Source organism: Schistocerca gregaria, chromosome 2, assembly GCF_023897955.1.
Source record: "Schistocerca gregaria isolate iqSchGreg1 chromosome 2, iqSchGreg1.2, whole genome shotgun sequence".
Lineage (NCBI taxonomy): Eukaryota > Metazoa > Arthropoda > Insecta > Orthoptera > Acrididae > Schistocerca > Schistocerca gregaria.
In genome coordinates, this window is record NC_064921.1 from 909,522,637 (window position 1) to 909,594,725 (window position 72,089).

Consider the following 72,089-nt stretch of genomic DNA (forward strand, 5'->3'; position numbering starts at 1 on the left):
TGCACGTACTATCAGCTTATGGTGTCAGAGATCCAGTAGCTGACGTCCACTGTCAGGATATGACACATACACTGTCATTTTCTGGTAGTACAATACAGTTTTAACATTCAGTCAAAGACACCGATTGTCAGGTTGCAGCATAAGCACTTGAGCGTCTGGTTTTGGAGTACTATTTGAGCTGCAATAACTGACACCCTCAGTCAGTGCATGACTTTTCTTTGTGATTGATTAAAATAATATGTGTGGAGCCATGAAATATACTATTACTCATTACACATTTGCAGTTGCCATTCATGATATCCTCAAACTGTAACAAACTGGCCTCCACACAGCAATTTCTTCCATGTTACAATAAAACTTCGACAAATTGCCTTCAGTGTTGCAGCCAGATTTTAATTAGCTGTCCATGTTACAGAAAAATGGTAAGAAACTGTCTTCCATGTTATAGCAACATTGCAATAAACTGCCCTCCATGTTACTGCAAAATTGTAACCAATGTCGGCCACCTGCGTACACACACAGCTGTGAACTGATGCACAGTTAAAATACAGCTCCCACAAGGACCTGCAATGGAAAAGTGAGTTATACGTATACTCCTTGGTACTCAAAGAGAATGGTATATATGTTTCTGTAGAAAAGAAATATTGAACCTACAGTTAACAAGGTAATTTAAATTTATTGTCAGATGAAGACTTTTTAGGTCATGTGATAATATATTATTGGGTGAGGTATAGTGTTTACGCCATACATGAAGAAATTATGAATATGTACAGATATAAAGGATGTAGTAATGTCTACTAGGAATACCTCTGGAGTTAGCTTAGTGTGCCACATTTGTGCCAACTAGAATGGTTATGTGATATTTGTGTAACACTGTTTGTTTACTTTTTCTCCTAAAAGATAAACTATAAATTATATGTATTGATTTTTACACATTTATTTATTGGTGATAGTAAAGGAGAAAGTTAAAATATATGAAATCCGAGTCATTTAGTTAGGTATTTGCTCCATTGATCACTTTTTGTGATAAAAGTGGTGATGTCTAATGTATCAACATAATAATCAGGGAAAACTTACATATCAATTTCACCAAGAAATAAAATAAAAATATAATGTTGGTCATTTACAGGTATTTTAATACATAATTATCTCTACTCAAGAGCTCTTCTGTGGCATAGAAGCAGCTGTCAAAGAGGATCAACTCTAATCTCCATTTGAAAACACTTCTACTTGTCAGGCATTTTATTTCCAAAGGTAGAAAGTAAAAGTGTTTCATTGCTGTATATTTCACACCTTTCTCTGCCAAAGTTATGTTCATTACAGGGTAATGCAGGTACATTTACCATCTAGTGTTGTGAAAATCTCTTATTCTTACACATAGATGGATTTTTGATAAGTGAATAAATCTACTGTTAGGTTGTGGTCAATAGTCCCAACTACTTAAAATGATACTTACAAGATGAACATTTGTGAACACCTTACATAATTCTAGTGACACTATTTTGGTCAATGATTACTTTATGTCTAAGCAAGGAGTTTCTCCGGAATATTATCCCATAAGACATCAATAAAGGAAAACTTGCAACATAAGTGAACTAACTGACTTGTATGTTGCAAAACTTGACCATTACTCTTATGGCAAAAACAGGTGAATTTAGACCTTTTAGCAGGTCTACTATGTGGTTTTCCTCTTTAAATTCTCGTCAATATCTGCACCTAGAAACTTACAATTTTCTACTCTGTTCATTTCTTCTTGTTGATGTTCTAGGTTGGTAGGAGGCGGAATACTTCTTACAATACAAAGTACGATGAACCGCATTTTTCTTTTCAAAGCTTAAAACTAGCCCAGTTGTGCCAAATCTTTCATTAACTTTCCAAAAATATATCATTCAGTATTTTCCCTGTTGATGCTTCTTTGCTCAGCTTCGAGACGTTATCCGAAATGAGACTACTCCTTTTTCCAGTTTCATATAAAAGTGTAGATAATTAACGACAAGCAAGAACGGTAGTGGACAAATGGTCAAGCCCCATGGCACTCCAATTATAATATCTTACCATGCAGAAGATGTGGCAACGCTCTTCTTATTACCTGAAAAGACGAAGGTACCTTCTAACGTTCTGTTAATTTTGTTTTAATTTTATTTCAATTTTATAGTGAGTCATCAGTATTTGTCTGGACGGATTTGTCCCACACCGAATTCCTCTCCTGTGTGAAATGTTTCATCAAGTAGCACTTGCAGCGTATGTACTCAATAATTTGCTGGATGTATTCATTTTTCTCTCTTCCTCTACACCTTTAAGTCTATGCTGCTCTCTTCATCTAGTGTCTTCTAGTACAATGAAAGTTCCCTAATATCTTAACACATGTCCTGTCATCGTGACAGTGTTTTCCACTATTTCCTTCCTCAATGACTTTGTGGAGAACCTCCTCATTCCTCACATTATCCGTCCATCTAATTTTCAACATTCTTTCGTAGCACCACATCTCAAATTCTTATATTATCTTCTCTTCCGTTTTTCTCACAGTCCACATCTCACTGTCATACAATATGGTTCTCGAATAAGATCACAACCAGGCATCTGCTAAACTACATATTCAAAAGTGTTCAGTAAATTTATAGCTGTCTTAGTAGAAAGGCTTATGAAATTCAAACTGTGATTAGCTAAGTATCTCCCATTGTAACGTACTGTGCTTAGTTGTTTCAGTCTTTATGGAATATAAAAACTTTACCAACAGCAACATCTTGCATATTAAGCGCTATGATCAGCTGTTTAATTTTAATGATGGATACTACAGAATTTTCCCACTAACACTGTTCTGCTCTTTTAAATTTTCCCACAGTTCTCCATATTACATTTTTAAGTGATACGTTGACCATCTTTCATTTTTAAATTTAGTGTCATCTAGATGACATCTAGCATCCATGATTGTTAATGACAATATTTTGCCTGACATGTAAGTAATCCGCAGTAACACTATGCATGCCAATGTCAAGTGTCCACCAACTTGAAATGTCATTGGTATCGCATAGTTCAAAACCTCATTTAAGTGGAAAGACCATCAGATAGCAGATTGTTGGTAGATATACCTCATCTACACTGCGTGGTTTTTCCCACCGTGTATAAACTCTAGTGATTGATGGATGAGAGGGTACGTAACAAAAGAGGTCTACTGAATTTACGTCCGAAGATGCATGGTTTCCATGCTAGAGACCATTTAATCAGTCTTATAGTGTGACAGAGACTGCGGTATAATACACTCTCTACGGTTCAGCCACAGTTGCTGTATGTGTCGAAAATGATTTCCTTGTGCCTCAACGCGTGCGTGTACGCTCCTGACCATGTTCTGTCTCACACGTTTCCATAGGCCAGGCTGCATCCGAACAGCGTCAAAGGCAGCATGTATACGGTGCTCCAGTGTCTCTACATCTGGAACGGGCTCTGTATACACAATACTTTTGAGATGGCCCCATAACCAGAAATAGCAGGGATTGAGATCTGGTGAGCGAGCAACAAGCCACCGAACTGGACCCCCTCGCACGACCCATCGACCAGGGAATATACGATTGAGATGCCTCCGAAAGTTAATGCTGAAGTGGGCGGGAGCACCTTATTGTAGCAGCCACATGACCCTTCGAATCATAATGGCACTCCTTCCAGCAGGGGAGGCAAAGTCACCCCAATAGTTCCAGGCTGTTAGCCAATTTTACCGGCCCCCACATTGCTGATGATTCGCTGTCACCATTACACGGGGGTTCTCCATACGGTCCCACAGATGACTGTTAAGAAAGCTGAAGATACCCCTCAGCGTAAAGGTGGTCTCATCTGTGAATAGACTGGATGGTCTAATGAAGAAACCAGTAACAAACCTGCTCCATGTGTAGTAAGTCTGTCACTAGTAAGCCCTGCACACGCTGTAAGTCCTAATGGTAGCGACAGTTGTCATTGAAGAATGTTCCAAACGTTCTTCTGGCTTACCCTATAGTGACCGGCCAACTACCTGTTGCAGTCACGGCAGTCGCCTCCCGCAGTGTTAACCACATTTTCCTCCAAGTTGGGTGACCAAACATGTTGGGTACATCCTTCAGGATTTCCTGCTTCCTGACACGATCCTGTCTTAGAAAACGGCGAAATACTCTTGCAAACATTGAATGCTGTAGTTGTTGTCGGAAGGGATAGGTCTCCTGATACAACCTTATTGCCCACCACCGATTGCCATTGGCCTTTCCGTAAGTAAACAACATGTCGGCAAGCTCTCCATTCGAATACGGTAACACTGTGTACAACGTTGTATGACGTCCACTACAGGGTGAGTCAGCAAGAGCAGTGAATCTGACACATTACCCATTACTATGGCAAGAGAGGGCGCCAGTGCATGAAGTATGAGGAACAGTACCACCCTCTGGTAGGATATCAAGCATGCTGTAACAGCGGTTGGATGGTACAGCCAATATTAGGCCGCAGTCTCTGTAACAAAGTACGATTGTATAAATGGTCTCTAGAATGGAAACCATGCATTTCCGGGCGTAGGTTCGTTAGCCTTTCTTGTCCAGTATCCTCTCATCGACCAATCTATAGGGTTTGTACACAGTAGAAAAAATCACCGTGTATATTTCATTACGAATAACAGGGTTTGTGAGTTTGGATGTTGCAATAACTATTAGGGATAAAAAATGACTGCAGTCACAGACTCTCCTGCCGCTTCAAAATGTTTATCAATGCAAACCTTGGTTACATAATCTCCGTTTGTAAATGTTCTGGCAAATTCAGAAATCCTTGCTACTATTTGCTGCAAGTTCGGTAGACTTTAATGAATGTACATAAAACGCCTACATTTTACAGTACCCTTGAAAGGTTCAGCAGCGTCATTATCTGTTCAGGAATCGGAAAGTAACGTTTCAGGAAGACTTAGAATTCTATTGCCTAACCTGCTGTGTTCTGGGACGTGAATACTAACGTGTACTGTCTGGCATTTAAGGTGCCTGAGAGTATTCTAGGTAAAGTTCAGCTGCATTACATTAACAGTAAGTGAAAACACTGGGAGAATATTGCACTGATACTTATAACAGATATGTAATAAGTAAGTAACTTGAAGTCGTGGCGCGTTGCTTGGCCCACAGGAAAAATAAAAGGGAGGGAACCGAGTGATTAACGGTACAACCATTATTAGATTATTTGTGAGTTGATCCAAACGATATACAACACACGGTCATTTCATCAATGCAGTATTCACAAATATGGAAACAATGACGAGAATTGCTTATTCAGTTTAAAATTGTGCATTGTGTCCAGTATCAAGTAAAAGCCAATAGACCAATGAAACGAGCAATTAATATTACTCCAGCATCACAAGGCCAGGTTAGTTAAATTATACCACTGAGTTAAATTTTTATAATATAAAACACAAAGGTGCAGCAAACTGAGGACAGAACTGAGGCAACAACATCAGTAATCACTTTTGTACAATCAACCAACTAAGAACAGTAGGCTAACAATAACAGTAAAGACAACAATTAAGAACGCAGTTCCTACGACAGGAGCACAAATGTTCCTAATCAGAATAGAGTCGCTACATAGAAGCTAATATTTCACAGTGAACCTCTGAAGTGACAACTTTTAAACGATTCACGCCATTTCAACATATAATTTCTGAGATGACAGCATTGCACTACAGCTAATCTTCTCTTAAATCTATGTCCTGTTCCTGTTTTATTTCTTGGTGTATTACTTCTTTTATATCTCTGAATTATCCGAATATTTGTCAGAACATTGTACCTTCCACAAGCACATAACAAATGAATACAGTATGAATACCTCAAATTTCGTGATGATTGTGTATTTATTTAACGTATGGTTTACTGTTTTTCCAGTAACTTTATGTAAATATTAATTACAATTGATAATACAAATCGTGGTAATTTCAGAAGTGATCAGTAACTTGTGTTAGGTGACGCCACCTTTACAGAAGAGTGCCAGACTGCTTAGACAATATGTAACTTCAATCGTTTGTTATTTACCATGACCGCACTTGGGCGGAATACTGGCTTACTTATTTATGGACAAACCATTGTTTATATTTATTGCGAATGGTCTAAGTATGACAGAATGTTTATACAATTTGTTTATTTAAATATTGTTTCAAAATGTAGATTAGTCATGTATTTTTAGTGTGGACGGCCTTCAGACAATGGAAAGGCAGGCAGTCGCGGAACATTACGGGAGTCAGTTGGAGAGAGGCACTATTTAGAGTGAAGAGCTCAAGGTAGGGATTCTAAGCAATTTTACACGAGATCTGCAGACCTGCCTGTTGTAACGAGTAGTTTTCGATCGTGGAGGTTTTTCATTCTTGGTTGTGAACGGCCGCTACTGTACTTCAGCTTCTGAAGGGACTTTTTGTTTTGAGAGTTCTGAATGTGCTTCAGAGTACGACTGAGGATACACACAGTATATGTTATTACTGTTTGTAAAGCGGGCGATAGTAAATCATTATGTTGAACTCTAAACTGTTTTGATCTGGTGAATATTTCGTGTTATGTGATTACGAAATAGACTTAGTTTTTGCATGTCTTTGATTACAATTTAGTTTGGGATTATGTTACCATTCTCGTAACGCTCCCAACGTAACTTTACTGTATTCGATAAGGGTATCTCCTATCTGTATTTTAACTGAATGTCGTGGATCACTTTCGGTTTATTTGAGACTTCCTTTCTTGAATAAACATTATTAAACGTAATTATCTGTCGTCTACATCAACGACAGACGTCAGAAGAAAACCCTTGTCAATTATTTATTCATTTAACTTTATTTTTTATCTCTGCGAATTTTATTAACTCACAGTTCTAGCCAGTGTACAGATTATTTGACTGCAGGGTCACAGCTACAGGTTAGTATTTGCAGCGAATTAGCTGTGGGGCGTGAAAACAGACGTGCTCGTCTCAACCCTATGATTAAAATTTTTAAACAGGGCCCTAATCCATGTACCTAAATCAGTAGTAACCACAAGTAAACAAGCAACTGCTTTGCAGTTTAGAATAGCAACCCAGCAGCAGAAGCCTTTAGGTAACGTCGTAAACAGCAGGGTAAACACAACAACAACGAGCAATGCATCCCTTGTCAGGAGCGCAGTTGTTTCCGGTCAGAATAACACCGCCAAGCCAATCTTCGTATTGCAGCCCCAGTCCACCACCAAATACAAGGCGGAATAATTGCCACAATAGCTAACCTGAAACAGCATAGTATTAGCACCGAAACAATTCTGAATTGTGTAAGTAACTAGTTACCGCTTGTGCGGCCGCTCAGTACACATACACATTAGCCTTAAGATAGAAAACCTGACGAGACGATTGTCGATGAACACATTACTCCAATCAAGCTCCGTAAAATTCAAGAATAAATATACTATCACCTGGAATATAACCAATTACTGACACAGTTTATCGATATACTCGTAAGACTGAAAAAAACATAAAATATTGTGAACCACCATAAACACAATCAATTATTCATACAACTTATCGATCTACTCGTGACATACAGTATCTAGCAAGACAGCTGTCTGCATAGAACGCATACTCGTGTCAAGTGCACACATGCGGCGTGACCCAGGAAATATGACACATTTTTACTCACTTTGATGAATGATTGGGTATTTCTTAGCAAGTTGAAAAGTGTCGTATCTAAAATATTACAGTACTTGTTGAAACTGAAAATTCATTGCCACATATGTATGCATATGTGGTCACCAAGTAACTGCGTGTATTGACGATGGTCGAACGTAACCACACCATCAACGAATTCGTCTGCCGAAGGTTACCGTAGCTGCAGATGGCTATCTCAACAGAATCACAATACGTCAGTCCATCCGAAGGACCAAGTAGCGTTGCTCGCACTTGCCACCTGTGATTGACTGCCCGCAATCGCTGCGTGCATACTTACGGCCAAGTACCAGTAACCCACTGTCAAATGGAGGACAGGTCGCCGAGCACAACAACTTTCTTGCCTACATTGATCGCCACAGTCAGCTAAGCACACACCACAGGCACACATACCCCAAAGCCTCACTATTCCGTAAGCGGTCTACGGTACACAGTGGACAAACTTATTAGCGGCCAGTGTAGTGCTGTCGCTTGCTTATCAGTGTCTTTAAAGTTCTATACTTAAAATAAAATATGATAGCTCCTATGGTTTACAGAAATAATTTACCTTCTGCTTTGTATTGTTCGGAAATTTAAAGGACAAATGGAACAGCGCCTTCTTTCAGACCTGCAATCAACATAGTTTCCAAGGAAACAACGTCTCTCAAAATGTTCCGAAGATAGAGAAAGGTGTTCTGTCGATCTGAAACGTACCTCCTGAGAACATTTAACCATTTTTCTAAACACTGTGAGTTTGAAACAGAAAACTTGCAAATAAATGCACGTTCATTACATTCATATCACACTGTAGACACGTTTGTCAGGAAAGTGCATTAAGATAAATAACATCTAAAAATATTCACATACCTATGAAACATAATATTGCTTCCTTTCTCGATTTTATTCGTGCAGCTAAACGTTGGCCAAATGCCACCACTTTACTTCGCGTGAATTGGATTGTGCAGTGAGTACAGTTACAACTAACAAATGCAGTATACATGCTCAAATAAATATATAATGTTCGATCTATGTTCTTACAAACCACGATCCACTTCTCCTAACTAGACTCTTACCACCTAATGGCGCCCAGCATAAGGTTCCAAATATCCTACGACTGCAACGCCCTCTATAAATTTAGTAGTTTTACAAGGTCTTTGAAATCCTATACTGAGACTCAAACCCCACTAGTCAGCGACAGTGTACACGTATTGGTGCCAACCCCAAAAGCTTGATCGATGTAGTACTACCCACGTCACACAGTGTGTATTTGCCTAAAACAGTTTTCACAATACTCAGGAGAAAGCTCAGACGCACAAGCCGAAAAAGAGAAATGAAACACATGAAGAACTAGAACTACGACGTGGTTCGGCAACAAATCCAAGCAGTTATGTGACACCAAGAGTGAATTAATTCACACAACTGCTTATTTTTCACTATTGTCTTAAATAAAATATAGGAGACAAAAACTATCTCTCAACATGGAAAAAATGATAATTTGGCAATGATCATCCGTTCTCACGCAAAAACTGAACTGACGTCTAAAAGTGACTTAGAGAAGAAGTAAGACGTACGCTATGTCTCTCAGCATAGTTGCAACATAATCCTAAAATACAAATCAATTCTCACTTTCCGACAGAAGTTATCATTGTAACATAACCGTAAAATGTAAGGCAGTTCTTCGATTCTCAACAGACGTCTTCACTAAACGTTACCGACCAGTGAGCCAAATGTTTGGAGATGAAATAATAGCTCAAAGCTAACATTGTTGATGCTATATTTCCATGAGTAACGTACCATGCTGAGCAACTGAATTTGAGAGAGCTTTTGGGATGCTGACAAAATGGACCAGCAGCACAGCGAAATAGCGCCCGACCTTGTGTTGGCCATCGATGTGACAGAAGAGTGCAGGCTAGGCAAAACACGAAACCTCGAATCTATCTGATTAAAACATAGTCTACATTAACTTTTCGATATAAAATATGCTATGCAAGCCGCTGTACAGTGCTTGGAGGTTGTTTCATCGAAGTAATGTTATCAATTTACTATCATATCCCATTCGCATATTGAAAGAGCGAAAAATTACTTTTTTTGTGTCTCTGAATGCTCCATTATCTCTCTTAGTGTGATGATCCCTCTTTGAGATGTACGATGGTAGCAGTATGATGATTTTCTTCAAAGACAGATCCTGAAAATCGACTCAAAACGTCCTTCGCCGCAAATAGTTGTTTGGGTGCAACTGAGTAAAATTTACGCAACTGCCACGCTGATGTAAGAGACTTCATAAGCGGTTCTGACCAGAGATGACCAAACGTTTCTTCATCTACAGCTGCTTGCTGATCCACTGGGAATAGCCGTTGCGAAGCTGAGCAGTTACCACATCAGCAGGTGCAGCCAGAGGACAGGAGTCGAAATTTCTGCAAGGAAACTGAGGCACCGCTACTTTGGCCTCGGTTACTTCGCATCCACGCCAGAGACCAGATGTGGCTTACGTGGTCGAAAATGATGCTGTATCAAAACAAGGACGGGCCGAGAAATACTTGATATACTAATAAAAATAAATACTTGGTATTTAATCAGCGTTATGGTAACCTCACGACCAGCTACATTAGTCCATGAGTCTACGATTCTCAACCACTAACCTTCTTCGGCCTCTGCCACTGCTAGCTGCAGCTTTGCCGCAGGTGCCAAATCTATTGCTGTGAACCCTGCGCCGTCCATTTTGTATCCAGACGAACCACTTTCGTCCTACCATAACTGAGGGGTTCTTTGATTGTTATGGGAAAAGTTTATTCAAACTAGATCACATGAAACATTAGTTAAGTTTTTATATTGATGAATACAAAATTTCCACAGGATTTCTGTATTATTTACAACTGTCATTAACTGTGAAAGTCTCACATGGTGCACAGATATCTGCATCTACATCTACATCCATACACCACAAGCCAGCTGACAGTGTGTAGCGGAGGGTACCTTGAGTACCTCTATCGGTTCTCCCTTCTACTCCAGTCTAGTATTGTTATTGGAAAGAAACATTGTCGGTATGCCTCTGTGTTGGCTCCAGTCTCTCTGATTTTATTCATATGGTCTCTTGGCGAGATATACGTTGCAGGGAGCAACATACTGCTTAACTCGTCGGTGAAAGTATTTTCTCGAAACTTTAACCAAAGCTCATACCGAGCTGCTGAGCGTCTCTCTTGCAGAGTCTTCCACTTGAGCTTATCTATCATCTCCGTAACGCTTTTGCGATTGCTAAATGATCTTGTAACGAAACGTTGGATCTTCTCTATCTCTTCTACCAAACCTATCTGGTACGGATCCCGCACTGATGAGCAGTATTCAAGCAGTGGGCAAACAAGTGTACTGTAATCTACTTCCTTTGTTTTCGGACTGCATTTCCTTAGGATTCTTCCAAGGAATCTCAGTCTGGCATCTCCTTTACCGACGATTAATTTTATATGATCGTTCCATTTTAAATCACTCCTAATGCCTACACCCAGGTAATTTATGGAATTAACTGCTTCCAGTTGCTGACCTGCCATATTGTAGCTAAATGACAAACGATCTTTCTTTCGAAGCGCATTCCACTTGTCTACACTGAGATTCAATTGCCATTCCCTGCACCATGCGTCAATTCGTTGCAGATCCTCCTGCATTTCAGTACAATTTTCCATTGTTACAACCTCCCGATATACAACAGCATCAGTGAACTTCTGATGTTATCCACAAGGTCATTTATATGTATTGTGACTAGCAACGGTCCTACGACACTCCACTGCGGCACATCTAAAATCACTCTTACTTCGGAAGACTTTTCTCCATTGAGAATGACGAACTGTTCTCTTGAAATACAATGTTAGACACTTACAACGGTACATGCTGATCTGAGACTTTTAATACTCACTGATCCTACACTACGCTGCTATAGCTGAGTAGCTGAGGTCACGAACTGGGAGCAAAGCTCTTGCATGATCGACGCTATATTGAGCTCTGCGTGAGGACGCTGCTACGCTGAGATGCTGTGCAGGATAGTCTCCCATACACTGTTGCAGATTTCACTGAGCCTTCGCTAACATCTGTGGTATCGATACGTGTTGCCGCTTTTGGTAAAATGTAAATGTAAATGTGCTTGTAGCTGGGGCATCCTGCCAGGTAGACCGTTCACCTGATGTAAGTCTTTTTAGCTGACACCATTTCTTCGACATACTTGTCGATGAGGATGAAGACAACACAACAAACAGTCCAAGAGTGGTGAGAATCTCCATCCTGTCTAGGAATCGAAACCGGTGCCCCTGCACGTCATTCTACCACGCTGATCACTCAGCTATTGAGACGGATGCCGACTTTGATGTGGCGACCTCACCAACCGGTAGACCACCTGCCAATCTGCTTCAGCTGTCGCCGGCCCCCTAACCTGTAGGTCCATATCTCCAGACCACGGCTGTGCAGGCATTCAACCACCATAGCCTGTGCAGACAAACTCCTTGCTACGTGCGTCTCTTTGTGTGACAGTCATGTTATCGGCGAGACCCATCTCATCGACCCACCTTATACATCCAGGGGCCACGACGTGAATCTGCGCACCTCTGCGCGCTATATCCTTGACTGCTGGGCAGTCTCTAATCTACATTAAGAGCAGCCGTGTGCTGCTGTTGATCTTCGTACTTACAAAACCGCTCCCGTTATCACCATCAGCCGCCAACACTTCAAGCTGTTAGCTGCACCTCCTTGTAGGCTGTATAGCGCGTACATTCCTGGGACGTTAACTTGTTTATCATCGTGACAGTTACAGCTGACGAACAATAAATGAACGATTTAGCACCAATGGTTCTATGACAACACCTTGGACGACTGCCAGGCGTTTACTCACTGCTCCACGGCTTCAGAGGGCAGTATAATATCAGCGTCTGACCTCCAAATAGCCCATTCGACTTCCCACCATAGTACCTACCATAATGCTTCCAGGATGAGATTTTCACTCTGCAGCGGAGTGTACGTTGATATGAAACTTTCTGCCAGATTAAAACTGGATGACGCAACGAGACTCGGAGGCTCGAACTCGGTACCTTTCCCTTTCGAGGGCAAGTGCTCCAGCAACTGATCTACCCAAACACGACTCACGACCCGTCCTCACAACTTTAATTCCGCCAGTACCTCGTCTCCTACCTTCCAAGCTCCGCAGAAGCTCTCCTACATATTTTACATACCGTCCCGAGTTCGAGTCTCGGTCCGGCACACAGTTTTAATCTGCCAGGAAATTTCAACCTACCATAATGTCCTCTGTAAGTGGTAGAAGAAATATTTGCTCTTTTACCCAAGGATTCCCAATAAATTTACCCTTTTATAGAGGTAGCCGTCTTAACTCGATATCTGTTGACATAGTAATTTTATAAACATACCTAACACTGGTGCAGTAGACATGGTCACACTAGCTTCTCGCATAAGATTAACTTAACTGAGTCCCTGTATTTTGCAGAGCTCTTCCAACAAATATGTCTTCCATTTGCGTTCCATACCACGTTGCTTTAGGCTTCAATTCTTGTGTAACGTGTAGATCTCAAAGTATTAACTACCATATTGTAATCGACTACCATTGGATCCTTTCCCTACGTTACAGCCGTAGTCTTCAGTTTATTCATATTTAGAAACAGCTGTCACTCATTAAACAAATTAAAAACTTTCCAGGAGTTTTTGCATCCAATGACGATACATTTCAGTAAATGGCATCGACAGCGAACATACAGTGAATTCTGTAATTCCCATTACAAATTCCTAGGACTTGTAGAGTGGAGTGAGCGCTTAATATTTTTATCAGGAAGCCATGTCCAGTAATGTACCGCTCCTGTTCTATAATTGTTTCAGTTCAGATGTCCATGTCTGCTGAGGTAAAGAGAAAGGTCAGAGTTGCATGTCCTTGTATCAGATAGGGTGACGCTCTCTACTTCTTGTGGTATCTCTCCTCTCAGTTACTTGCTGGATGAATTCCAATATCTGTCTTCCCCTACAATTTATACCCTCTACAGCTTCATGTGGTAACATGGACTCTGATATCGTAACAGATGTCCTGCCATTGTGTCCCTTCTTCTTGTCAGAGTTTTCCATACATTGCTTTCCTCTCCGATTCTGAAGAGAAACTCCTCATCCCTTAACTTATCAGTCCACCTAATTTTCAAAATTCTTCTGTGGCACCACATCTCAAAAGCTTCGACTCTCTTCTTTTCCGGTTTTCCCATAGTCCAAACGCACTTTCTCAGAAATTTCTTCGTGAATCGTAGACCACTGTTTCATACTAGTAGACTTTTCGTGATCAGGAACGCCATTTTTGGCCGCCAGTGCTAGTCTGTTTCTGATGTTTTAGAAATTATCGCTCGTGTCAAACTCAGCTTTCCATTTTCTCACATGATATACTGCGAACTGTGAATGAAGGGCAACAGGCACGTTCGATGTTTCTAAATTTTCTGGAAGTATTTGACCCATTGTCGGCTGTTAACAAGGGTACGAGAATCTGGAATAATTTCTCAGATACGTGAGTGATTCGAAGACATATTAAGGGAGAGAACCCATCCATATGTTGTCCTCGATGGCGAATGTTCATCAGAGGCGCCCCAGGGAAGTGTGATAGCACCACTGTTGTTCTATATATACATAAATGATTTGGCAGACTGGGTGGGCAGCAGTCTAAGATATACGCTGAGATGTCGAAGTGAGTGTAGGACGATGCAAGTCGACTTAGACAACATTTCTAGTTCGTGTAATATATGGGAGCTAGCTCTAAATGTGGGAAAATGTTCACTAATGCGGATGGGTAAAAAGAACAAACATGTAATTTTCGGTTACAATATAAATGATGTCCTGTTTCACACATCAAGCCTTTTCAATATCTGGACATAACTCTCAAAAACGTTATGAAATAGAACCATTATGTGAGAACTGTGACACTGAAGGTGAATGGCCGATTTCGGTTTATTGGGAGAATTTTAGAAAGAGTGTTCACCTGTAATGGAGACCGCATATACGACGTTCGTAAGGTCAGTTCTTGGGTGCTGTCCGTGTGTTTGGAATTAGTACCGAATCTGACTGATGCAAGATATCGAAGTAGTCCGGAGGTGAGCTGCTACATTTGTTACTGGTAGGTTCGAACAGCACGTTAGGGTTACAGAGATGCTTCGAAAACTCAAATGGGTATTTCTGGAGGGAAGGCGACGTTATTTTCGAGAAACATTATTGAGAAAATTTAGAGCAGCGGCATTTGATGCTGACTGCCTAACGATTCTACTGCCGCCAACAAATACTGAGTGTAAGGGCCACGAAGATAACATCCGAGAAACTAGAGCTGGTATGGACGCATATAGACAGCCGTTTTACCATCACTGTGTTTGCGACTGGAATATGAAAGGAGATGCGTAGTAATAGTACAGGGTACCGTCCGCCACGCGCCATGGGGTGGCTTGCGGAGTTTCTACGTAGATGTAGATGAAAAATTGTTGCATGAAGAGGAGCAATCAAAAAGGAACTGAAACACCCAAGGACATGTAGGAAAACGGCAGACTGTAAGTGTAAACAGAATGAGCGTGTTCCGCTATAATTATAGAACAGGAGTTGTGAAGTGGCTTCATGCTACGCTAAGTAGAGCAGTTAATAAAGAACAAGGGTATGTTTACAGGTCATATTCTCCTGTAAGTGGCGGTGGTGATTTCCACAATAGCTAACTCGTGAGATTTTGAAGAGCGAATTGACTGACACAACGTGGGAAACTAAATTCTGTTGGTGAAGTGGTTAGCATCTGCAGAACAGATACCAGGAATTGAAAATTTGTTGTGGTTAATAAGAAAGAAAAAGAGAAGAAAATAAAATAAAAGGTTGAAAATTTGGGAAGAAATGGTGAATAAAAAGTCGTTTTTAAAATCGTTAATGACCGTGAAAAAGGGAAAGAATGAAACGCAAATCGGACTTCGTATTACAGAAAAAGGGGTGGTCCTTGTGGCGTTTCTGAGCAAAAGTCAAACCAATTTCCACTACAAAAATTATTTGAAAGAGAACAGAGAATAACAAAATGTGATTAACAGGGGTAAATGGCGTAGATAAGAGTTCATTCATTACCAAGTTAACATGTCTTCTCTCGTGCGGCGTCCAGGCCTTGTTCTATAACAATCTCCTGCTTCATTTCTGCCTGAAAAAGTCGTAGGTGCTCCAAAATCTTGCAGTAAATTTCATCGTACAGGGATTACTAATGTCTAAGAATTAAAACCATCTTGATATTGAATGAAATTTACGGCTGCTTCCATCCTCCAAATTTCATACAAGCTTGCTTCCGCTCTCAAGAGACAAGAGTGGGTAGAAAAGAGTTACAATTTTTGTACCTTCATTTTCTAATAAATATTTTCTCTGCCGTCGAGCGCTCATACAGCTGCGACGGTATAATGTGTATATGAGGGAACGAGTGTACCTCGGCGAAATTCAAAGTCGCGCTGCAAGCTACTGGCGGTGGCGATACAACTGAGGCTAATGAGACTAATGAATTTGTATAATGCATGTTTGGCGGTTTCTCACTGAATTTTTTGAACAGAAAGAGGTGAAGCAGTATAGACAACTCGGTTGATGGTTTAAACGTAAATGATGAAACATCTTGTTGGGTCTTTCCCAGTTGTTTCTCATAAGGTGCTTAAAAGATGTGGTGTTCTCGGAATGATATACAACAATTCAAACAAATGACATTAGTAGTTTTATTGCTAGAAAGCAAATTGACAGTACTTAACTTTGATTAGAGCAAATGTCGCTAGCGAGAGGCGACATGTAAACAGTAAAGTTCTTGCTATACACGAAGTCCTAGTAAGCACTTGATACGGTTCGCTACAATCTATTAGCGTAGCACTAATGTCAGTTGCGGACTGGGGCGATCTGAGCCGCCGAGGCTGGCAGGAGCAGTACTTACATTCACTTCTCCCAGGTGTCGCTCTTGGCGCGGCGCGGTCCAGGTCCGCGCGCCATTGGCGGACGTTACCTCACCGCCTTCTCTGGCCTTGCGTACTGCATCTTCATTCTAGCGCTTTTGGTTACGCGGGAACACATCTGATATACATGGAGGTATGTACAGTGAAACTGTTGACGATTATTGTCACTAAGAAGGGGAGAAAGCCAAATATAATATTGGGTTTACGAACGAGTCAAGAAAAGGGTTTAGGAAATTCCGGAGGCAGTTAATGAAGATTTATGTGCATTAATTATGAGCTCCAGGCAAGTGTTGACTATAAGCACTCTGTCAACTAGCGAGAGTTCGTAGGAAGATGGAGAGGATAAGGAATTTGAAGAGTTAGTTAAAACATTAATTACTGTGAAAGTAGTGGCAGTTGTGAGGTTACAAGCGAGTTTTGGCGCCCTGAAAATATTCTCAGTTCGGAGTAGGTATTGCCGCGCGGGGGCTTCTCGGCAGGCCACGGCTCGTCAGCGGCCGCATTGTGCTGAGCATCGACGGGAGCAAAAGGGGCAGCCCCAGCACGTGTTCCAGGCCGACCGAGCGGCTGGGAATTCCATGTTGACGCCGTGTCGAGGACTGTGCTTTGTGTCGATGTAGGAGAGGTGTATGCCGGGAGTGCCAGAGATGGCGGACTTCATGAAACTATAATGGCAGGCATTTACAGCTCATGTAGAAATTAATAATAACCAGAGGAATCATGTTACATTAAAAAGAAACATGTACAATAATAGTAGGACAAAGTATGTATCACCCCATATTCAATTGCTGCCAGATGTATCCAAGATGGCGGCGATGACTTCATCCAATATGGCGTCATGTAGTGTTGGCAACAGCGCATGACGTCATTCAAGATGGCGAATTTTGGCAGAAGTTTGGATTTTCGCGGGAACATAGGTCAACTGGGCTACCTCCACTAACCTAACCCTCCAGAAAAGGAAAAGTGGTGGGAAATTCAAATTCCAGCAAGATAATGTGTCACACAACGAAAATAGCGGGAAAATAGACCAATGGTGCTATGGCCACTAACCTAACCGCCAACCCCCAAGAAAATGGCGGCAAGTTCAAAAGGCCAACAGAATAATGCACCACACCGCTCTTATCTCTACTAAGCAAAGAAAATCGCAGGAAAATAGCTCACTTGCCTTACCTCCACTAACTTAAGTCACCCGACCGCCACATCTTCCTACAAACTGGCACCAACATTTAATTTTTGCGGTAAACAACATTCAATTCCCATATCTCTATTAAACTAACAAAATGGCGCGAAAGAATAGACACTTGTGCTAACCTCATTCACCACACTGCCACCATCTCCTAAGAATTTGTAGGAAAAGGACTTGTACATAAGACTTTATTTAAACAATTCCATGCATGTGTGTTCACCACAAGGTGAGTACTCCAACTAACTTAGTACACATCGCCACCACCAGAGGGCGCTCCCATCTGTGATGTAATCCAAAATGGTGACACCCTGTGTATTCACCATGAGGTCTGGACTCCAACTGGCTTAGTAAATATCACCGCCACCAGAGAGCACCTTCATGACATCATCCAAGATGGTGACCATGACATCAATCAAGATGGTTGCACACAGTATATCCACCATGTGGTGTAAGATTGTACACTTGGCATATCTGCACTAACCTAATCCCCAACCTCCCAGGAAATGGTGGGAAGTTCAAATTCCAGCACGAATTTATAATTTCATGTAGGTATGAAAAGGTTTTCAACTACTAACTTTCAACTACTTTTCAAGGACCAGACCGCCACATCTTCCTATGAACCATCGCCGAGTTTGAATTCTGGCAGTAAAGAAAGGTAGCTTGCGCTTTCGCTAACAACCTTAGAAAATTGTGGGTAAAGAAAGAACACTTGTACTAATCTCATCCACCAGACTCACTTCCTCCTAGGATCAGGCGCCAAGTGTGAAATCTGCCACTAAACAAAGCTCACTTGCGTTTTCGCTACCAATGTAAGAAATTTTCCAGCAAATGAAGCTCACCCCCACCACCACCACTAACATAAGTCGCAAGATTGACACCTCTTCCTATGGGTGGTTGGTAAAAGGGCTCAGCCAGAACTAGGCTAATGAAGGGAGGAAGAAGTATACTTTATTTATTTGGTAGCAATTTATTTAGGGATGGAATATATATATCACAGAACACACGCTTTGACATGCCCCACAGCTTAAAGACCAGCAAACAACTCCTACATAACTCATGTATAGAGCTCTACACACCTGCAAACCACTCCTACACAACTCATGTATAAAGCTATACACACACTCTTGCTAATTGTAAACCACCATAATAACACATGGCATAGCCTACAGACACGCAAACGCTCATAAACAATGCACAGCATTTACGTCCATATCGCCAAACAACTCCTAAATTGACAAAATAATAATCCATGCAAAAGACTCTGCTTGCTAATCGTCAGTTGTCGACGTCATACACCAGCATTTATTTAAACAATTAGAGGCAACACCAACACAAAGTGTATTCGCCATTGAGTCTATAGCCCAACTGACTTAGTTCATATCGATGCTGTAATGATGCAAGTAATGTAATCGATGATGGCGCCACCGAGTGTGCTCACAATGAGCTCCTGACCCCAACTGTCTTATTACATTTCCTCGCCGTCATAGAACGCCATAGTGACACCAGCTGATGATGGAAGTCCAGTTATCCGTGATGGCGGTAAACAGTGCGTTCTCCATGAGGTCCACAACACTGTCGCTCATTTGTGACATAAATCAAGATAGTGAGGGAAAACGACTCAGCCTGTTCTTTGCTGCTGGTTAGGAGTAAAGAAGGAGTTCACTCTATGTAGTCTGAAACATTTTCTTTAGCGATCGAATATATTTACCACGCTGACGCAAAACACTCGCCATGTTATGCTTGAGGGTCACAATACACAGTCTGTAGACACGCAAACAACTCCTAATTTTCCGAAATAATTTCAGTACAGACATGCGAACTGCTCCTAAGTAATACTGCACATTGATGTGTAGACACGCAAAGTATTCATAAACTGTCCAAATAGATATCACGGCCTACAGACCCACTCTTGAAACAATGCAATCAACAAGCACAAGCACCCTCTACGACACCCTCTCCACAGAAGGTAGCGATAACTGACGCATCCCTCAGATGTGAAACCGCTCACAGCCCCTGCTTGGCATCTGCAAGCATGAGGTGATGGCACCCCCATTCATACGTAACACCTGAGAAAAATCATACGCAAATAAGTGTTTACTTACACACACGTACTGACGTGATCGGTCGGGAGCGCAAACGTGAGCTGCAGCCGAATGCAAGCGAAAGTTGTATGTTGGCAGTGTTAATGGCCAGGCGTTTATTTACACAGTGCGCACTCCAAGCAGAGCCGTGCGCGTTCTGCGTTCCTCGCTAACCTCACTCGAATTGAGGTCTCGCAAAGATGCTTCAGAATTCCAATCCACAATAGAAGAATCTGCTCCCCCCCCCCCCCCACCCTCCACCTTGACGATTCTAACGAAGCATAGGTGACAACTGACTGACGCTTCACTGCACGCGCCACAACTCCCGCGAAGTGAGGCAGCCACAGCTCGGGTTACACACGCTCCGACACACCCGGCACCCGCCGTCACCGAACACCGGTGGAAGTTTCATTCCAAGCAGCGCTTACACCAGTCTCATATTCGAGGCATATCCAGGTGCTGCTTGTCTCTGCCGTTGAAAGAATAGCACAGAGAATGTTGACACATGTACTCAACCGTACGAACCCGCTCCCCAGGGTGACCGACGCAAAACCACCAACAGCACGCACATAATTACAAACTCATCTAACAACCTTTCCAATCTCATTCATACATCACATCGCTTTGCAAAAAATAAGAGTCAAGTCGACCTCTCTGGAGCTGTATAGTGTCCCAGAAATAGTTAAAGCTTGCTTTCTTCAAGCCTCAGCTTGTATGCACGGAAATTCTTACCCTAAAAGAACCAGTTTACCAAAATATCGCCGAATCCAGTCTATGCTTCATTATCTATAGCCGGCCGCGGTGGTCTCGCGGTTCTAGGCGCGCAGTCCGGAAACGTGCGACTGCCACGGTCGCAGGTTCGAATGCTGCCTCGGGCATGGATGTGTGTGATGTCCTTAGGTTAGTTAGATTTAAGTAGTTCTAAGTTCTAGGGGACTTATGACCACAGCAGTTGAGTCCCATAGTGCTCAGAGCCATTTGAACCATTTGAACCATTATCTATAGCGCTTATAATTTTACACCTAAAAACTCTCTCTCATACCCTAGTCTTTATCGATGTGCTCAATCTCTACCTGCCTCACGATTGGACACACAGTCATCCTCTCTAGTCAGGCCACAACATAAACCACATTAACTTTACAATGCAATATATAGACATTGTAAATTATGTAAGCAATACAATATATACACATTTTACAGAAACAGTGCACTTATCTTTTATACCTGTATAGCACCCGAAAAAATTATATATTTCCTGAATAAGTGTTTTCCTACCATACGAAATAATACCTACCCAAAATCAACTATTCGTGTGTATGTGTCTTACGTTCTTCTTGTGAGTTCTACCACCATATCATAGACGTAACTGACCTGATCGTAAAGAAAAAAACTCTACCCCAAGAGCTACTGCATGTTACTGTCACAAGCGGTCTTCGTTCTACAGATGCGTACAAGTATCCGTGTTAATTGCTTTACCCGCTTTACAAATCGAGGCTCGACATTACCTCCGAATAAGGTGAAGTTTTCCGTTCAAATAGCGTGACAGTGATCGTACGAATACGTATTACCAACCAACGATTCAACCTCGAAATAAAATTAATGAAGTTTTTAAGTGATTCCGCTAAGGAACGTGGTATTGAAGAGGTATTTTCGACTCCCTCAAACATATAATTCTATAATATTTCCATCTCATTCTGTCTCTAGACCATATCAGACGTTCCACGATATGTCCACTGAGTTACAGGTGATGACTGATTGACGAGGAGCCCAAACAATTGTAGTAGATGATCTCTATTCATACTCTATACGTCAGATATTATATCCATCATTCGGAGTGAGGTCTTTCCATTCAAGCACATGCTTGCATAGCCTCACACTCACATGCCAATCATATTTCACAAACTCTCATAAAAAAATGTTCAAATGTGTGTGAAATCTTATGGGACTTAATTGCTAAGGTTATCAGTGCCTAAGCTTACACACTACTTAACCTAAATTATCCTAAGATCAAATACACACACCCATGCCCGAGGGAGGACTCGAACCTCCGCCGGAACGAGCCGCACAGTCCATGACTGCATCGCACAGACCGCTCGGCTAATCCCGCCCGGCCGCACTCTCATATCTCGAAACGAGTCACCTTTCTAAAACCTATCTCCTACAGTAAAATCCAACATGGTCTTAGCCACTCCCAACACATCTTGCAACTGCTTCCATTTCTACAGCTTTGTGCATGAGATCACGCCATTTTAAGTCGGAACTGATCAGTAGTCGGACGAAGCCACACCCACGACCTTCTGCAGTCCGTCAAGAAACAGAGCAAACTGAGTTACTGCGACAGGACCGTGTTTTGACCATTCGGCGGAAATACAGGCATTGTTTGTATTCCCAAACTACATACAAGTGTTACAGATCCACGTCCATTCAAATCTATAAGCCCAACATCCTATCATCATTATTCTCTATCCACCCTCCCCAGCAGAAAAAATTAACAACTATAGAAGCGCAAATAACTTCATCCGATGTAGAACTCACATAGACGCCATGACGCGCGCGATGACGCATAAGCTGCGCTGGGGGTCCAGCGTGGAGAGAGAGAGAGAGAGAGAGAGAGAGAGAGAGAGCGAGAGAGAGAGAGAGAGAGGGGGGGTGGGGGATTGAGAGAGATTACGCAGCATTTCCCAGAATAGCACAGTGTGCAGCCCTCCAGGCACTCCATGATGGGGAAGGAATTCTTCCGTAATCCGAGAAATGGAAGCTGTAAGGGAATACAAAGTCCTACTGACAGAAAGAAGCTAAAAAGTTCGTTTGGTTTATTTGGTTTCTGCCTCCGTTTTATGTGACGACAATTATTTAATGTTCTATGTTTAAGGAGCCTGTTGAAAAAAGATCTCCCTTATAAGTGGAACGTGAAACTGTATTTGAGGAACAGAGAGAGGCTTCGAGTAACATCAAAATACCACATCATCCGACCTTTGCTAAGCCGTTTTGTTTAATGGCAGATAGATGTGGGTGGGGGAGTTCTGTAGAATGGGTTCAATTAGACAAAGAAGGGGATGGACTGTTACACAAAACAATAGCCTTTTGTAGTAGATATTTAGAGCAATGCAAGAGAAAGTACTGCATCTAAGAGCAGGAGACATTAGCTACAATTTGTGACTTACAGAAATTTCAACAATATTTGCTGGGGCACGAAGTTTTTGCTCACAGCGATCACAGGCCGTTGACGCCCTTACAGACATGCAAACTTATGCATCCAAGATTAAGAAGATGTGTTTCACATTTTTAACGATACCGACATAAAATACAACAAAGTATCTGAAAATGGCCGAGGATGCCTTATCTAGGAGTGCAGAGGATGGAAGTGAAAATGAAAATAAGGATCGGGTACACACTGTTCTTCAATGATGGAAATAGGTGAGGTCGGTCAGCTGAAAAATATTTGCCAAGAATTATAGTGGTGCTATCGTATCAAACAAGTAAGAATATATTAAACCAAAAATCTTTAACGAAACTTGTAAATACGATTACTGCGGTGTGCTCTGTGGTATGTCAGCTAGTCGAGCAACAATGATTCGTTTCAAACAGGGAACTAATGCTGACCGAGATGCAGATCAAGATATCACCTAAAGGTGAGTGGATATTTTGTGTACACGAAAGAAAAATAAGTGCACCGTTGCATACCCCACCAACAACTTTCCAGGAAGGGATTATAATTAAAGCGTACAGGTCTTCGTATTCTGCTGGTTTAATTTTTACCTACGAGCAGCGTTGCACTTGGTTTGCTACCAAATTGTGCAAGTAGAGAGAGAAATATTAATGAATATAAACCAAATTTGTTTTTCTATAGAAACTTTAAAAGTACCGTGGAACTGTACAAGTGCGGCTTTCGTAACATATGCAAGATATCGAGAGAACTATTGCTTTCCATCTTTTTACGATGAACATCACACCAGGAAGTATAAATCTCCAACTTCTAAAAAAGATCTAGTTTTATATACAAAGTTCTTGTGTGCACCTTACACTCCTTTCCTGGATATTTATTTTTGGAGTTCTTATCGATGCTGTAAATTCGATTGCTTCCTGAAAATTTATTAGATGACCCAAATTTTCCTTTGCCTTTTCATGCCCTTTGTAAGCGTACTGTATTGACAAATACAGTATACTGAGCACAATTTCGGTTTATTTGCAGGGAAAGTAATGTAAACCCCGAGAATAAAAAATGTTTATCTAAATGGACTCGACTCCACGACCCTAGAATTACCGCTCTGTATTTGTACCGTTGCGTCAACCACTGTCTACGTATTGTGTTAACAGAAAAGGCTCATGAATTGCGCAGCATGGGCCTATAAAGCTGTTTTTTTTTCTGAAAGTTTAGTCTTCTGCAGCTCCAAACCCTGAAAATACTACAAATTTCGACAAAAGCGGTGAAAACAAGTAGGCACGTTCGCCTTCTCAGTTCTGCATCACAATAGGGTACTCTCGTGTGCGCCCTTTACAGTGGATTAAATTGGATCCTGTATAAGACAGCAGCCGGCATATCGACGACCGATACAGTGCGTGCCGTACTGTCTGCTCACGAAGCGAAGGGACGACACACTAGTCTTATCAGTGGATTGGGAGTCGGTTCCTCGAGTCGAATAAAGCAACCAAATGGAACTGGTCTTTGCGGCTACTTCATCAGTATGAATGCTTTTTTGACTCACCCTCCAAGTATGAGTGGTTTTACTTAAAGTGAGACAACGGCGGACACACGTCTCTGTCGGTTACGTCAGTTATATGAAAATTATCACTTAGTCTCCGGGTTTGAGTGATTTCACTTGTATACATTTTAAGCCTTTTCTATTATCCATGAACTACGACTAGAGCTGCAAATAATGTAAAGAAAAATAACGTATCTAATTTCAATAAGAGCACATTTCTAAAAATCGAGAATTTTATGAATTTATGTGTTCACTTCAACACTAATAATGCGTAGCTTCTGGTATTAGTTATGGATTTTTGGTTGGTTTTAGAACGTTAACAACTCGTGCTGCACTATAAACAATAATAATGATTTTTATTAAAATTTTCTGAAACTCCATATCCAACCATACGCTGGTTTGCACCCACCTACGACAGCTCTGTTTCGGTAAATGCTGAGGTGAGTGAACAGAAGGAGTATGAAAAACAGTTTTTTTCTAAATTCCTTGCTGATTTAATCATGTGCTTTTCAAGCATGTAATTAACTTGTCAGAAGTATGTTTTTCACAATAAACGTTTCCCATCGTTCGGTAATTTTCGTTCAATGTATTTAGTTAATATAGTTCCCGAGCCAGACACAATAACTCAGCTATAACGCCAGAACGACTCTATTCCTAAGAGTATCTTATTCTAAGTAGAAAGGAACATTTGGAAGAACCTGAAAACACAGGAAGGAAGTCTGTCAGGAAAATTAACTAAACGCCCAGTCATAAAAAAGACGAAAAACTGAGCTAAGACCTTCTTGTTAGTTCTCATTAAAAAGCACGAATAGTCTCGAAAATAACAATGATGATAGGTGATAAGAGCGTAGTCAACAACGATGATTCGTCAGTGCCAAAGCGCTAACTACTACGTGTGCTGGTTATCAGCGGCGGTATGGACTGTTTTCGGTCGGTTGCTGCTACAGACTGAATGAGTGAATAGTCCAACCCAAAGAAAAATGCAACCGACTCATGGGGGATGACATGGTCATCTTGAAATGAACAGTGATCCAAAGTATGACAATATATGGAAACAGAAACGTTCTATGTTTGTAAATATTTGTTTCATTCAATGACCGATTTCGTTCGTTACGACCATCGTTAGAATGATCTGAAAAGGAATATGCTTATTTTTGAGTAAGAGAATAATCTGAAGTCAACATTATAAGCAGCAACTTTGAGAAGCATCTAATAAACAACATGCCTGTCTCTTTTACTAACGGCAATGTAGCCTTCATCTAAGTCAAGAGTTTATGCCACTCCATAGCTCCCGAAACGTCTCACAATTGCGTGAAAAACAAATTACATTAACGATGGCTTTATGACACCTTCAGGTCAGCTGACGTCCTACTTAGGACTCTATCGAGCTCTATGTGGGTGGCTAGGATTTAGGCTTCAGCAATTTCCATGAGTTTCTAACTGTTGCTGAGCAAAACTGTACCATTCGCTGACGTGTCACCGTCACCAGTGTGAAAGGGGGTGTTACACGCTGCTACTTAATTATTACAAATTCAATTGCTATTGCTATTCGTGGCTACCTGTGTATAAAAGAAATGAGAAGTTCGTGAAGATATCATAAACAAAACAATGAATGAATTTATTTCTACCATGTGTCGTAGCGAATAAAGATGATAGCTACCTAGACATGTCAGTCAGGTAACACCCAGCAACAGACCACCGAGATAATAGATTAATTGCAATAATTGCAAAAATCCCATTATACAATGTGATTCAGCTGCCCACACTGCTGTTGTATCAAGGAACCCGCTTCGTTATAGCTGGTATCGTAAACCACTCGCGGGATTTTCATACTCTCCCGCTCGCTACGTGCATATTATTAAGGCTACAGCAATAATCAGCAGGACATTTTTGTAGGAAAGTTAATGTAGTTAAATTTTGTTCTGGTATTTATCGCCGAGGCCACGGTTATAACTCTACAAAAGTTTCCAACTTTATGAACTGTTACCGATATTAGACCTGCTTCAGTTTCTGTTCATTGGGCTGTAACGCCACCAGCATAGTCGACTGCTTCGTTAACAATATCAGTTTAAACGTGCTCGTGAGGGCAATGGACTAAAACTGACTTTTGTAAATTTTAAGCTAAAGCTAATTACGTCACCAATTCGATCCAGCACGATCTCGTAGTCAGAAGACGTGACGAATATAGCGATGTAATTGTTTGTTTTATGCCCTTTAAATTCACAAAATTATTAGGTGATATTTCCACAAACGTCAATTTTACACTCTGCAAGTGCTCCTCTAAGTCGGTGGTGTGACAAGGGCTGCATAAAGCGATGGCAGTATGGGCAGCTGAATCATAATGTATACAGGGTGGTCCATTGATCGTGACCGGGCCAAATATCTCACGAAATAAGCTTCAAAAGAAAAAACTACAAAGAACGAAACCTGTCTAGCTTGGAGGGGGAAACCAGATGGCGCTATGGTTGGCCCACTAGATGGCGCTGCCATAGGTAAAACGAATATCAACGGCGGCACTTTTTAAATAAGAACCCCCATTTTTATGACGTATTCGTGTGGTACGTAAAGAAATGTGAATGTTTTAGTTGGACCATTATTTTTAGCTTTGGTATAGGTGGCGCTGTAATAGTCACAAACGTATATGTACGTGGCACCACGTAAAATTCCGCCAGTGCGGACGGTATTTGCTTCGTGATACATTACCCATGTTAAAATGGACTGTTTACCAATTGCGGAAAAGGTCGATATCGTGTTGACGTATGACTATTGTGTTAAAAACGCTCAACGGGCGTGTGTTATGTATGCTGCTCGGTATCCTGGACGGCATCATCCAAGTGTCCTGATCGTTCGCCAGATAGTTACGTTATTTGAGGAAACAGTAAGTGTTCAGCCACATGGGAAACGTCAACCATGACCTGCAACAAATAATGAGGCCCAAATAGGTGTTTTAGCTGCTGTCGCGGCTAATCCGCACATCAGGAGCAGAGAAACTGCGCGAGAATCGGGAATCTCAAAAACGTCAGTGGTGAGAATGCTACATCAACATCGACTGCACCCGTACCATATTTCTATGCATCAGGAATTGCATGGCGACGACTTTGAACGTCGTGTACAATTCTGCCACTGGGCACAAGAGAAATTACGGGACGATGACAGTTTTTGCACGCGTTCAATTTAGCGACGATGCGTCATTCACCAACAGTAGTAACGTAAACCGCCATAATTTGCACTATTGGGCAACGGAAAATCCACAATGGCTGCGACAAGTGAAATATCAGCGACTTTGGCGGGATAATGTATGTTGCGGCATTATGGGAGGAAGGATAATTGGCCCCCATTTTATCGATGGTAATCTAAATGGTGCAGTGTATGCTGATTTCCTTCCTAGTGTTCCACCGATGTTACTACAACATGTTTCACTGCATGACAGAATGGCGATGTACTTCCAACATACGGGATGTCCGGCACATAGCTCGCGTGTGGTTTTAGCGATATTGAATAGCGTATTTCATGACAGGTGGATTGGTCATCGAAGCACCATAACATGGCCCGCACGTTCACCGGATCTGACGTCCCCGGATTTCATTTTGTGGTGAAAGTTGAAGGGTATCTGCTATCGTGATCAGCGACAACGCCTGACAGCATGCGCCAGCGCATTGTCAGTGCATGTGTGAACTTTACGGAGGGCGAACTACTAGCTGTTGAGAGGAATGTCGTTACACATATTGCCAAATGCATTGGGGTTGACGGACATCATTTTGAGCAATTATTGCATTAATGTGGTATTTACAGGTAATCACGCTGTAACAGCATGCGTTCTCAGATATGATAAGTTCACACAGGTAGATGTATCACATTGGAACAATTGAAATAAAATGTTTAAACATACCTACGTTCTGTATTTTAATTTAAAAATCCTACCTGTTACCAACTGTTCGTCTAAAATTGTGACACATATGTTTGTGACTATTAGAGTGCCATCTATCACAAAGCGAAAAAAGTGGTCCAACTAAAAGATATTTCTTTTAATTACCACACGAATCTGTAATAAAAATGGGTGTTCTAATTTTAAAAGACGCATTGATATCCGTTTGACATAAGGCAGCGCCATCTAGCGGGCCAACCTAGCGCCATCTGGTTTCCCCCTTCAAGCTAGACAAGTTTCGTCATTTGTAGATATTTCGTCTGATGTCTATTTCGTGAGATACTTGGCCCGGTCACGATCAATGGACCACCTTGTATATGACTGGCGCTCAATAAGTAAAGCAACACATTTGTATCTGAAATCAGGTTGGTGTTATTCATGACTGGAATGTACCGTTTATTTCCTTCCTCTTCTGGATATGACACCCTATTTTTCAAATTTAATCTCAATTCAAGGCGATGGCCCTACGCCACCTTATTGGAATGGCCTGCATGTCTACGTGGCACCACTCTACATGGTACTACTATACCAATTGACGTCGGATCCAAGATCTTGCTGCGTCGATAACCTGTACATCATCCACGTACTGCTCCCTGCTCAGAGTATCCTTCATTGGGCCAAACAACTGGAAGTCGGTAGGTGCGAGTTCCGGGCTTTAGGGTGAATAAGGAATAACAGTCCAGTGAGGTATTGTGAGTTCCTCTCGCAAATGCGGACCTGTGTAGGGCCTTGCATAGTCATGGGGAAAGAGTAGTTCTTTTCCATTTTTGAGGCGAAGAACGTGCTACAGTGTATCTCCAATGTCTTGAGGGTTACACAGTACACATCAGAGTTGTATTTTGCACCATATCGGAGGACGTCAAACAGGATAAGCTCTTCAGAGCCCTAAAACAGTCGCCATGATTTTATCGTCTCAAGGTGCAGCCTTGAACATTTTATTCATAGGAGATGTGGTGTGGTGCCACTCGATGGAATGCCGTTTTGTTTCGGGTTCGAAGCGATGAACCCATGTCTCATCGCCTGTAACGACGTTCGACAAAAATTGTCACAATCAGGCTCGTAAAGCGCAAGCAATTCCTCACTTTGCTCTAGATTGGCATCTGTTAGGCAGCGAGGAACCGTGCAGGCGTACACCTTGTATAATATAATAAAATGATAATATAATAGGATAGGGAATGAATGATAATAAAATGTTGGAATGTGTGGCTTTTTTAAAATGGATGAATTAAAGAGATTAATTCTTTGGCATGAAGGACAAGCACAATAAGATAGGCATTGCCTGTAACGGGAAAGGAATCATTTTAGTTTATATTTATATAAATAAATCGTCTTCATATTATTTTATGCGTACCAATTATTAATACACTCCTGGAAATGGAAAAAAGAACACATTGACACCGGTGTGTCAGACCCACCATACTTGCTCCGGACACTGCGAGAGGGCTGTACAAGCAATGATCACATGCACGGCACAGCGGACACACCAGGAACCGCGGTGTTGGCCGTCGAATGGAGCTAGCTGCGCAGCATTTGTGCACCGCCGCCGTCAGTGTCAGACAGTTTGCCGTGGCATACGGAGCTCCATCGCAGTCTTTAACACTGATAGCATGCCGCGACAGCGTGGACGTGAACCGTATGTGCAGCTGACGGACTTTGAGCGAGGGCGTATAGTGGGCATGCGGGAGGCCGGGTGGACGTACCGCCGAATTGCTCAACACGTGGGGCGTGAGGTCTCCACAGTACATCGATGTTGTCGCCAGTGGTCGGCGGAAGGTGCACGTGCCCGTCGACCTGGGACCGGACCGCAGCGACGCACGGATGCACGCCAAGACCGTAGGATCCTACGCGGTGCCGTAGGGGATCGCACCGCCACTTCCCAGCAAATTAGGGACACTGTTGCTCCTGGGGTATCGGCGAGGACCATTCGCAACCGTCTCCATGAAGCTGGGCTACGGTCCCGCACACCATTAGGCCGTCTTCAGCTCACGCCCCAACATCGTGCAGCCCGCCTCCAGTGGTGTCGCGACAGGCGTGAATGGAGGGACGAATGGAGACGTGTCGTCTTCAGCGATGAGAGTCGCTTCTGCCTTGGTGCCAATGATGGTCGTATGCGTGTTTGGCGCCGTGCAGGTGAGCACCACAATCAGGACTGCATACGACCAAGGCACACAGGGCCAACACCCGGCATCATGGTGTGGGAAGCGATCTCCTACACTGGCCGTACACCTCTGGTGATCGTCGAGGGGACACTGCATAGTGCATGGTACATCCAAACCGTCATCGATCCCATCGTTCTACCATTCCTAGACCCCAAGGGAACTTGCTGTTCCAACAGGACAATGCACGTCCGCATGTATCCCGTGCCACCCAACGTGCTCTAGAAGGTGTAAGTCAACTACCCTGGCCAGCAAGATGTCCGGATCTGTCCCCCATTGAGCATGTTTGGGACTGGATGAAGCGTCGTCTCACGCGGTCTGCACGTCCAGCACGAACGCTGCTCCAACTGAGGCGCCAGGTGGAAATGGCATGGCAAGCCGTTCCACAGGACTACATCCAGCATCTCTACGATCGTCTCCATGGGAGAACAGCAGCCTGCATTGCTGCGGAAGGTGGATATACACTGTACTAGTGCCGACATTGTGCATGCTCTGTTGCCTGTGTCTATGTGCCTGTGGTTCTGTCAGTGTGATCATGTGATGTATCTGACCCCAGGAATGTGTCAATAAAGTTTCCCCTTCCTGGGACAATGAATTCACGGTGTTCTTATTTCAATTTCCAGGAGTGTATTATGTCCGATCGCCGTCTCCTTGACTGTGGCCGTGTGGTTATATTCGGATCTTCGTAAATTTTCCGAAGTACACAGGTGGGCTTCCGTTCTTCTTATTGAATTACTACTTGAAATAATAATAACTCTCACAAATATTCTGTTAATAAAACACTACTATATTTCTGTTCGATGCTCATAGAAAATACACACAATGGCGGTCTGCAATTACTCGCTAAAAAATGGCGGTTCTCACTCGTTCAATCACTGAGCGAAACCTTCCTTCCAACAACTCGTACAAGAACAAAAACTGCTCTGTCTTTTAACATCTGAAAGTCAAAAATACCTGACGGTAGGCACAGGCTCTACGCTGGGCTACTACCACCTCATCTTTTCTCTTTGCTTTTAAAGAGGATGAAAACATAAAAGCAAGAAATGCCAAAGGTATATCACAATTGGAGTAACGCAACTGGTGAACGAATGTGTCAGCACTACCAACAGAGATGCCAAGCTGTGCAGGGAGTTGTTTGTGAACCGTCGATCACTTCGAAGGAGAGTGTCTGCACGTTCACCATTGCGCGAGTCGCAGCTGTGTGAGACTAGTCGGTACGCGGGAGATCGGACGGGCTTGTACGACCTTGTTCCGATGATGAAAGACAGTTTGCCAAACGACTCACCATATTTTATTCCAGACAGGTCTGCACAGACATTTTGCTAGCGCCTCTGGGCATCTGCTGTGCTCCGGTTTTCCGTCAAAAGTCACTCAATGATAGCTCCATGCTTGCAACTCACCTCCATTACAGACGCCATTCTAAAGTCTACATGTAGCGCCAACACTTATTGGAACCTTATTAGACGATTTACCGCTCTTCCTGTGTGTCGCCTTTATTCAGTCATTTATTAAATAATTGCATCTTGGACCATGCGTCTCCATTCAAGCGATTTTAAGTTCTTCTTAATATAATGTGAAAAGGTAGATTAGCAATCTTCTCTTCTTCCAGCCGTCTAGTTGCTGCTCCCCCTCGTGATCTTACGACTCCGATTCTGCTTTCCAACATAGTCTTTTCTATTATCCATTTCTCTTCGCAAAATATATCCAAGGAACAGGAAATAGCTTTGACTGACGCTAAAAACTGTAACATCATAAAGATGTCATTCAAAAAACGTCGTATTGCCATGAAAGCACCACATCCTTCAATGTCAAAATCTAGCGTTTCAGTGCAACAACGTATATTAATAGGAATAACTCAACTACGAGGGTTGTAACTTAAATAGTCACAAAACTGCTGCGGAGACACTACCCAGTATAATCTACTGTTGCTGCTGAGAGCACACGTTGTTCACATACCTCCCTTACCTTGGAGCAAATGAACTCGCCCGTCCCACGTCACCGGCGTGAATACAGTCGAGGGAAACACAGTCACTTGTGAGCGGTCTAACATAACGGTGTCACTATGTTTTCGAAACAGCAACAACGGAGTTGGATCAAAATTGAATGAGCCAGGGGTCGCACAGCACGACAGTGTCATCAAGGTCTTCAGGAGGCGTGCGGGGAAACGGCATTGCCTTACAGAACAGTGGCACGTTGAGTAAAAGCCTTTAACGAAGGTCGGCAGACTGTGGCACACTTGAATTGGGCAGGTTGTCCTATCATCTCGGAAGAAGTGAGTGCTGTTGTCGCGTTATTGGACAGTGATCGACGCCATACGATTCGTGAGCTCCCCCCACGAAACCGGATTAGCCCATACGACTGTGCTTCGAATCCTGACGGAACCGCTCGGCCATTACAGCCGGCGAACGCCTGGGCATGCGAAAAATTGCACCATGATGGCTTCCGCATGACTTGGTGGAAATGCAGAAATGGATGCGTTACGGCGCTGCTCAGACGCACTTGGAGTGCTGTGAGCGCGAAGGAGAGGCTTTCTCACGCCATACCGTAACATTGGATAAGACATGTGCCACATCGTACGAGCCAAAATTGAAACGCTAACCTAACGAATGGCGTCATTAAGGGTCGCCGCGAAAGTCGAAAGTACGTCAGAGCCCCAGTATGGTGAAAGTTGTGATTCTGGTGTGCGACTGTGATGTTGTTATCCCAACGCATTACCTTACTCCACGACAGACCGTCAATACACGGTATTACTGTTCCTTTCCGAAGCATCACCTGCTACCAGCTTTGTGAAAGAAGGGATGACACTTTCCGCGCAACCCACCAATCATTTTGCACGAGAATGCGCGGGCGCATACAGCGATTCCGAAGATGAAGGAACCACTTCGTGGCATTCGATTCAGAACTGTTCAAGAGATTCGACAGGCAGTAGACCGCTCCATTCGCATCAACAGAACAGGCTCTGCTAACGGTATACTATAACGTTCACATCGCTGGCAACGCGTTTTACACAACGATGGTGACAACTTCGAAGTACAGTAACAGGTACAAACTTGTAAGTAGTGGCCACTATTTAAGTTACGACCCTCCTATATTCTGTACGCAAGAAAGGATTACACAGCATGTTTCTCATTTATAAATCACATACGAATGTCGTCTGTTTGTGAGAACGCGTTATGTCTCATGTAAGTTTTGGAAACGTCTGCTAATACATTAGATGTCAAACACCAGCAGTAAACCATGCCGGCGTATCGTCATGGATGTACCACATTCCCTACCAATGGGCCATGGAAAAAAAACTAGATTTATAAGATGGATATTTAAGCCTTTATTTACTGAGACTGTTAGAAACATAAAATGAGGAATCAAAATTTTTACTTAAATACTTTATTAACTGCTACTGAAGTAGCGGCAAAGAATTTTGCTTCAAAAATAATACAAAGTCATGATTATTGCTTCTGGTGATACATACAAAATCATTCCTTTTCTTTAAATTAACACAGAACAATTACAGACTGAAAACTTTCAATGGATCTATATTCCGCCTCTGCAGATGAGCAAAGCTCTCATCTGCCTTCCGAAACTGACAAATGTTGGTTAGCTAGATTCTGTATTCTGAAAACGTATGTCGTTTGGTACCGCAAATGCTGCCTTTCTTCTCTCTAGAGTTGAAAGACGAAAATTTTCATCTATTTTGAGTCTTCTCCAATTTTTTGGACATGTGCTTCTCAGGCGTGAGTAGATCAGGAATAGTTCTGGGTTTAAAATAAGTCAATGCACATGTTCCCTTTATGTCACAGTATGAAATATAAGAATTCACAAGGGCCATTTCCGCCATTGCATAAAATAATCTATACCAGTAATTTACTGACTTTGACTGTGTTTCATAAAGAGACGTCAACAAGCCAACTTTGTCCACGCCATTTATGAGCTCGGTATAATTTTGTACAGTAGTCGATGCACCCACTTAAATCTTTATTCTATTTTTCTAGATTGAGGATGAACTGCATACTTTATTTTCATGATAATTTAAAGAAAGCGAAGCCATTGCCCTGAACCTGTCGGGACTGCTAAGTCCGTATCATATTTTACATTATAAATATATATTACAAGGCAACTATCTTGATATTTTATCCAAATTAACACTAGTAAGTATAAAAGTAACTACATAAAAAGTAACACTTAACTCGGCTCACACATAAACCTTATTTTCATTTACGTAACGTTGCAGCATTGTTTCGCACATCAAGTTGCCATTTGCAGTACAGTTGTTCGCATTATGTGCTGATGTGTACGCTTTGGAATGACATGCTGGTTGTGCTGAGATGCAGCGTAGTAGCGCCAACTGTATGGAATGCAATCTTTCTGTCCCTACATATCAACCGGCTGTTGAGTTACGCGATTCCATAAGGAATACTCCGGGACTCTTAAGTCCCGCCAGTAAATAAAGGGTTCGAAAATTCTCAATTTCATATACATATGCACTATCTGACACTGATATCAGTAGCAGCTCGTAACCGCTCGTCAATGGTTCTTGGTCAGTGTTTACTGGAGCGTTTTTCATTCCAGTGTCATACATTTTCCACAGTGTCAGTTTTGGCTGTTCATTGTGATACATTCTCTACAAATTTTGTCGAACGGTATTGCTAATCTATTTCTTTTTGTTCCTATATACACACATAGTGTAATAGGTTAATTATAACACTCACGTCTGTAGGATTTACAATTGGTTGTATAAAACTGAAATACTGAAATGTAAAGATGTATTTTCGTCACGGCTGCGTCGTATGGACATTGATATGAAACGTATGTGATCTCTGTCATCGGTGTACTGTTTCAAGAATGTCATAAACCCATCATACACGGTCTAGTCACGTAAATGCGACCACCACGTGCGTTCGACGTTAATGTGCAAGAACCACTCACAGACGACATGTGGTAGCGCTAGCGGTAGGGAGGACGCGCTAAACAGTGCAGTCGTTGAGGAAGGAGGGTTGACTGAAACTAATACCGCCACCTTCGTAACTCTTCAAAAGGTCAAATGGTTCAAATGGCTCTAAGCACTATGGGACTTAGCATCTGTGGTCACCAGTCCCCTAGACTTAGAACTACTTAAACCTAACTACCCTAAGGACATAACACACATCCATACCCGAGGCAGGATCCGAACCTGTGACCAGAGCAGCAGCGCAGATCCTGACTGATGCGCCTAGAACCACTCGCCGGCAGCGGCCGGTTCTTCAACAGTTGGCGGCATTGATATGCGGCAGGTACTGGCTTGTTCCGTAGCCTTTTCCCTACAGCTCCAGTTGGCAGGAAGCCTTGGCATTGAACGGTTGTGTTGTTACGATGTGAAGTACTGAACCCTGCGCAGACGATCGGTCAGTGCGATTTAAGCAAATGCAGTCACTGAATTCTTGGCAGCAGACGTTGTCTCCCCATAGAAGATTTACCAGAGAATGAAACCAGTTTATAGTGATTGTGTTGATGTGAGTTCGAAACTTCTCAATTTCATACACACATGCACCATCATACACTGATATCAATGGCAGCTCCTAACCCCGCGTCAGTGGTTCCTCGTCAGTCTTTACTACAGCGGTTTTGATTCCAGTATCGTACATTTTCAACCGTGTCAGTTTTGGATGTTAATTACTGCATGAAGAGTTTGACAGAGAACTGAAAGACATTAGTCGAAACAAGGCCACGGGAGTAGACAACATTCCATTGGTATTACTGACGGCCTTGGGAGAGCCAGTCCTGACAAAACTCTACCATCTGGTGAACAAGATGTATGAAACAGGCGAAATACACTCAGACTTCAAGAAGAATATAATAATTCCAATCTCAAAGAAAGCAGGTGTTGACAGAAGTGAAAATTACCGAACTATCAGTTTAATAAGTCACAGCTGCAAAATACTACCGCGAATTCTTTACAGACGAATGGAAAAACTAGTAGAAGCCCACCTCGGGGAAGATCACTTTGGATTCCGTAGAAATATTGGAACACATGAGGCAATACTGACCCTACGACTTATCTTAGAAGAAAGATTAAGAAAAGGCAAACCTACGTTTCTAGCATTTCTAGACGTAGAGAAAGCTTTTGACAATGTTGACTGGAATACTCCCTTTCAAATTCTAAAGGTGGCATGGGTAAAATACAGGGAGCGAAAGGCTATTTACGATTTGTACAGAAACCAGATGGCAGTTATAAGAGTCGAAGGACATGAAAGGGAAGTAGTGGTTGGGAAGGGAGTTGTACCCTCTCCTCGATGTTGTTCAATCTGTATAATGAGCAAGCAGTAAAGGAAACAAAAGAAAATTTCGGAGTAGGTATTAAAATCCACGGAGAAGAAGTAAAAACTTTGAGGTTCGCCGACGACATTGTAATTCTGTCAGAGACGGCAAAGGACTTGGAAGAGCAGTTGAACGGAATGGATAGTGTCTTGAAAGGAGGATATAAGATGAACATCAACAAAAGCAAAACGAGGATAATGGTATGTAGTCAAATTAAATCGGGTGATGATGAGGGAATTAGATTAGGAAATGAGACACTTAAAGTAGTAAAGGAGTTTTGCTATTTAGGAAGTAAAATAACTGATGATGGTCGAAGTAGAGAGAATATAAAATGTAAACTAGCAATGGCCAGGAAAGCGTTTATGAAGAAGAGAAATTTGTTAACATCGAATATAGATTTATGTATCAGGAAGTCGTTTCTGAAAGTATTTGTTTGGAGTGTAGCCATGTATGGAAGTGAAACATGGACGATAACTAGTTTGGACAAGAAGAGAATAGAAGCTTTCGAATTGTGGTGCTACAGAAGAATGTTGAAGATGAGGTGGATAGATCACGTAACCAATGAGGAGGTATTGAATAGGATTGGGGAGAAGAGAAGTTTGTGGCACAACTTGACTAGAAGAAGGGATCGGTTAGTAGGACATGTTTGGAGGCATCAAGGGATCACATATTAAGCATTGGAGGGCAGCGTGGAGGGTAAAAATCGTAGAGGGTGACCAAGAGATGAATACACTAAGCAGTTTCAGAAGGATGTAGGTTGCAGTAGGTACAGGGAGATGAAGAAGCTTGCACAGGATAGAGTAGCATAGAGAGCTGCATCAAACCAGTCTCAGGACTGTAGACAACAACAACAACAACAACTCTAGAAATTTTGTAGAGCAATATTGCTAGTCTATTTCTTTTCGTTCCCAGGTTTGTAATCTAATAAGTTAATTATACCACTCAGTTCTGTACGATTTACAATTGGTTGTATAATAGTGAAATACTGTAATCTAAAAATGTGCTTTCGGCACGACTGGGTCGTATTGACATTGATATCGAGCGTATGTGATCTCTTTCATCAGTGTACTGTTTCAGAGATGATAGAAATCCATTAGACACGGTCTAGTCACATAAATATGACCACCACGTATGTTCGACATTAATGTGCAAGAACCACTCACAGACGATATGAGGTAGCGGTAGCCGTAGGGAGGACGCGCTAAACAGTGCAGCCGTTGTTGTACGGGGCTTGACTGAAACTAAAGGCCTCCACCTTCGTAACTCCTCAACAGTTGGCAGCACTGATATGCGGCGGGTACTGGCTTGTTCCGTATCTTTTTCTCAACAGCTCCAGTTGGAGAGAATCCTTAGCAATGAACGGATGTGTTGTTACAGTGTAAAGTGTGGAACCGTGCGCAGATTATCCCTGTGATTTAACCATTCCAGTCATTGAATTCTTGACTGGAGAAGTTATCACCTGAAAGGAGATTCATCAGAGACTGAAAGCAGTTTATAATGACTTTGTTGATGTGAGTACTGTGTGTTGTTGTGCGAGTATGTTTAAAGATGTTAAGGTGGGAACATCTGTCCTGCGTGACAAACAAAGAGTTGGACGTCCTGTGACAGCAACCACCAAGTTTCACAAGCAAAATGTTGACAGATTGATTCAGGACGATTTTCTTATCACTCTGAAATAAACGGCAAGCAAAATCGGCATTTAACAAGAAGGTGTGGTTCACAATATTGCTTTGATTGGATACCAGAATATTTTCCTGCAGCATGACAATGCAAACCACAAACCACCACAGCAGAACTTCAGAGTAAATCTCACCACCGTGCGGCATCCTCCATACATTCTAGATTTAGCACCGTCCGACTTCGATCTGTTCCCAATCGTGAAAGACGATCTGCGGGGAAATCATTGTGCTTCTGAACTGTTAGACTGTGGTTGAGGAAACAGAATGTCGACTTCTTACGTGAAGGCTTCAAAAAACGTGTTCATCGTTGGCAGAAATGTATTGAATTGGCTGGTTATTATGTGGGAAAAGTAAATATTAGTAATTGAAGATCACATTCTAAGGATTGTTTCTGGGTTTTATTATTTAAAATATTCCCATCCAAACCCAATTAAGGAAGGTGGAGGCATTACTTTTCATTTTATCCTCGTACTTCAGAAATGGAGCGATTTGTTTGACAGCCAGAGTGCATGATCATTTGCTTGCGGAAGAAAGATGGAAGAATATCTGAAACAGATAAGTCTGTAAATTGTTCACGTGCTATCGCACTTAATGTATGTATACAGTGAATGGTGATATGACGTTATCCGAAACCATCCCCTAGGCAATTGTGGTGCACCACAGGCCACGTAGATGACCGGGGTGAACGATAGCTGAAGGTCAATAACAAGCAACTGTTGAGAAATCGTCCACCAAAAGAACGAAAGGGCTACCAACAGTATCTCCTCACTGACTGTTCAGCGAATGTTGCTGTGTATGGGCTTCCGATGCGTAGACATGGTTCATGCTCGCACTGCTGTTCATGGGCGACGGAAGCTGGAAATTGCACGTCAGTGCCTAACTGAACTCGCACTGAGTGGCGACAAATATCCTTTTCAGATGAATCTTGTTTTATAATCTTTTCAATCAGATGGCCATCGGCGAAATGTCTGAAATAAAGCACCCAGGGGCAATCGTCAGAATGGCCCAGGCCAGAGGGTATTCTCTGGGTGTCCTCGTCGTTCTGGGATACACAGTGATTCATAACAGGTACGCATTTATACTTTGAGGTCCATGTCCACCCCTACAAGACCTCTGATGCCCTCGGCACGATTGTACCTACCACAGCAGGACAGCGCAATAACTCACAGTGCACGTGCGTGACTCGAAGAGCACCGGGATGAGTTTACCCTACTTCCCTGGTGACCATTCTTCCCAGATTTAAACCCAGTCGTGAAACTGTGGGACTACTTTGATCAGGCTGTTCTCACCATGGACCCTCAAGCGAGACCTCTAGTGCGTCTGGCCACGGCACTGGAGTCGGCTTGCTGAACCTATTTCACTCACTTCCTGTAGGTCTCGCAGCGGTCCGCTATGAATAAGCTGAGCATTCAGCCTTCAGGCGGTCACGTTAATGTGACTGGAGAGTGTACTTGCTATGGCATAAAATATGTAGGCCTTACATACTTTTCTGGATGCGCTTCTGATTGATGATAAGTAAATGAGCCATGCTGGCGCCATGTTCACCACACATGTCTACTTATACACTACTGGCCATTAAAATTGGTACATAAAGAAGAAATGCAGATGATGAACGGGTATTCATTGGACAAATATACAAGAACTGATATGTAATTACATTTTCACGCAGTTTGGATGCATACATCCTGAGAAATCAGTACGCAGAGCAACCACCTCTGGCCGTAATAACGGCCTTAATACGCCTGGGCATTGAGTCAAACAGAACTTGGATGGCGTGTACAGGTATGGCTGCACATGCAGCTTCAAGACGATACTACAGTTCATCAAGGGTAGTGACTGGCGTATTGTGATGAGCCAGTTCCTCGGCCACCATTGACCACACGTTTTCAATTGGTGACAAATCTGGAGAACGTGCTGGACAGGGCAGTAGTCGAACATTTTCTGTATCCAGAAAGGCCCGTAGACGCCCTGCAAGATGCGGTCGTTCATTATCCTGCTGAAATGTAGGGTTTCGCAGGGATCGAATGAAGGGTAGAGCCACGGGTCGTAACACATCTGAAATGTAACGTCCACTGTTCAAAGTGGCGTCAATCCGAACAAGAGGTGACCGAGACCTTAACCAACGGCACCCCACACCATCACGCCGGGTGATACGCCAGTATGGCGATGACGAATACACGCTTCCAATGTGCGTTCATCGCGATGTCGCCAGACACGGATGCGACCATGATAATGCTGCAAACAGAACCTGGATTCATCCGAAAAAATGATGTTTTGCCATTCGTGCACGCAGATTCGTCGTTTCGTACACCATCGCAGGTGCTCCTGTCTGTGATGCAGCGTCAAGGGTAACCCAGCCATGGTCTCCGAGCTGATAGCCCATGCTGCTGCTAACGTCGTTGAACTGTTCGTGCAGATGGTTGTTGACTTGCAAACGTCCCCATCTGTTGACACAGGGATAGAGACGTGGCTGCACGATCCGTACAGCCATTCTGATAAGATGCCTGTCATCTCGACAGCAAGTGATACGGGGCCGTTGGGATCCAGACTGGCGTTCCGTATTACCGTTCTGAACCCACCGATTCCATATTCTGCTAACAGTCATTGTACCTCGACCAACACGAACAGCAACGTCGCGATACGATAAACCGCAATAGCGATAGGCTACAATCCGACCTTTATAAAAGTCGGAAACGTGATGGTACGCATTTCTCCTCCTTACACGAGGCATCACAACAACGTTTCACCAGGCAACGCATGTCAATTGATGTTTCTGTATGAGAAATCTGTTGGAAACTTTCCTCAAGGGAGCACGTTGCAGGTGTCGCCACCGTCGTCAACCTTGTGTGAATGCTCTGAAAAGCTAATCATTAGCATATCACAGCATTCTCTTCCTGTCGGTTAAAGTTCGCGTCTGTAGCACGTCATCTCCGTGGTGTAGCAATTTTAATGGCCAGTAGTTTAATACCGACATGGTTCTATTGTCTGAAAAGTTCGGTCATAAGACTATGATTTCTGTACTGTACAGTCCTACCACAGACCAATTTTTTACTAGTTTTTATCAGGACTAGGGAAGTCAGAAGACATGTGCGTATGTGATACGATACTTACTAAATGTAAAAACTGGTATCATAATGAACTTTCATTTCGTTTTCATATCTGCAGAAAGCACTGATACCGGCCAACTGTGAATCTGAAAAGACGTTTTCCTCTTGGTTCTGTCTGTAAAAGAGTTGGGCAGCTGGATGTTAACAGCGCTTAGCGTTGCGCAGTTGGAGGTGAGCCGCCAGCAGTGGTGGATGTGGGGAGAAAGATGGCGGAGTTTTGAAATTTGTAAGACTGGGTGTCATGAACTGCTATATATATTATGACTATTAAGGTAAATACATTGCTTGTTCTCTATTAAAATCTTTCATTTGGTAACTATCCCTATCAGTAGTTAGTGCCTTCCGTAGTTTGAATCTTTTATTTAGCTAGCAGTAGTGGCGCTCGCTGTATTGCAGTTGTTCGAGTAACCAAGATTTTTGTGAGGTAAGTGACTTGTAAAACGTATAGGTTAATGTTAGTCAGGGGCATTCTTTTGTAGGGATTTTTGAAAGTCAAGATTGCGTTGCGCTAAAAATATTGTGTGTCAGTTTAAGCACAGTTATGTATAATTGTTTTAAGGGGACGTTTCAAATGCAACATACTCGAGGTTCCCGAGTGTGCTCTTAGTAACTTCTTCCACAATTTGTCTCTGTATTTGAAGCTACCTCTTAAACATATGACAACTTTTCCCATGCATACCTTGAGGTCTGTTTCATGACTAGTGTATATTCCGCACTTCTTAACTTCTTCTCATTCTCCGTTGAGTTTGATTTGTTCATTTTGATGCTACAACTGGTACGATAACTGAAATGCAGTGAAACTACCTACGCACACATATAACTGATTTTATGTAACAACATTTGTATGATAGTGAAAAGTGTTGTCAAATACAGTAGGCCGGATGCCTCCTGAGAATCTTTCCAGGCTTGCGAAAACTCCAGATGGTCTGCTTTAACCAAAATGGTTCAGTACACATTGAGCCGTGTATCGACTCGTGCTACACCTTGTATTTAGATTGCACTGGTTTTCCTTATCTTCCCCTGACATATTTGTTTGATATGTCGTCTGCCATTAAGTGGCTGCTTGGTTGTCTTTTCCCACTGCTATCGATATCTGCGTTTGCTTCTGGGAAACTGCTATGGAGGAAGTGAGATCTTTGACCAGTGGTAACTTCGTGTGGTGGCGCGGAAGTAGCACCGTGCGTTCAGAGAGTCTGGTGGACACGGGAGGACAGTGTGGTTCGCCAGCGCATTCCAGGCGTGGTCGGTTGTACCGAGTCGCCACGTAATGTATGTCGGTTGTGTGTAACGATTGTGTGGAGTTGACGGAAGAGCTCTCCGCGGGTTTGTTGTATACAGAATCGCCACACGAGTAGCTGCCGTTCATTTCACCTTGGTGGGACGTTAAGTCCTCCGTTTCAACACTGGAGTTTAAAAACAAGACACCTAACATGAAGGAGCTGTCACTACCCGTCAATGTTGCAGAGAAGACGTGAACTCCGGTGACAGAGCTTGTTGCCGCGTGACCGTGGCGTGTTGCGTACACTGGCGACGAGTGTGTGATCGGATGTGTGGATCTTTGTCATCGGAGGTCGTTTACTGCCAATCCGAGCATAATTGCAAGTTAAGTTAGTGGAAGGTTTAATCATTTAGTAATAAGTCTGCGTAACCAGTGTCTAGTTGTATTACAGTAGTTCGAGTAACCAAGATTTTTGTGAGTTAAGTGATTTGTGAAACGTATAGGTTAATGTTAGGCAGGGCTACTTTTTGTAGAGATTTTTGAAAGTCAGATTGCGTTGCGCTAAAAATATTGTGTCAGTTTAAGCACTGTCTTGTATAAATTTTTCAAAGGGGACGTTTCATGTCTTACGCAGACAGTATAACGTGGGCTCTGAACACGAAATAGTTTATGATTTTTGTGACATTAGTTTACTGCTGTTGGTGAAAAAGCTATAAGGCACTGAAAAAATCCTAGGCATAACTGAACACTGTACCCTCCATCTATGCATTGGTGCCAATTGCCCATTTATAAATATCTCCTTTAATTCTTATCCCAACAGAGACTAGCATTATTGCTTTTATCCTTTTTATTTTTATGTTTCTTCTGGTTCTCAGCCACAAAGATGGTGAGCTCATAATTCTTTTAAAAGTCTCTACACGTACTGATTATATGTACGGCCTCTCATGTAATCCATGTACCCAGTCCTGGAGTTCTTCTTTCTCTTCATTATTAAATGGTGAATAATGTGTTACCTTAAATGCTTAGTACTACTCTTGAAACTGTGTGTTTGTTTCGATTATATTAGGATACTAACGGATTCGAGGAGGCGCAGTGAGACTTACTGACCACAAGATCATTCAGCTCCGTTAGAACAGATGGCGTTACAGGAAACCGACTTAAATGCTCACGAGATATGGTGGTACATACACTGGTGTCAAAAGTTCAACCAACAAACCGATATGTCCCAGTCATGTGTATACGTCAGAGTGTAATCATAACAACTGTCAACAGATGTTGTTACGATCGTGCCTTGCACGGAAGATAGCATTCCGATCGATGGATAAACACGCCATCAATGACGTCAGGGCAGCTATCAAGTAGAGAAGTGTTTGCAGGGTAGTCCCACATCCACAGGCGCTGTGTACATAATCACAGGCGGTGCACTGTGGGACAGAGACGTCGCATACATATTCTCGGAAATGGAAGCAGGGGAGTCGCCAACTGTTTATTTAATGTGAATCGTTCTGTTGTTTCTCGGGTGAGGCGACTGTTTATAGAGACCCAAACTGTATTCCTGAGGCCAGGACAAGACCGACAATGTGTGACTTCAGTAAGAGTTAACCGTTATTTTGCTGTAAGGGCACGACGGTACCGCCTTACTACTGCACTGCAATTGGTATCTGACCTCGCAGAATTACCAGGACGTGTTGTTTCGAGGCAGACGGTGGACAGAAGGATTCGTCAGGGTGGCCTTTATTATTTGAGACGTGCTGTCTGTCTACCTACGGCGTGCCTTCACAGAAGGGAACGTCTTGAGTGGGGCCAACAACGTGCCACTTGGACAGTCGAACGGCGGGCCAATCTTCTTTTCACAGATGAGTCCCGCTTTGATTTGGAGAGTGATTCTCGTCGGATTAGCATCTGACGGGCACTCAGAGCACAATTTAGGGACTCAAACGTTGTGGAACGAGACTGATGTCGATTAGGATCGCTAAAGGTTTGGGCAGGGATTATGTTGGCTCATAAAACACGGCTGGTTGCTTCTTTTTTTTTCTTTTGCAAGACACGGATATTGCATGCATGGCGTAGCCTACTCGCTCGCCCGGTTTGAATCCTGTACAGCATGTCTGAGATGCACTGTGGAGACGGGTTACATCACGTCAACATCCACCAACCACTCTCCAAGAGTTGTGAGCGGCTCTGCAGTAGAATGGGCGTCATTGCCTCAACGCGAGATTGAGGACATCATATACACCGTGACCCGTCGTTTCCATGCTGTCAGGCCTCTATTGGAGCCCGAGTTGGTCATACACCATACTGAGCACATTCAGCAGATGTCAGAATGTGTGTGAAAATCTGTTAAGTAGGGAAAAAAAACCGCAGAACATTTTTCCTTCCGTTACGCACGTTGCAAATGATTATGTTCTGGATTACTTACACTGTTTCTACTTTTATCTTATATTTTTACACTGTTTTGTGGCAAAATAAACGCAACTTCGCAAAATTTCCGTTTGATGCTGTAATTTTTTTGACACCAGTGTCAATTACACGGTGACAAAACGTATGACCTTTTATATAGGTGACTAATTCGGAAATTTATTGACTTTTTTGGGATACCACTCTAACTACAATTGCAAGTCATCCCTCGAGAGCTGGCTCTGATATGAGAACAAAGTCAGTAACAACTTCAATGTTGTTGTTTAGCCTACCTCCGTTGACTGTGATTGATCTCTCACTAAACTGGATGAGACTGCATATGTTTATTCGTCTGTCATATGCTTTGAATGATGCAATAAGCAAATGGCGGTAGATACTAGTTAATCTCTATAGTGGACCCACATTTTATAATTTATTATAATATGAGGTTTAAAAAATGGCTCTGAGCACTATGGGACTTAACTTCTCAAGTCATCTGTCCCCTCGAACTTAGAACTACTTAATCCTAACTAATCTAAGGACCTCACACACATCCCTGCCCGAGGCAGGATTTGAACCTGCGACCGTAGCGGTCGCGCGGTTCCAGACTGTAGCGCCTAGAGCCGCTTGGCCACCCAGGCCGGCAATATCAGGTTAAAGAATATTTTATTGAGCTGTAGGATAAAATATTCCCAAACGACTGTCACTATTGCGGCACAATCAGAATTACTTTATAAATATTTTTTCCTTAAATGAAGAACGAAGAAATTATTTCTACCACCTTGAGAACTTTGAGTTTGTTGGCATGTAATGTTTTTCTGCGATGGTATGTACATAACAAAGGTGACCAGAGGTATTGTTGACACGTGACACTGTCACACAAGCAGTAGTTCTTTATTGTAGCTGACAATGAGTCCGAACGTCCTCGTTGATATACGCTCCAGCATGCAGTAGTGACTTGTATTGTCTCATACAAAGTTGTTTAGGAAACTTCTCCCATTATGGCAATCTGAGCCATGGGGAAAGTCATCGAAGCGTTCACGCATATCCAAAATCTGTAAGGAACTCAGATCGTAGACAATCGTTTCTTCCATGTCTAAGAATTTTCGTTCCCCTTTCCCTCACAAACAAAGTGTAAGCGATTTGTTTCAGCACAGGGAAAGTCATCGAAGTGTTCATGCGTATCCAAAATCTGCGAAGAAGTCAGATCGTATAAAATAATTTATTCCATGTCTGAGACTTTTCGTTCCCCTTTTCCTCACAAACAAAGCGTAAGCGATTTGTTTCAGCACAGGCAAAATGCTTCGATAAATATTTATTCTTAGATGAAAGGCGGAGAGAGTTTCTTTGTCCCCTTCAGAACTTTGATTTGGTCTACCTATACATAAGTTTTTCACCCCATTTTTTACGACACGTAGTGTATTCTCTGCGAGACAATGATATACCGAAGGCAATATTCAGCGTACACACTCGATTTTCTTTCCGCCGACGCTCGATAAGCAGCTGGTGGGACCCCACCTACGGGTCAGCGTCGCAGCGGCTCACAGATTGGACGATCCATCATCCGCCGTGTCTCGCCACCTCCTGAGGGCCGTATGGGGCCGAGGCCTGAGGCGGAACAGTGGTGAGCACCGTGTACTCACGTCTACCTGCCATAGATACAGGGCTAACCATATTCGAGTAAACTGTGAGCCGACGAATCTGGAAAATTCATGAGATTCTTCGAAGTGTTATAATGTACTGAATCCTGTTCCATTACCAGCAAAACCATCTGCAGAACAACTAGGCAAAAATATATATGGTTACAGTGCGGAAGCGATGTAACAAATGAACTGAGACAAAATTCATGATTTTGCGATATGCACATATATAGAGGTTGGTAGTCCCGCGTGCACAAGGTATAAAACGGGCAATGCATTGGCAGAACTGTGGTTTGAATTCAGGTGATTCATGTGAAAAGATTTGCAATGTGATTGTGGTCACACGACGAGAATTAACAGGGCTTAAACGTTGTGTGGTAGTTGGAGCTACACGCCTGGGACATTCCATTTCGAAAATCGTTAGGTAATTCAATATTCCGAGATCAACAGTGTCAAGAGTGCACCGAGAATGCCAGATTTCAAGGGTTACCTCTCACCACAGGCAACGCTGTGACCAGTGGCCCTCACTTGACGATGGAGGGCAACGGCGTTTGCTTATAATTGTCAGTGCTAACAGATGAAGTAACCGTATAAATCAACGTGGGACGAACTACGAACGTATCCGTTAGGTCACTGCTGCGAAATCTGGCGATTATGGGCAAAGGTAGCAGACAACCACCGCGAATGTCTTTGCTAACAACACCGCACTTCTGAAGCGCCTCTCCTGGGCTCATAATCATGTTGATTGGAACCGAGACGACTGGAAATCCGTGGCCTTGTAGGATGAATCACGTTTTCAGTTGGTAAGTTCTGATACTAAGGTTCGAGTGTGGAGCACAGCCCACGAAGTTATGGACCGAAATTGTCAACGAGGTACCGTGCAAGTTGGTTGTGGCCTACAAAATCGTGTGGGCTATGTTTACATTGCTGGGCTTACAGAATCAATCAACGATTAGGAACAGATACATTTAGCTATTTGGAGACCATTTCCAGCCGTTCGTGGACTTCATGTTCCCATACAATGATGTCATAATTGATAGCAATTGGTTTGAAGGACATTCTGGACTATTCGAGCGAATAACCAGGTCGCCCGACGTAAATTCCATCGAACATTTGTGGGACACAATCGAGAGGTCAGTTCTAACACAAAAACCTGCAGCAGAAACATTTACGCAATTATTGACGTCTTTAGAGGCACCATGGGTCGGTATTTCTGTAGGATATTCCCAACGACTTTTTGAGTCGATGCCACATCGTGTTGCAGCACTCCGCCTGGCCAGAGGAGGTCCGATTCGATATTAGGAAGTACCCTATGACTTTTGTCACCTCAGTGTGCGCCTGAGAAGACTACGCGCAGATTCACGGTTTGGAGTGGTGGTGGCGATGTTTCGGTGCTCGGTTCCATTTTGAGCCAGGAACATGGGGTGAAAAGCGTTTGGTTTAACCCGGAGCAGCGGCCATTTCTGTACCCATTCGAATATTTGTCTTCAGTAGCTATTTTACAGTATATCGAGCAAGGTTTGAATGACGAACAGCAGCTGGCCCCTAGGTAACTTGTGCGAATAGATTAATTCGTTTTGCAAAAGATTTCAATTGGGCTGAAATTAATTCTCAGATAATGGTACCATTTGTGTGTGGGCAACATTCCGATTTTACGTGCAAAAATATCTAAAAACCACGTTTTTCTGCGAAGACTTTGAAGTGTTCTACATGTCTACTTTAAACCTCTAAGAATCAGTTCAAATTTTGTATAAAGACACATAAATGGATGAAGTCAAGACCTAATTTCTTTTATCCTGTAATCTTGAACCTTTGATGATATACGATGGTTTAAAATCTACCTAAATGTAGCACGTAGAATTCGTTTTTACGTCAACTGAATGTTCAGAAGCTCTTTGAAGTTAATTAAGTAAATAAAAAAGGCATTCTTACAATAAAATTGAGAAGTGGATTTCTAAATTCTGGCTTATTTCACGTGTTTCACACTCTTGCTAATCGTTCAGATTTTATAAAAAGGCAGAGAAATACAGGTAATCAATGGTGATCCTGTTGTTTTGTGTGTTTATAAAAGCAAGTATTCTGGTCCAAACTTTATACCAATTAGGTTCCTTTCGGAGTATGCTGATGCATTAGCTCCATACTTAACAATCATACACAACCGTTTGCTCGACGGAAGATCCGAACCCAAAGACTGGAAAGTTGCACAGGTCACACCCATATTCAAGAAAGGTAGTGGGAGTAACCCACTAAACTACAAGCCCGTATCGTTAACGTCGATATGGAGCAGGATTTTAGAAAATGTATTGTGTTCGAACATTATGAATTACTACAGACAATCAACATGGGTTTAGAAAACATCGTTGCTGTGAAACATAACTAGCTCTTTATTCACATGGAGTGTTGAGTGCTATTGACAAGGCATTTCAGATCGATTCTGTATTTCTGGATTTCCGAAATTTTGACACTGTACCACGCAAGCGGCTCGTAGACATTGCGTGCTTATGGAATATCGTCTTAATTATGTGACTGGATTGTGATTTCCTGTTAGCGAGGTCATAGTTCGTAGTAATTGACGGAAATTCATTAGGTGAAGCAGAAGTGATTTCTGGCGTTCCCCAAGGTAGTGTTAGAGGCCATTTGCTGCTCCTTATCTATATTAACAATTTTTGAGACAATCTGCGCAGCCGTCTTCGATTGTTTGCAAATGAAGCTGTCGTTTATCCACTAACAAAGTCATCAGAAGACCAAAACTAACTGCAAAACAATTTAGAAAAGATATCTGAATGGTGCAAAATGTGGCAGTTGACCCTACATAATTAAAAGTGTGAGGTCATCCACATGAGTGCTAAAAGGAACTCGTTAAACTTCGGTTACACGATAAATCAGTCTAATCTAAAATCCGGAAGTTCAACAAAATACCTAGGTATTACAGTTACGAACAACTTAAATTGAATGGAAGACATAGAAAATGTTGTGGCGAAGGCTAACCAAAGACTGCGTTTTTTTGGCAGGACACTTAAAAAATATAACAGATCTACTAAGAAGACTGAATACACTACGCTCGTCCATCTACTTTTGGAATACTGCTCCTCGGAGTGGGATCCCTACCAGATGGGACTGACGGAGTCATCGAAAAAGTTCAAATAAATGCAGCACGTTTGCATTATCGCGAAATTTGGGAGAGTGTGTCACAGAAATGATACAGGATTTGGACTGAACATCATTAAAAGAAAGGCGCTTTTCGTTGCGACGAAATCTTCTCACGAGGTTCCAATCACTAGCTTTCTCCGCAGAATGCGAAAATATTTTGTCGACACCGACCAGCAAAGGGAGGAACGATCACCAAGATAAAAATAAGGAAAATCAGAGCTCGTACAGAAAGATATAGGTGTTCATTCTTTCCCCGCACTGTAGAGGATTGGAATAATGGAGAATAATTATGATGGTTCGATTCGATGAACCTTCTGCTAAGCACTTAAATGTGATTTGCACAGTATCCATGTAGATGTCAGCACGATATAAACAACATGATTAGAGAGACCAACAAAAAAAAGGAACTACACTGGACCAGTCGTGTCCGACTCAACAAAAATCGATATCGGTTGTTAAGCTTCTGCGGTGTATCAAATTATGGTACAGTAAAAGTGTGGGACCAGACTGGAAAGTGCTCTTAGCAAAACTCACGAAAAAGTTGAATATGTCCTGAGCGGAGTTGGGGAAGAAAAGAAGAGAACCAGCCTTTCGACTTATCAGGTAGCTTCCATGACATTTAAACCCATACATCTTCACATATTTGAGTTTTTCTTTTATGAATTAACACTGATTTTCCAGCGCAATGAACTCTCTTTGCTGCAAAGTGTTGGCAAATCAGCATATTGCAATTTATAGGCGACAGTCGCTGTTCATCTGCCTAAAATCCAAAAGATTCGCCAGCCATAGTAAACATATAACATCATATGGATGAAGTCCATAGAGTTAAAAAGGTTTCTATGGATTGGATTTACGAGGTACATTCAAGTTCTAAGGCCTCCGATTTTTTTCTCCAGCCTGGAAAGAGATGCGCATTGTTTTAAAATGAGGCCGCGTTCAATGTCAATACGTCCCAGAGATGGCAGCACCGGACGGCAGATGGAATTTTACCGCCAGTGGCGAGAATGAGAACTGTTTTAAATACTTAAAATGGCGACGTTTTCCTTACTTGAACAGCGTGCAATCATTCGTTCTCTGAATTTGCGTGATGTGAAACCAATTGAAATTCATCGACAGTTGAAGGAGACATGTGTTGATGGAGTTATTAATGTGTCGAAAGTGCGTTCGTGGGTGCGACAGTTTAATGAAGGCAGAACATCGTGTGACAACAAACCAAAACAACCTGGGGCTCGCACAAGCCAGTCTGACGATATGATCGAGAAAGTGGAGAAAATTGTTTTGGGGGATCGCCGAATGACTGTTTAACAGATCGCCTCCAGAATACGCATTTCTGTGGGGTCTGTCCACACAATACTGCATGACGACCGGTAAATTCGAAAAGTGTCATCGAGGTGGGTGCCACGAATACTGACGGACGACCACATAGCTGCCCGTGTGGCATGTTGCCAAGCAATGTTGACGCGCAACGACAGCATGAATGGGACATTCTTTTCGTCGGTTGTGACAATTGATGAGACGTGGATGCCATTTTTCAAACCTGAAACAAAGCGGCAGTCAGCTCTATGGAGGCACACAGATTCACCGACACCAAAAATATTTCAGGTAACCGCCAGTGTTGAAAAATTTATGGTGTCCATGTTCTGGGACAGCGAGGGCGTAATCCTTAACCATTGCGTTCCAAAGGGCACTACAGTAACAGGTGCATCCTACGAAAATGTTTTGAAGAACAAATTCCTTCCAGCACTGCAACAGAAACGGCTGTGAAGGGCTGTGCGTGTGCTGTTTCACCAAGACAACGCACCCGCACATCGAGCTAACGTTACGCAACAGTTTCTCCGTGATAGCAACTATGAAGTGATTCTTCATGCTCCCTACTCACCTAACGTGGTTCCCAGTGACTTTTGGCTTTTTCCAACAATGAAAGACACTCTCCGTGGCCGCACATTCGCCAGCCATGCTGCTATTGCCTCAGCGATTTTCCAGTGGTCAAAACAGACTCGTAAAGAAACCTTCGCCGCTGCCATGGAATCCTGGCGTCAGCGTTGTGAAAAATGTGTACGTCTGCAAAGCGATTACGTCGAGAAGTAACGCCAGTTTCATCGATTTTGGGTGACTAGTTAAATAGAAAAAAAATCTGAGGCCTTAGAACTTGAATGCACCTCGTATTCCGGGGCGGGGGACAGGGCACTGAAACAATTTTCTCGTCTGTAGGTGGCGGGCTTGTTTTTTACCCGAGGGGACCGTGTCTGCGCAAACCCACCCCCTCTGACATGTATGATGAAGTGTGTGACAACAAACATAAACAAATGTATGTGCTTCTAGAGAGTGGGATGCTTTTGCAATAGGAAACAATGACATGTATCATTTGATACGATATGGCATCATGTATCATGTTACTTTAATTGGCACAGTGCATCGTATTAGATGACATGATTTCAATAGGTAATAAAGCACCAATATGTCAAGATGATCCGGTTTAAATGTCTTTGAAGCTCCCAGATAAGTTAAAAAGCTAGTCTCCTTTTTTTACATCTCTAACTCAGCCCGGGACTAATTCACTTTTCTATGCTATTACAGGAGAATTTTTAATTTGTTGTAGTAATACGTCTGCCTTAAGTAATCTCTTGGCGCTTTATTGTCTTTAAACGGCGATGGCCATAATACTCTGAACATCTGTGTGAAGCGACGATTTTTAGTCAATTACCTGTGACCCTGAAACTTTCAATAGGCCTAAGTAAAAATTTGTCCCATAATACAAGAATATATTTAAAAATTATTCATAACTATTGAGAAAAGAAATTATTATTACAACTGGTAAACAAAGAAAACAATTTTTCTCGCGATATCCGTCTGTGTACCACAAAAAATTTTCACCTTTCATAGAAAAGTATGTTACACACCACAATGTGTTAAACTGGATGTGGATACCTGAAGAAGGAAGGTTGCTGCTGAAACATACAGTGTCAAACTGCTGTCGGTGATTAAAGTGAAACGGAAAACTAGAGAGTGGACATAATACCCTGAAAATCCGTGTGAAGCGGTGATGATTATTAATGTTTGTATTGTTTAATTGCTGAGAGAATATTTTGTATCCGAGACTGATATTTAAATGAGCTGGGATAAAACACTTCTTTCCCTGACGGGACCTTAGTGTATGTGATTCGCTGTTGACTATGTAGTTTGCTTTTATGTAACGTGTTTAAAAAAGAAACGTATGTATTGGCAAAATTCCGTTTTTATTTTGCTTTGTTCCCACCACGCAGAGAGCATTTCCACCTTTGAAACTAGTCAACCAGCTGTTGTTTTGTAGTGACTTATCTTACGTGGGTGTGTATTACAAGCCCTTCATCCTAAGAAAATTGAGGTCTTTTCAACCGTGTCGTTACTTCACATTGTAAGGCAACATCACGTAGGCTAAGATCAAAGATTTTTGGAGATCTGTAAAGATCACTGAAGTCACGCACTGCTAAACAGTATGTAAAAGAATTCTAGTGGACAATGTGTCTTTTCACTATGCTGTGGTGCATGACTGAGACGACAGCGTAAACTCCGTTACCGTATATTGAACTGAATACTGCAAGTTTCTCTGAGCTTTGAGACGAGCAGTTTTCCCTGTAATTTCTTTGTATTACAGTTGTGCAAGGTAGGATAGGCAGGATACATGATTTTGGTACTGTAACAGTTGCAACCATATTCAAAAACATTCTTCTCTTTCTAAAAAATGGAATATCTTTACCATATGTGTGAATTAGTCTCTCTTGTCACGTGCTATAACACATTGATCAAAACCAAATGTTTTCGTATTAAAAGGTTTTCAGCATTTGTTTCGACTTAAAAATAATTCTCATTTATTGTCCAGTCTCAGATATACATTTTTAACCGTATGGTTAAACACTGAACACTAAATGACAATTGTTTTAGATATCAAGACTTGCTGTTTCTTTCGTGACGAATATGTCGGCTTTAGTGAATTTGTTTAGACCACGTGTTGTAATGCCTCTCTTCGCCCTATTTCAAGAATTCAAGGAAAGTGGGTCCCTTAAAAAACAATGTTCTCCTCTATAATCATTGCAATCGCAATGTTTTACTGGTCTGACGTTACTCTACCAAATCGTGTGACACATTCATTTTAAATACATTACAGCACTACAGCGGTACTCTTTCCGTATTTGCCCGAAAAGAGCGCCAGAATATGCAACACGAACGAATGAAACCTCTTCAGTTAGTTATAATTAGTCATTAATGTGGATATGTGAGTGGATCTGCATGTCTCTATACTTTGCTTTATGCCATCTCTGGCGAATGTAAAAATTATATTAGTTTATCACTGATAACATATAAATCGCAAGAAGCTAATTGCCAAGGGAGACAACTCAATGAAACGAATTAATATTACATGCATCACATCGATCATGTTTGTATTAAAAAAGGTTTAAAAGTGTCACCTGCGCTCCTTAAAATAACAGGCAAAAAAGTATCACACTACTTTTTAGTAAATAGTTTACAAGCGACATCTTCATAGGCACAGATCTTCATTTGATAATGATGTTTGAACTAAAGTGAAGGCGTCGGAACCATGTAGTGTTGACGCCCCAAAATTTTTTTGATTTCAATTTTAATCACTATACCTCCTTCTAAAAGAAGTTAATGCAAGTACATGTTAACCATTATGTAAGGAGCTAGGAGTTGTGGTCTTTATATGATGACAAATATTTCACTTATTAACTCTTTTGTGAAGTTATTTTGTTCATGGGAGTTTTATTCTGTAGAGTGTATGGGTTCGAAGAGTGGAGCGCTTAATGGTACATTTCTGACAGAGTTAGCACGATACTCGCACTAACACTGCACACGCTGAAGAGCAAATGGAGTTTCGGTGAAGCGTGCTGCTTCAAATGCTGCTCTCTTCGTGTCTCGTGTGGAGGGCGTGATAGCAGCGACCGTGGGTAATGTGGATGAGTGACGTGATGAGCCGCAAGGCGGTTGAGCCAATTATGGAGGATCCTGAGCCCTTTGCGCTGACGCAGACGCAGTCCCCGGCGCCGCCGACGGCTGATTTAGGAACTCAGAGCAGGAGACGTCTGAAAGCGTGTCACCTCACGCCGTCCTCAGCAGCTGCCAGCGCCACGAAGTGGCAACGTCGCCAGGGGCAGACGTCTCCTGTTCTACGGCGTATATCCCACAATCTACTGCAAAGCCTGTTATACAGCGCGGCGAAAATCCTGGAGAATAAAAGCTGCTCAGATACAGTCTGTCGGTAACATATTTAACGATCAGGATTCCTGTAACTAATTGTGTGATAATTTAGCACACAATTCTCACAATGAAATCTTCAAGACTGGGGCTGATGGAATAGCAGGCATTCAGGGAAGTCATTTATATTTAAAGGTGGTCTCACCATTCCTTTCTAAAAAATCACAGTTTGTCTAATTCTATTATTGATGAATAATTTTTGGCAAAAATGTTGCAGAGATCGAAGAGACAACTAAAATGATACGTTGACGGCTTAGTACCGATTATTTGATGTTGAATTGTTGTACGGCGTGTATCTCAAAATCTACAGCAAAGCTTGTTACGTGACTTGGCGAAAATTGTGGGAATACAACAGTTTCTCAAATACAGCCTGTTGGTGTCTTATTTTATGCCTGGGAATTCTGTAGCTAATTGTGTATGTTTTAAGTAATACTTCTTAGTACTGTATACCCATTACAGAATCATCATTATTGACGAAACGGAAAAGTTATTAAAACTGAATTTGAATCATTTACATATTAAGCCAGTGTCATCATACTTTCTTAACTAATAACTTTTTAGTACTTGTGTTACATTCAAATCATTTTTGTACAAAAATTGCTCACATGTATGTTCCAACTATAATGGTATGTTAAGTGTCCTGTACTGATTACGTGATGTACTGGCCAGCAGTACCTTCTGTTCCGATAAGGATATTCTGATTTCGGTTTGTCATATTGTTTTTACTGTTTCAGTCACTTCTTACTGATATTTGTTTGCATGCCGTGTTTTGGCGATATTCTGACATCATCAGGTGCATTAAAGTTACATTTACATTAATCCGAAGTATGATGAGACTTATTTGAAGGTTGTGCCTTTAATGGTACGCATCGAAATGTAATCCTACAAAGTAAGTGTTGTATCTACGATCGGAATGGTCGCGGGGTTGCCAAGAACGAAAGCACTGAGGAACCAAACGGGAGCGGCCCGCAAACTAACAAAACGAACGGGGAAGAACGGACATGAACAACGACGGGCGACTGAGCAACACGTAACGAACAACAACACGCAAATAGCAACGGGGTCACAAGCGAAACCTCACAAATCCACAACGTCCACTCGTACACAGTAACCAAGTAAACACGCTGTCTGAAGGCGAGATGTCGATAGACTGACGCGAATATCAGACTGCCTGCTGAGTTTTTTCCTTTATTGTATTTCAACTGCCTGCTGAGGGAGAGGCAGGCGCTTAAATACCTGACTGAGTACGTTGCTATTGGCTGCTAGGACCATGTGCTCCACCATGGCGCCCTCACATTATACGCGGGCCAGGAGCGCGCTCGCAGCCAAGGCTTACGGCACGACGGCTGAAGAGACCTCTAGTGGTAATCGAGATCCATACCTTATGGCGCGGTTTCGAAACCCCCGGTGCTCGGTTACCTGAGAAAGATTCATTTATTTTAGCGTATACCCTAAATTAGTTAAATTTAAATCATTTCATTAATACCTTTATTTTCATTGTTGCTGGAAACTTATTTGTATGGTAATAGTATACAGCAACAAACAGCTATGTAAACACTTCCATATCTTGATGAGTATATTCCAAAGACTCTTAAATGCTACGATAAACGTAGTTGAATTGCTAAGATAGTAAGGGAGACTGGCAGAAGCAGGTAAATGAAACACTTTCATATTCCAAAGAGTCTTAAATGCTATGACAAATGTAGCTGAACTGCTAAGATAGTAAGGGATAGTGGCACTTTTTCAATAACTTTTGCACAAGAGTGCTTTAGCAGTGTTTCAGTGCCGTATGTCTTATATTATAACTCCATTATTATAGACTCCTTACATATGTTTATCCTTATGATTAATTATCATGAATATGACTGTCTTCAAATTATTTCTGGTCATGCACATTGCAACAACTTAACCCACCATTTGGCATGTAGTTACAAAGTGCGGGGTATGTTCTAGTTCATATTGTAGTCAGTCAAGCGTTGATCAAAAATGTTATCACTTTATATAATTTATCGTTGTGTTTCTCTACATGTAGTTTATCAATATTACAGAAATGTCCTTTTTGTATTTACAAGTTACTGACAATCTGACGTTTTCTGGAGTCTCTATTCTGATACGTAAGTACCAGCACATGCAATGTAGAAACAATTATCTTCTTCGATAGATGTTCTTTAAGGTCCCACATTTTTCTTATGTTTCCTTTGCTTTGTACACATTTTCTCTCTTGCACTCAGTTATGGCTATCGTTTTTCTGTATCTCCATGAAATGTATTTCATTTTTATCGACGGTCTCTCTGTGAAGACTGAGACGTTTTTTACTTCGATATATGTTTCTTTTGATATTGTGCCTCTGTATTCCTTTTGTAATTTCTCGTATTGCCTTCAGAAGAAAAATACATAACAAGAAACGGCACTGGGCATGGGGCAGTTCGTTGCACTGAAACAACTTTTTTTTTTGGCCATCAGTCTTCGGACTGGTTTGATGCGGCCTGCCTTGAATTCCTCTCATGCGCCAAACTCTTCATCTCAGAACAGCACTTGCTACATGCGCCCTCAATTATTTGTTAGACGTATTCCTATCTCTGTATTCCTCTACAGTTTCTACCCTCTGCAGCTCCCTCTAGTAATATGTAAGTTGTTCCTGATGTTCCCTCTTCTTGTCAGTGTTTTCCATACATTGTTTTCCTCGCCAATTCTCCATAAAGTTTATCATTTCTTGCCTTGTAACTCCACATAATTTTCAACTTCCGCACCTCAAATGCTTCGATTCCCTTCTCCTCCAGTTTTTCCATAGACCGTATTTCACTAAAATACAATGCTGTTCCTCATGCGTACATTTTAGGAAATTTCTTCCTGAAATTAAGACCTTGTTTGATACTAGTAGAGTTCTCTAACCAGAAGAACCTATTCGTGCCAGCGCTAGTCTGCTTTTTATGTGCTCCCTTCTACTTTCATCAAGGGTTATTTTGGTGCCTAGATAGCAGAATTCTTTGACTTCACATACTTTGTGATCACCAAACCTCATGTTAAGTTCCTCAATGTTCTCATTTACGCTGCTTCTCATAACTTACATTTCTCTTCAATTTACTCTCAATGCATATTCTGTACTTATTAGAACGTTAATTTCATTCAGGAGGTCCAATAATTCTTCTTTACTTTCACTGATGATAGCAATGTCATCAGCGAATTTTACCACTGATATCCTTTTTCCTTGCTTTTGAATTCCACTCTTCAACCTATTTTTTATTTCTGTCATTACTTCTTTGGTGTACAGACTGAACAAGAGTGGCAAAAGATTGCATTCAAGTCGTACACGATTTTTCGATCTGAGCACTTTGTTCTTGGTGTTTCACCCTTATTGTTCGTCTTAGCTTATTTATAAATTGTACATTACCCGTCTTTCCCTAGAGCTCACCACTATTTTCCCAGAATTACGAACATCACAGCATTCGACATGGTCGAAGGCTTTTTCTCAGGTAGACAATGCTACAATTGTTTCGTGATTATTCTTTATCTTGCTTCCGTTACCAACCACAACGTCAGAACTACTTCGCCGGCCGCGGTGGCCGTGCGGTTCTGGCGCTGCAGTCCGGAGCCGCGGGACTGCTGCGGTCGCAGGTTCGAGTCCTGCCTGGGGCGTGGGTGTGTGTGGTGTCCTTGGGTTGGTTAGGTTTAAGTAGTTCTAAGTTCTAGGGGACTTATGACCTAAGATGTTGAGTCCCATAGTGCTCAGAGCCATTTGAACCATTTGAAGAGAACTACTTCTCTGCTGCATTTACCTTTCGTGAAGTCAAACTGATAGTCATCTAACGCATCCCCAGTTTTCCTTTCCATTCTCCTGTATATTATTGTTTGTAGCAAATTCGGTGTATGAGCAGTTAAGCTGCTTGTTCGGTAATTCTCGCCCTTGTCGACCTTTGCAAAACTTCGGGAGTGTGTACAGAACGTTCTTCCGCAAGTCAGTGTATATTTCGGTGGAGTTCCCATTCACTCATAATATTACCGCACTTGCTTTTAATTTAAAGAAAGTTTGTTTCGATTTTTTGCTTGCTCAGTCCTTCCGACAATCATTTCTTTTCAATTTTAACAGAATCTTCCGTCGGTTCTTGGTAGAACAACATTATAATAAATGAAAAGCACTAGTTTGCTTTTGTTCTTCGATATTACTTTCATTGTGTTAACCGGTTTTCGACTTACAAGGCCATCTTCAGACATTTACTGAGTATTCTCACCAAAGAAGTAACAATGTTTGCAAATAACATTGGAAGAGAAGTAACACATCTAGACTGAAGCAGAAACATACAGTAAGTAACATCTTTGACAGTGTGGTGGTAATGCAATGAAAAAGTAAATAATTGAACAGAAAATAAATGAAAATGGAGTAGAGAGGAAAATCTTTAACACGAAATAGGAACAGCATGCCTGCATAACAGTTCCTATTTATAAACAAAACTAATAAAATTAAATAAGATTAATACTTGACAAGGCTACATCAGGAGGTATAAAACATGGAGAGTGATACACAAACCAATCAAAAGAAGAAACAATTATCAATGTAACTACAGAATATGCTGTACGTTCCCTCAAACGCCAGGAAAATGGACGCGTTTCAGGGAACATACAGTTGTATACTCTATGCTACCTAAAACGCCTCCATTTTCCTGCATTTATTTACATCTGTTTATCTTTCTGATAGTGTTTAAGTTGCTTATGTATTTTGTAGTAGCATTGATAATTGTTTCTTCTTTTAATTGGTTTGTGTATCACTTTCCATGTTTTACACCTCCTGATGTACCTTTGTCAAGTACTAACTTTATTTTATTTTATTAGTTTTGTTAATTATTAGAAGCTGTTATGTAAGCATGCTCTTCCTCTTATGAGTTAAAGATTTTCCTGTCTATTCCATTTTTATTTATTTACTGTTCAATTTTTTGCTTCTTCATTGCATTACCACCACACTGTCAAAGATGTTACTTACTGTATGTTTCTGCTTCAGTCTAGATGTGTTACTTCTCTTGCAATGTTGTTTGCAAACATTGTCACTTATTTGGTGACAATGCTCAGTAAATGTCTGAAGATGATCTAGTAAGCTGAAAACCGGTTAACACAATAAAAGTAATATTGTAGAACAGAAGCATACTGTTACTTTTCTTTTATTATATTTTCGATTTCTTAACGTTTTTCGCATATGTATTTCGTCTTAGCTGCCTTGTAGTTTCTATTTGTTTTATTTCTATGACAACTAGCCCCAACGAATTTATGATATATTGCCCATACATCGCCATTTCATATTCAGTTGACGATAAGCATCAGTTTTAAGTTGTAGAGATATTTGAAACATCAGTGTTGTAAAGTTACAATTTTCACGTGATAAAGCACTTCCTCTGATATACAGAAAGGCTACTTTTCTACTAAAAGTGTTTTCGTAGAAGAAAAGAATTAAAAGCAGAAAGAGTGGTCTCATTTCCTCTCAGAGTCCCTATAATAGTAACAGTCCTCCCTCCATTGACTGGAGGGAGAACTGTACTGTCAGGTGCTACTATCTGTTGGAAGGAATGTGCGTTGGAACCAGTGGCTAATGCATTATCAGGTTGTAAAAATTGCCTCACAACTTCAATAAAAACTATAGAATAGAATCTTGTTTATATAATCATGGTTACGTCATGAGACAAGTAAGATAGTATGATTATTGGTCAGGATCCCTATAGCTTCGCGTCGGAAGAATGCTAGGAACTTACGTGAATCAATGAGCGACTGAGTGAGCTTTGTTTCAAAAATTACTGAAAAATTAATGTCATCGACTGGACCACGATATGCTCTTGCCAGACAGGGATAGTTTGAAAGCCCAGGTGGTAAAAGCAGGCACTTGGGGAGCCAAGTTGGAGGGGCAGCCAGAGGTGCCACGGATGTAAGATTTCTATCCAGGACGTATCGCAATTTGTAGCTGCTGCTTGGGTAGCAAAGCTGAGAGGGGCGCCTGGCGTGTTCAAGTGCAAGATCTACGGCGTGCCTATCGCAGTTGGTAGCGAAAACTGATATGATTGGATGTGTAAGAGGGAAAATGGGGCGCAAAATTATAAGTCGCTTGTTTGAAGAAATGTTATCGAATTAGCTTTGTTACCAACTGAGCTATACGGCCAACGCATAAGAGTGGTCTTCAAAGCTTCACTTGTGACGTTAACTCTGACGTACGTTTGAAACTTAACTGTAGCTCTCCTTCGTATCCTGTGGGAGAAGGTTGCAGGTCTGTATCACAGTCAAGCACACAGTTTTAATCTGGTAAGAAGTTTGAAGGGTGTTAGGATACATGCAACAATGACGTGAATGACGCTCGCCCGTATACAGCCCAGATGACTCCCTGAAAGCCGTTCAAGCTTATTTCTCTTTTCCTTTGATCTCTCGACTGTCGAAGCCACTTCACTAAGCCACTGTGCACTGAAATGTCGTAGGTCATGCGATGGCCAGGTTTAAATATACAGATGGCAGTAGAATCGCATAAAGGTGGTATTAAAGGGCACTGAACTTGTGAAGCTGTCACTATTACTCAGGTGACCCATGTGAAAAGGTTTCCGATACGATTATGGACGCACGACTGGAATTAACAGACTTTTAACGGGGATTGGTAGTTGTAGAGCGACACATGAGACGTTCCATTACGAAAATCGTTAGTGAATTCAATAATCCGAGTTCCACTATGTCAAGAGTGTGCCGTGGATATCAAATTTCAGGCATTACGTCTCGCCACATTCAACGCAATGGCGGACAGCCTTAAGTTAATAACGGAGAACAGCGGCGTTTCCGTAGAATTGTCATTGCTAACAGGCAGCAGAGCTACGTAAAAGTAACGCAGAAATCAGCGTGAGATGCACGACGAACGTGTCCGATAGGGCAACGCGGCAAGGTTTGGCGTTATTGAACTACGGTACCAGACGACCGACGCGACTGACTCTGCTAACAGTACGAAATCGCTTGCAGAGCCTCCATTTGCCTGGCGATCATGTTGGTTGGACCTTAGATAACTGGAGAATAGTGGCCTGGACAGGTGAGCCCCTATTTCTGCTAGTAAAAGCGACAGTGTGGTTCGAATGTGGCGCAGATCCCACGATACCATGGTCCGAAGTAGTCAACAAGACACTGGACCAGCTGGTGGTGGCTCTGTAAACGTCTGAGCAGAGTTTACATGGAATGGATTGGGTCGTCAGGTCCAGCTGAACCGATCTTGACTGGAAATGGTTATGTTCGTCTACTTGGAGACATGCCATTCATGGTCTTCATTTTCATGGATGGCAATATCCCATGTTATTGGGCATCAGTCCAGATCGCACGACAAGTATACTATCGAACATTTGTAGGACATAATCGATGCTCAATTCGCGTGTAAAGTAGAGCATCGGCAATACTTTCGCAGTTATGTACGGCTGTAGAGGCATCACGGCTCAATTTTCATCAGGGGATCCCCAACGACCTGTTCATCCCATTTCACATCGAATTGCAGCAATACGCCAGGCAAACGAGGATCAGACATCATATTTGGACGAATCCCATAACATTTGTCCATTCGCTCATAGGAGCATATCAATTTATGAAACAGGTAAAATTCAGTGGTTAAACTTATGAAGGAAACTAAACATGTTGGAGCATGAAACAGCGTGTGTAAACTATATCCTTTTCTTCGTAAGATCTGTGGAAGATAAATATATTTGTATCACAGTGCAGCAATAGCTATTTCTTCCAGTACCCCATTCGCCGGCTGGAGTGGCCCAGTGGTTCTAGACGTTACAGTCTGGAGCTGCGCGACCGCTAAGGCCGCAGGTTCGAATCCTGCCTCGGGCATGGATGCGTGTGATATCCTTAGGTTAGTTAGGATTAGTTCTAGGGGACTGATGACCTCAGCTCTTAAGTCCCTTAGTGCTCAGAGCCATTTCAACGATTTTTTACTACCCAATTCGTAATCGAATAGTGGCATCAAACATTATATAACCTTGGCTATTTTAAGCACTTCCCCCACAGATAGTTTTGGATAGTATGGTTGCGACTGACAGTCAAGTGGTTCATCCACGAAACGAATTACTGCGAGTCTTTATAAATACGCTTCAAGTTTTAATCGCTTTGAGTTTTAGTTATGAAATGTGGATTCTGGTTGCTTATAATTCAGTTTGATCTATATTACGTGCTTGTTTAATGTCATGAGCTTCCATTATACTTTTATATCTGCTCTCATTCAAAAAATGAAATCCTGAATGTCCTACTATTGAATCCTCTATTTCCAGTTAAAAACTCAATTGACAAGTATTGTAATAAGAATCATTCAACAATCCTGCTTCTGACAGTAACATCTTTTGAGATAACATCAGTTTCTAATCTTCTGCATTACAAGTCTTCTCGAGGCCTTAGCTACTAATTGCTTTAAACGAAGATCCACTGGTATTTGCTTTTTAAAACGGTTTTCAGTGCTGGGCAAGGCTTCTTTTCTTCCTGAATTTATAACGGGCAGTGTATTTTGAAAGCGCTCTGGCTTATACGCCGCAGAAAGCACAGAGGGACGCAACAGGTTGGCTGAGCAAACAGTGCAGAAGCTGCTAGAGAGGCGAAGGAATGTAATGCACGTAGCCGGAATGCAGCCCACGGAGCGACGGTGGCCAAACCCAGCTCAAGAATCTAGCCGCCCTGCCCCGTCCACCCTCCCACGAACACCGCGTCATCACTGCTGCGATGTCCCTGCCTGCCAAAATGGTCAATCCAAGTATTAGACAGAGTAATGTTAGCCAACCGTTTTAGCGAACAAGTTGTATATAGTTTATTAAAGTTTGTTTTAGTTACATTTTTATACATAAACGTGCTAGATAAATATTTTCGTTCCTGTATGTTTAAATTATTAGAAAAAACACAACAATAGTACTCATTAGCCTTTGTGTTAGGTTATATTTTGTTTACCTAAACTGCATAAATACCGTATTTCAGTACGCCCAGACGTGTCATTCAACACTGATGAACAAAAGAGACTGGTACACCTGCCTAATATCGTGTTGGGCCCACGCAAGCACGCAAAAGTGCCGTAACAAGACGTGGCATGCGATCGAATAACGTCTTAAGTGTTTCTGGAGGGAACTGACAACCATGAATCCCGTAAGGCTGTCCATAAATCCGTAGGGGTACGTGGGTCGTGGAAGTCACTCCTGAACAGTACGTTGCAACGCATCCCAGATATGCTCATTAATGTTCATGTGCCAGTGGAAATGTTTAAACTCAGAAGAGTGTTCCTGGAGCCATTCTGTAGGAATTCTGGACGTGTGGGGTGTGGCATTGTCCTGCTGGAATAACCCACGTCCGTCAGAATGCACAATGGATATGAATGGATGCAGGTTATCAGACAGGATGGTTATGTACGTGTCGCCTGTCAGAGTCGTATCAGGGGTCCTATATCACTCCAACTGCACACGCCCCACACCATTACAGTGCCTCTACTATGTTGCATAGTTCCCTAGTGACGTTCCCGTGTTCGATTCCCGGCGGGGTCAGGGATTTTCTCTGCCTCGTGATGACTGGGTGTTGTGTGATGTCCTTAGGTTAGTTAGGTTTAAGTTGTTCTAAGTTCTAGGGGACTGATGACCATAGATGGTTAGTCCGATAGTGTTGAGAGCCATTTGAACCATTTGAACCCTAGTGACGTGCAAGGTCAATAGATTCATGCGGTTGGCTCCATACCCGTACACGTCCATCTGGTTGGCACAATTTGAAATGAGACTCGTCCGACCAGGCAACATGTTTCCAGTCATCAACAGCCCAATGTTGGTGTTAACGAGCCCAGGCGAGGCGTAAAACTTTGTATCCTGCAGTCATCAAAGGTACACGAGTGCTTCGTCGGCTCCGAAAGTCCCTTATCGATGATGTTTCGTTGAATGGTTCCCACGATGACACTTGCTGATGACCCAGCATTGAATTCAGCAGCAATCTGTGGAAGGGCTGCACTTCTGTCACGCTGACCAATTCTCTTCGTCGTTGGTACCTTTTTTGCCGACCGCAGCGCTGTATTCTGCCAGTTTGCATACTTCCGTATTTTAATACGCATGCCTATACCACTTTCATTGGCGCTTCAGTGCATTACGCTTCTTGTTATTTCCTGGCGACAGAGATATACGAGTATTACATGAAGGAAAGGAAAACAGATTGAAACCTTCATTGAGAATCATAAATTGCATTTTCCTCTTAGACAAAATTAGGAAGGTTCCACCCAGTCTCAAACTGGTGTTATTTGACGTCCCTAGCTCATTCGCAAATGTATTGAGCATATGAACATGTTCAGACTTGGCGCCTTCCCTTCATTTCAGGTGCCAGCGGTCTGCCGGCTCTTCGCCTTAGCTTGATTTGCTGTGGCGTGATTGGATAAGTGAAATTTAAGAGGTGCGGCATAAGACTGGATGAAAGGTCGGTTTCCAGCGCGATTGGTGGGAGGTATGAGCTCGTCCGTGAAGGACAGTACATAATAAACGGTGGCTAAGGTGGTCGCAGCGACCAGTCATCCCTGAAACAGCGCGGGGCCACTGTTGATTTGGGTGTGACGCACAGGAGCGACGCAGCTGAGTTGGCCGGCGCGGCTTGGTTACGTTCGAGGAGCACTGTCTGCAGTGGAAGCCGTTGCTGTCCGTGGGCGATTCCAGCCTGGGTGTGGCTGTGTCTCGTCCTGTAGTATCACGCAGTATCTCAACCCTCATGCTGCTGTTCTAGATGGTGAATCGTTTTAAGTTCTTTGCTCCGAGATACTAAGTTGTTGGCGGCAGTTTTTCTGTCGGAAAGAGTACCGTATTGTGAGTGCTCTACTGTACATGGTGGCGCAAGCAATGTTCGAGTTCTGCCCCTTCTATACTGCTATATGTATTTAAATCAGTTTGTAATATATGTTCATGTGGCCTGTGATAGTGATTGTGTCATGAAACTGAGTTTGTATGGTTGTAGCACTCACGTATCATTTCATATGCTTTAATGTGAAGCCAGTGAAAAACGCCAAGGACCTGCAGTTCCGTTAGTGACTTATAAACTACATTAAATCTGGGAGGTGTCGTTATAAACATCTACGTTTCAGATCTTTCTGCTGAACGTTAGTAGTGCTTGGTGTTACTTAGATTGCTTAAGTTTCTTAATCTCCCAAGGCTTCTTTGAATTGTGTTGTGTTATTAAATACTAATATGCCGTTTGTTTCCACTGTAGTTATCTAAAGATCAAAGGTGGAATTCGACTAGTTATAAATAATTTTTACCTCTATATCTGAAAGCTGTCTATATATATAAACCATAGTAAGAGCAGTTTTTGTATTTACTGAAACAATTGATTTCTCTGATCAGTTAACTTAGTGTATGCTGTCTTAAATTAGTGTTGTGTAAAAGACTCACAGCTTCACAAGAGTCACAACGCGTGGTTATAAATTTGTTGTTTTTTCTATACGTTGTAGATTGCAGCTTGTTTGTTTATGTTGTGTTTGAGGCTGCTGTAGGTGCTGCGGCCAGCGGGTGCAGTCAGTGGAGCCTGCGCCCTCTCAAGGGTGCCGTAATGCCACCACGCAGTGTTGCTAGCAAAGTTGTTGTTGTTGTGGTCTTCAGTCCTGAGACTGGCTTGATGCAGTACCTATTTTAAAAAAGTTTTTAGTTGGAAATCATGCTATTTTAGGTAAAGGAAGTAGAGGATAATGGGCCCATCAAACTGCAAAAGAGACAAACTAAAATTGCTATTTGAAGGAATGTTTTCCTTTAAAATAAGTTTCTTTAATACGTGTGAAATTACACTCCTGGAAATGGAAAAAAGAACACATTGACACCGGTGTGTCAGACCCACCACACTTGCTCCGGACACTGCGAGAGGACTGTACAAGCAATGATCACACGCACGGCACAGCGGACACACCAGGAACCGCGGTGTTGGCCGTCGAATGGCGCTAGCTGCGCAGCATTTGTGCACCGCCGCCGTCAGTCTCAGCCAGTTTGCCGTGGCATACGGAGCTCCATCAAAGTCTTTAACACTGGTAGCATGCCGCGACAGCGTGGACGTGAACCGTATGTGCAGTTGACGGACTTTGAGCGAGGGCGTATAGTGGGCATGCGGGAGGCCGGGTGGACGTACCGCCGAATTGCTCAACACGTGGGGCGTGAGGTCTCCACAGTACATCGATGTTGTCGCCAGTGGTCGGCGGAAGGCGCACGTGCCCGTCGACCTGGGACCGGACCGCAGCGACGCACGGATGAACGCCAAGACCGTAGGATCCTACGCAGTGTCGTAGGGGACCGCACCGCCACTTCCCAGCAAATTAGGGACACTGTTGCTCCTGGGTTATCGGCGAGGACCATTCGCAACCGTCTCCATGAAGCTGGGCACACCGTTAGGCCGTCTTCCGCTCAGCCCCAACATCGTGTAGCCCGCCTGCAGTGGTGTCGCGACAGGCGTGAATGGAGGGACGAATGAAGACGTGTCGTCTTCAGCGATGAGAGTCGCTTCTGCCTTGGTGCCAATGATGGTCGTATGCGTGTTTGGCGCCGTGCAGGTGAGCGCCACAATCAGGACTGCATACGACCGAGGCACACAGGGCCAACACCCGGCATCATGGTGTGGGGAGCGATCTCCTACACTGGCCGTACACCTCTGGTGATCGTCGAGGGGACACTGAATAGTGCACGGTACATCCAAACCGTCATCGAACCCATCGTTCTACCATTCCTAGAACGGCAAGGGAACTTGCTGTTCCAACAGGACAATGCACGTCCGCATGTATCCCGTGCCACCTAACGTGCTCTAGAAGGTGTAAGTCAACTACCCCGGCCAGCAAGATCTCCGGATCTGTCCCCCATTCAGCATGTTTGGGACTGGATGAAGCGTCGTCTCACGCGGTCTGCACGTCCAGCACGAACGCTGGTCCAACTGAGGCGCCAAGTGGAAATGGCATGGCAAGCCGTTCCACAGGACTACATCCAGCATCTCTACGATCGTCTCCATGGGAGAATAGCAGCCTGCATTGCTGCGAAAGGTGGATATACACTGTACTAGTGCCGACATTGTGCATGCTCTGTTGCCTGTGTCTATGTGCGTGTGGTTCTGTCAGTGTGATCATGTGATGTATCTGACCCCAGGAATGTGTCAATAAAGTTTCCCCTTCCTGGGACAATGAATTCACGGTGTTCTTATTTCAATTTCCAGGAGTGTATATCTTGCTGCAAGTCCCATTGACAAGGCATAGGTTGTATCCTACGATAGTCACGTTTTTAATGGAACTACGATATTTGAATCTGAAGAAGAAGATCAGTTAAAATTTTTACCAGCAGCGCCCAGGAGTAATTTTGTTTTACATTGTGCTATTCATAGATAAACACTGTACTTTCCTTAAAAACTTATGCTTTTATTTGTCGTGTATTGTATATTTCACCAGCTAATCACTGGTGGAACCATTATATAAATTCAATATTTTGTCCATTTTAGTTTTTCATTTTATTATTACCTTTAACTTAAATAAAGTTAATTGGTTAAGAACCAGTTACTGTAATCTTAAATAAGTATGCTGACACCTGTGTGCCATCCTATTATGCTGTTATGTTGAGGTAAATGAAGGATTTTAAAGGGGTATTGTTATATTTTATACTCAAACGGGTTTGGTCCTCTACTCCTGACACCTCTGTGAATACCTATCACATGGTAACAGATCTTATGGATGACTGTAAAGTAAATCCAGTAGAATTACATGACACAATCATTCATGCCAAATATAGGCATCTACATGTACACATTACAAACTACTGTGAAGTTGATGGTACTTCCCATTGTACCAGACAGTAGAGCTATTCGCCATTCCATTCAAGTAGATAGTGACCATCTTCAGATCTGTATAAAGACATGGGCAAAAGCTCTAATACAACAAGTGGATTGTCTGTATCTGAAAACAATAAAACAGGTCATATCGAAAAGTATTACTGACATGTGCTTCAAATATCATGAAACATGTTGTTGTTGTTGTGGTCTTCAGTCCTGAGACTGGTTTGATGCAGCTCTCCATGCTAACCTATTCTGTGCAAGCTTCTTCATTTCCCAGTACCTACTGCAACCTACATCCTTCTGAATCTGCTTAGTGTATTCATCTCTCGGTCTCCCTCTACGATTTTTACCGTCCACACTGCCCTCCAACACTAAACTGGTGATCCCTTGATGCCTCAGAACATGTCCTACTAACCGATCCCTTCTTCTGGTCAAGTTGTGCCACAAACTTCTCTTCTTCCCAGTCCTATTCAATACTTCCTCATTAGTTATGTGATCTACCCATCTAATCTTCAGCATTCTTCTGTAGCACCACATTTCGAAAGCTTCTATTCTCTTCCTGTCCAAACTATTTATCGTCCATGTTTCACTTCCATACATGCCTACACTCTATACAAATACTTTCAGAAATGACTTCCCGCATTTAAATCTATACTTGATGTTAACAAATTTCTCTTCTTCAGAAACGCTTTCCTTCCCATTGCCAGTCTACATTTTATATCCTCTCTACTTCGAACATCATCAGTTATTTTGCTCCCCAAATAGCAAAACTCCTTTACTGCTTTAAGTGTCTCATTTCCTAATCTAATTCCCTCAGCATCACCCGACTTAATTCGACTACATTCCATTATCCTCGTTTTTCTTTTGTTTATGTTCATCTTATTCCTCCTTTAAGACACTATCCATTCCATTCAACTGCTCTTCCAAGTCCCTTGCTGTCTCTGACAGAATTACGATGTCATCGGAGAACCTCAAAGTTTTTATATCTTCTCCATGGATTTTAATACCTACCCCGAATTTTTCTTTTGTTTCCTTTACTGCTTGCTCAATATATAGATTGAATAACATCGGGGAGAGGCTACAACCCTGTCTTACTCCCTTCCCAACAATTGCTTCCCTTTCATGTCCCTCGACTCTTATAACTGCCATCTGGTTTCTGTACAAATTGTAAATAGCCTTTCGCTCCCTGTATTTTACCCCTGCCACTTTTAGAATTTGAAAGAGAGTATTCCAGTCAACATTGTCAAAAGCTTTCTCTAAGTCTACGAATGCTAGAAATGTAGGTTTGCCTTTCCTTAATCTTTCTTCTAAGATAAGTCGTAAGGTCAGTATTGCCTCACGTGTTCCAGTGTTTCTATGGAATCCAAACTGATCTTCCCCGAGGTCGGCTTCTACTAGTTTTTCCATTCGTCTGTAAAGAATTCGTGTTAGTATTTTGCAGCTGTGGCTTATTAAACTGATTGTTCGGTAATTTTCACATCTGTCAACGCCTGCTTTCTTTGGGATTGGAATTATTATATTCTTCTTGAAGTCTGCGGGTATTTCGCCTGTTTCATACATCTTGCTCACCAGATGGTATAGTTTTGTCAGGACTTGCTCTCCCAAGGCCGTCAGTAGTTCCAATGGAATGTTGTCTACTTCGGGGGCCTTGTTTCGACTCAGGTCTTTCATTGCTCAGACATACCTGTGTTAAAACATGTTGTAATATGATAAAGCCATTGTCACTTCATCAAAAGATAGAATTAGCCTAGCACCATCACACATACTTAAGACATAGCTCATATTAGGCCACGGTGTCGGCGAAGTCATTCTGTTAACAGTTCTACTGTTAATACAAACATCAGTTCTTGTCCTCAACGTGCTTCCATGCTGGCCATGCTATTGGTATGCAGCTCCTGCAATAGCGCGACCCATTCCTCCACTACTGTGACTGGTAATGTGCTGCAGTGAATCTCCACAAAACATCAAATACATGTGTGATGGGATTTAACTCCATTGGACAGTCAGGTTAGACCATTCGCCAAATTCCATCTCAGTTGAAGCGCTCCTTGATATGTGCTGTTCAAATGCAGCCGCACAATGTCATCCATAAAAGTGTAGCTGGGGACAAATGCACCTCTGTGAAGAAGGATACGGTAAAACAGTGCAATGTCACAATAATTTTCTCAAAGATTTGAATGTCAGTAACCTCATACAACATTTTGCCTCCTCGCACTATAAATGACCAGGAACGGAAACTATCATGTTCGACAATGTTCTGGGGTGCATAGTGTGATGGAACCACATGCGGGATAAGTAAAGCACTGCCGAACGTGTTCACTTTCGTGGTCAAGATTTTTGCAACATTGTACCTCCTCAAGCAATAAACGCTCACTTATCAACATTATTGTGACACTATGCTATTTTCCTGTACTCGGCTTCACAGGGGTGCATTTTTCTACAAACTTTCTTTCATGGATAACTTTGCATGACTGCATTAAACAGCCCATATGAAGAAGTGCTTGGAACATCTGGCGAATGGAATAGTCTGACAGTGCCCTTGGCTTATCACATTGCACGTGTGTGGGATGTTCTGAGCAGATGTACTGCAGCATGTCACCAATGGTGGTGGTGGAGGAATAGATAACCACAGGACTTCCTGACCCGCCCTATGGCCACCATGAGAGCATGTTGCAGAGCAAGCATTAATGTCCATGGTGATCAAAAACCCTATAAAGAATTGCACGGTATTGACACTGTTGCCACGTATTTTCTGACTTCCTCCTTCTGTAAGGATGGAGATCGTGGTCTGCGCAGCCCAATGGCGCGTCGAGGTCACATGGCACTAGATCGCACGGCGACGGGTGGAGTGTGAAGTGACAGTCAGGGCAGAGTTGGGAGTTACGATATGACATCGAACTTGAGCTGACTGTGCGTCCGTAGTGCTGGTCTCTG